We start from the raw sequence: 70,932 nt of genomic DNA, 5'->3' as shown, positions 1-70,932 counted from the left end.
TCCAGTTCTACCCTGGAATACATTTCAAGGCTGACAACAAATGGAAAAAGATTAGGAAACATATCTTATTACAATATATCTTAAATATTGTAAGAGATGCTCTTACTGTGTTTCCTGAAACAGAAATGAACAAGCAGGTATAAGCCAATATCTACTACAAATAAATAACAATGTTTTTGTTTAACACTCCAAGGGCCAAGACCTGCTGACAAGTCCAAACTTTGTCATGCAGCCATTTAACCTAAGACTACTGTTGTCAATACTTGGGTGAAAAAAAGCTACATAATCCCCTCATGACATCTGACACAAACATACATAAAGCATGTGTGCAAATTTCATTTCTGGCAGACAGAGCAGGTAAACACAAGGGTCTGGCTGGAGCTTTTTCTGGCTGGAGTCAGTTTATGGCACAGTATTTAAAAATCTCTTCCCAATCCGTTATAACCAATCACATCCATCCTCACCAGTTGGATGGTAACCAATTATGTTCCATCTGTCTCAAAGGCAGTGCTGCTTCCAGGGCCGTTTTGAGTAGTGATTTTGGCAAGTGCCACATATGCTTAATCCGATTATCAAGTGATAACATATATTTTTGGTCACATTTATTTTTGTCATGACATATTCCAGAGTGAAATAATTGATGAGGACACTATTGATAACTGATTCTTAAGCAAAGTATGTTCCATTTTATTATTTATAAAATCCTCATGGATTCTCCTGCATATAGAACGGAGGGAGCATGTGCTGGCCTTCATCATCCCAGCTTAGTAGCAGTATGTGATTTGTTGATTCCAAACAAGCAGACTGTATTAACACTGACTGTGGGGCGAATATGAGCTTAAATATAGAAATAATAATTAAAAAATGGGACAGCATGTTGTCGCAACAGGTAATATAAGCTCCAGGGTCTTGGGGAAGTGGGTTTCAGCTACATCTTGTGTTACTGTCTGTGGAGAAGTTGGTGTGTACTTCTTGTGTCTGCATGGGGTTTCCTCCTGGTGCAGTGGTTTCCTCTCACAGTCCAAAAACATACATTGGTAGGTGGACTGGTCATGCAAAGTTGTCTATAGCTGTGAGTGAATGTGAGATGCCATGTGATGGACTGGTTCCCTGTCTAAGGTGTGTTCAGAAATTTTTCACTCAAATGCTGGCCTGGGCCCAGGGCTATGGCTCAAATAGGCCCTTAAGCTCTTGCTGGATTTGAGGAGGAATGTTGGCAGCCAGGATTATTGTGTATTGTCATGTTCTCCCTGGGAGATAGTGTGGAGGCCTGATCCAAGAAGCACAGCCTCTATTTAGGGCAGTTCCCATGCAGCTGAGTCCAGGTCTAAGGTTGTGGTCAAAGCATTCCGGCCAGGAATAGCAATGGAAAGAAACAAGCCAGTGACAGGACATGACCTGAAAAAAAAAGATCAGTTCTCTGTCAGGCTTTATGGTGGACAATATTCCTCAAGAAGTGTTGCTTCTTTTCTTACCACGTTAGCGGTGCCAGTGCAGCTCAGTATAGCCTTAGTCACCAGGGAGGCCAGTGTGGATTTACAGTTGATGATGCTTAAGGGTAAGGTAGGACTGTAAAGCTAGCTTGGAGGGGGGTGGATCTGAGATGCCAGACTTCACTGTTGAGCCTTATATAGGTGTTGTGGGAACCCATTTCTGAATCACACAGTTTGTTTAATCTCAGAAGAAAAGCATTTTCAACTGAATAGGACACTCTGGAGCAGACAAACTGAAAATTACTTTACCCATGCATGGGCTAGAAGTGCTGGTGTTAGGAAGTGGAGCACAGGAATGGTGTTCTCTAAAGTAATGGTGCATCACTTGTTCTTGATCCCAAACTCTTCTCCACCTGCCAACCATTGTTGTATTAGCTCTGACATTATCACCTGACGTAGCTGAATGCAATCAAATTCTTTTTTATTTATTTATTTATTTATTCATTTATTTATTTTAGCTGTCTACTTACACTGGGTGTTGATCGTAGCATCATGTTAGTTATTTATATAATTATATTTTATTTCTTGATGTGGAATCATCACAGTTAGCTTCTGTTTCAGTAGTAAATTATTCATACTTATTTTTTTCTGGATGGAGGTCATTATTTTTCTATCTACAGTTTTCTATCTTTGTATTAAATATTTTAGGAAACTATTAAGTATTATGTTTAATTATGTTTAAGTATTATATTTATTTTACAGTTCTTAATAATAAATATAATTTATCGTTCTGTTTAGGAATTCATTTAGTCTTCTGGTTTTCTCAAAACAATACTTATTTTCCTTTTTTATTGCATTTTCAGGATTATACTCCAACATTTACAACTGAAATTATGATTAAAAATGGATATAAACCAATCATTTTTGGTTTTATTCATGAATTTTTTTAATGCTTTGAAAAGGAAATACTACACACATTTGAAGAAAGACATAATTTAAGAGCATCCCATTTGTTGAAATACATGATATTTTTAAGCATGTGGTACATGTGATGATTCAATGGATTTAAATTAAATAAATAATTAACAAAATAATTTTACGTTTTATTCAGATATTTGTTGAGTGAAGCTGTGATTGTTTTTTTTTTTAATGGTCATAAATCATAAGGAGTTGTGTTTGTTAAACAGAACAAATAGCATGATGCTAATTTCCTATTGTGCCCATTTGCATTTGACATTTATGACCTACTGTGACATTTGCAATGTTAGCACCGAGCTAGCTGTGATGCATATTCATATTTCATAGTGGATCTATGGTTGAAGATGAAAATATGAGCATATATATAGCAGCTTTACTACACATTTACATAGTGTAAATGTAAAAAAAAATAACAACAAAAAGAAAAAAACAATACTGAATAAAAGGTTTCAACCTTAATACACAAACATATATTCATTAACTGCAGCTCCATTTGTTTTCATTTGTTTTGTTGTTGAGTTTTTTAAGACATCATGTGGTATGACGGGTCGACGGTAAATGGATTCGGAGACATGTCACTCACTAATTGTGAACAAATTTGAGTCATGATAAATATCTGCCTGATTACTGTGAATATTCAAAAATAATGTTTCTATGGAAAAACAATTAAACTATCAAAAGCAAAAATCACATAATACATGTGCCCTGCTCTCACTTACAGTGCATTTAGGGTGTGTTGGTATATTAAGCAAGAAAAAAAATTAGGCATATATTCCTAAGGATTTATCTTGGTTTTCAATTCACCAGATTATAGCACTGTGTGTTGTGTGTTTGCGGAGGATATAGATAGTGGATGGACTTGGCAGTGACTAGAATTTGTAAAGAAAACTGGAAAAAAAAAAATATATATATATATATATATATATATATATTGTTTTTTTTTGCTTCAATATTGAATATAAAAATACAGTAATACACTAATACAATACAACACATACTGTATCTTGGCATAACTGGGATTTAAAAGAATGATTTTGTGAAAATCCCTTTTTTTTGTCTGAAACCATTTGAGTCATATTATTAAATGTGATTGATGAGCATACGGGATATATCAGACAGACGCTGCAGAGTGAAATAGCTTGGTCTGTTATGTCTAATCTAAGTCCCATAGGCAAATTTAGGCTCTTTCCAATATGTGCTTCTTGAGCATAAACTCTTTTGTTGTGTAAATGATGTCTGTCCTCCCCTGAATATGGAGTTGGCACTTTCAGATGGAGGGCAGTCTCCAGATGTGAACTGACTTCTACCAAACTTAGACAGGCAGACACATGGTTGGGGCAGGGTCATGGAATACTGGGTCCAATCCTCACCTCGGGATACTGTCTGTGAGTAGTTTGGTGTGTTCTCCCCTGTCCTCTTTCCCTGATTGCTACACTATCTTCTCATAATCCAAAAACACATGTTGGCAGTTTGACAGTTTGACTGTGGGAAATTGACCTCAGGTGTGAGTGTGTGAATGAATGGGTGAATATGTGATGCTCTGTGATCCTGGGGCCTGTCAAGGTTGTTGCCTTTAGCTATTGCCTCTCTACCAAAAAGAGGATGTGTGGTAAGTGTACTGGTCCAGATTGGTAGCGGTTCAGGAAATTCCCTAAAGTTCGAAGGAGTATAAAGTACTTTGGGTTGTTAGAAAAACGTTATACAATTTTTAGTGTAAATAAAAATTATTCATTCATTATCTGTCACCATTATCCAGTTCAGGGTCACGGTGGGTCCAGAGCCTACCTGGAATCATTGGGCACAAGGCAGGGACACACCCTGGAGGGGGCGGCAGTCCTTCACAGGGCAACACACACTCACACATTCACTCACACACTCACACCTACGGACACTTTTGAGTTGCCAATCCACCTACCAACGTGTGTTTTTGGACCGTGAGAGAGGAAACCGGAGCACCCAGAGGACACCCACGCGGACACAGGGAGAACACATCAAACTCCTCACAGACAGTCACCCAAAGTGGGACTTGAACCCACAACCTTCAAGTTCCTTTAGCTGTGTGACTGCAACTCTACATGCTGCGCCACCGTGCAACCCCAAAATAAAAATTAAGTAAATAAAAATATGAAGAATTTTTTAATTTATTTATTTTTGAAAACTGTCAGATTTGCTAGACAGCTACCCTTGCAGTACCCTTACAATAAGCACCTGCAGTACTACCTCTGCCAGAAAGACTGCCACATAGAGAAACAGTTAAATTGTGTGTGAAATAGCGCATTCAAGGAATATGCTTCCCAGTTTATGCCTTGAAGCATTTAACAGATAAAGGTAGGGCAGAGAAGTAGGCCATTACACAGACATGAATAAAACAGTGTGTTTTATACACTGTCTGCATAACACAGTACTCAGCATTCAGAGCTTTTTTTTACACAACTACTGTCTAATATAAAACCCAACTCCAAATCACTAACTAAGCTAAACAGTAAAGTTAATGTGATTCAGTTACCATCATTTCATTATCACAATGGTCAATGGTGCGCATAACTCTGAAGGGCACAATAAGAATATACTTGCAATTTATATTTTATAGTTGAAACATACTTTCATCTTAAATTTAGCCTCAGGTTCCACATTACTATTTTTTCTGCCTATTACACACACCAATTAACCAGTTAAAAAAGGATTTCTAGCATCACTTGTACAATTTTAGTCATCAAAATAGACTCAAGTTGAGCAAGAAGGGTAGCATTAACATGTTTGGCTAACACTTAGTCAACTTATAGTCAACTTATAGCAGTTTTGACCGGCATATATTTATATTCAGCTACTCCTCCAGGCTTTGTTTCAACAAGAGAGTAACTATTCAGAGGAGGTAGGTGCTAATAATTAGCATGCTGTTCTAACTTTGACCACAAGGGAGCCTTAATAAACTGCCCATGGCAGAAAAATGAGCAAATATCATGTAGCCACAGGAGAAACAATTGCTCAGCAGCTCTTATTTATTTTCCATCAAACCTTAATGAATTCCAAATGAAATCCTTACAGCAATGTTTCAACAGCTGGTATTAAATTTTCCTAGATTAGAAGTATTGTAGTAATGAGGAACAAACAAACTATTAATTCCTTTACTTTCAAAATGGTGAATTTCCATAAAATGTCTACACTTGCAAATGCATTTTGACATAAAGAGATTTAGTTCTGTGATTTATTTGCATTATTGAGTTCAATCGGCTATTTTCAATAACAGTATGCAATGATATCTAGAACACAAAATGCCATTTTGAGGCACAAATAAATGCAAAATTACAAGTCACATGAACTGACGAAGGGCAGCATGGTGGCGCAGCAGGTAGTGTCGCAGTCACACAGCTCCAGGGACCTGTAGGTTGTGGGTTTGATTCCCGCTCCGGGTGACTGTGTGTGAGGAGTTGGTGTGTTCTCCCTGTGTCCGCGTGGGATTCCTCCGGGTGCTCCGGTTTCCTCCCACAGTTCAAAAACACACGTTGGTAGGTGGATTGGTAACTCAAAAAAGTGTCTGCAGGTGTGAGTGTGTGTGTTGCCCTGTGAAGGACTGGTGCCCCCTCCAGGGTGTATTCTCGCCTTGCGCCCAATGATTCCAGGTAGGCTCTGGACCCACTGCGACCCTGAACTGGATAAGCGCTTACAGATAATGAATGAATGAATGAATGAACTGACCAGTTGTTGTTGTTTTTCTTTTATTTGCATGGTTTCAAAACGTTAATGTGGAACCATCATGTCACAGCAACTAGAAAATATTTGTAAAATGTCAAAAGTTCACTTGTGTCTTCTGCTGCGTCCTTTGTGGTGCAGCTCAGTGTATTATTTATTATCTCAGTTTAGTATACAGACCCTTTTAAAACCAAAAAATAAATGATGAATACATGGCACAAGCTTCAAGTAACACTGCAGTTTCCAGAATTTTTGACTGCACCCAAGGCCAGGCCCTAATCTCAGCACCACCAGTCCTTTTCATAATTTAGACCCTCATCCATATTTTTGAAAATGTAGAGTTTTATGAGCATTTTGGGTTCCCATCCACACAAACATAGTGTAAATGCTCATCCCATTTGAAAATAACCAGTTTATTCACATTCACTTTATCCTGTTCAGGGCTGCAGTGGGAGTGGAGCCTGAAAACAGACAGCAGAGTGTTCAGAGTTTCTCAAGCCTTGTGGTCCACAATAAATAGATAGATTTTTAGAAATGCCATCCAGGGTGTAGTTTTTTTACCTCTGTTTTCACAATGGTTGTGTGAAAGGGAATCACATAGGTGTTTGAAATCTTAGACAATAAGAACATGTCTGTTCCTCTGTTAATGACTGTGAAACTAAGGGTGACTGAGTGTGAGTGAAATTATTCTGAAAAAATGGATTTGAGCTGATCTTGAAATGTAGAAAGTTAAATACAGGAGTGAATAGAAGATGGTAAACAGTTCCAGAAAGAGGGGGCAACAACACTGAATGACCTGCTACCCACAGTGGACAGCTAGCCAACATGAATCAGAGGACTTTGATTTGAGAAATTAGACATATGGATGGAGTAGTGTCAAATAAGTAGGTGTGAGGCCAAGCAGGGATTTGAATTTTAGCAACAGAATTTTGTACACGATGTATTGTTACTGTTAGACATAAAACAGGGAATTACAATAGTCAAGCTGAAATGTATGCATCAGGAGCTCAGCATCTCATTCATTCAGGGCGGAGACAAGCAACACTGTGCAGATGGAAATCTATGAGCTATGGTGAAGGGATTAAGCTGTTTCCTTGGCATACATATTCTCTAGATCTCAGTCAGATCAAGCATCTATGGAATGTACTGGAACAAGGTTGATCCACAGCAGCACCACCTCTTAGAGAACACAATGTATCTGCTGCTTGTCTTTAGCACAAAGCATAATGTGTGCCTCAATGTTTACTGAAGTGGCTTGCTCCCTATAACCTTTGATATTTTAACCTGTACATTAAAAAAAACACCAGATTAGATTTACTCTAACAACATTCTTCCATTTTATTAGCTCCATTTACAAAAATTCAGTAATTACAAGCTAAATTCCAGCAGTTCCTCTACATTGTTCTTCTCTACTTCGATGGTCAGGACCCTAGCAGGACCACAGCAGTGCGTGTATTGCAGTTTTTCTTGATTATTTACACACATTTTCTGAAAGCATGCCTCATACTCTCAGAACGCTACACACAAATCAAAAAACACACACACAATGGGCAAAACCCCTCAATTCTCCTGCAATGTTATCTCTTCTCAAAATGTTTTTTTTGTTTTCAGAAGACACACACAAACCATCATATGAATAGACATGTATTAGAACACTATGATGAATGGAAAACAATTCTTTTCCATTCAGCATAATGCCTTAGGCCTTATTTTTTTGTTCAGTGTTACACTTACTACAGACAGTACAGATACGTGTGTTGTAAAATATTTTGGAATATTGTTTTTATGCTCAGAACCCACAACTACATTGTAACAAATATATTTTATTTTTCCCACAAAAACAATGTACACATTGTACATCCCAACCAACACAAGGTTGCACATACAGTGGTCGACATACCAAACAACAGAAGAACTTACTGTATACAGTTACAGTAAAAAAATAAAAAAAATAACTATGCTTCATTCTCTCTTCTGTTACGGTCTGGCCACAGCATCCCATCCACATCACAATCAATGTTTGGCCAAGCAGCGGAGGAAATATTGCCTGGCATGACGAATCCAGCCATGAAAATCATCAACTGCTATATCTCTACATGCGTCTTCCATAGCTTGGAGAAGGGGCATGCATGAATTCATAAATACACTGTGAATAGAAGACGTTCCCGTCCACCTTGTGTTGGTAATCTTTCAGCAATACAAATAGCAAAATACTGTAAATACTTTGTAGGAATTAATTTCCCAAATATTTGAAACATACTTTATTTTTACAGTCCTACAGAACAGCCCACAGGCAACACTGTACTACTGTGCTCATTGAGTACTGTATTGACATGCAGTACTGCAGTTTTGTAGTGAGAGTAGATTTGTTACCTATTCTCATTTCGGAAAGTCTGGATGATGGATGCTACAGTGTACCTGCTCAAATGTGGCTGTATTCTTTGCCCAGCCTCCCTCATCGTTAGCCCATGTGGCTCGGATCTCATCAGAGATTACGGTCCTTGGCCTTCCTCGTCCTCGTCCTTCCCATCCTCAACCTTCCCATCATCCTCCTCTTACTCTCACTCCTCTGGCTCTGACCCTGGCTCTGCCTCTGTTTCCAATGTTGGCATCTATTGCTCCAAAACAGAAGAGCTCGTTCATGCTAAAGCTCAGATTGTTAACTGTAAAACTGTGTGACAGGTGTTTTCCAATGTGATTAATCAGTGTGCATAGCAGGGCAATTAACTTTACAATTTTGAATAACAGTGAACACACTGTTCACTGTTCTTCATGAAAATTGTGTGTAGTGTTTTGAAAAAAAGTATGTTTCAGAACTGCAGTTTGAATGTAAAGCAGGAATTGTGCATGTAGTTTAGCAGAATTGGTTCAGGGGGTTGGTGCATGAGTTACATGTGGTGGTCATTGTGTCAAAAGTCCCAGTATTTGTGTGTAAACAATTGGGAAAAAACTGTATTTGGGTGATGAATCGTTGTAAGCATTGGAGTGACGTGCTCTTCAATATCACTACTTAAAATGATTTTGGAGGCAGTGCTGCATCTGAGGCTGTAGGAATATAATTGATTACCAGCCAACAGGCACACACTTGTGAGAGAGTATGGCTCAGCTGTTGCTGTACATTTTGTGTTAGTCATTCTACAGGACACTGCCCACATGATGTTGTTGGCTATATATATTTGGTTGGTGGACTATTCTTAGTCCAACAGTGACACTGAGAAATTAAAAAAAATTAAAGTCTGTACTGCATTTAATGCATTTAAATTAACACTAGATAAGATCTGGTATTTTTGCTACAGTTGCTGAGTGTGGTTCACATTTACAGCACTGACCTTAAATTTAAGGCCTTTGGCTTCCTACCCTCTTCCCAAAAGTTATGTAGTGCCATTTCTTCAGTGCAATGTAGCAATGCCAGCGTCTCTATTCTCCTTATTACAGGTCAGTGGAGCATCACAGTGAAGATGTAATTTTAAATTTAGTATTACCTTTTAACATTCTACCCTACTGATGCATACTCACAATATAAAATATACTGCACATTGTTTTGTGTTTCATATTTATAAAACAGCATCTACAGAACAAACCAGTGATGATTTTAATGCTTATAGAAGACTTACACAAGGGATGGTTTGGATACTAAGAACTAACACAGAAATATAAAAAAAACTCAAGATAGATATGGTGGCTAAGAGCTCAAATTTATTGTGCCAATATTTTCCAGAGGTGAACATGACCACAGAGTGTAAATCTCAACCCAAACAAATGTTCCACCATGTCTACTCCAGGTGGGTTTTTCATACTGCTTTGCACCTTCTTTTCACATTTTTTAATTTTGGTTCTTCATTTACTCAAACCTTTTCTTCTTTTTCTTTCTCTTAGGGAACTTCTAAATCTAACCTTGATCATCACAAATCCTATCTCTTTTTGCATTTGGGATTGCAAGCTGCCATTTTTGGCCTTTTGCCTGGGTAATTATTCTCTCTCTCGCTCTCTCTCTCTCTCTCTCTCTCTCTTTCACCCTCACACACTCACACACACACATGCACACACACCAAAGCACACACACAAAGAACTCCAGTGAAGGTCTTCCTTGAGGTCAAGGAAGAAATGAAACATGCTGAGGATTTCTGGCATAAACCCTCTCTCAGTGCAGTAAATAGCACTCAATCCAATTTCTTTGACAGCTTCAATAGAAAACACAAGTGATAATAAAAGTGCAGGACTGACCAGGAGCTATTTTCTATTTTCCACATTACAACCTTGAACAAATATCAAACGCTTATTCGGAGTCCATGCTCCATATTGAAGGACAGCTGGGTAGAATTTCATAGAATTTTCCTTCAGCATCCAACACACAGAGCTGTTCTTTGGACACTTATAGAGATTTTTGATTCTCAAACAAATGACATAATAACCCAGTCTGTAGTAAAACTGATAATCAGGGATGGCAAAGTGAAAAGTATTTAGCAATCCTATTGAGACACTAATTTCAACTCCTTGCCTGCTCTTATCATCTCAGATGCGCCTCAGGTGTGAACTATTTTTACTTTCTGGACGTGAATTAGCCAGTTCTGCTAGTTGTGATTTCCGATAAAAATCATATTCCCTTAATCATATTCTATATATTGGGGTTCGTGGGCTTGAGTTTGTGTAGCTTTCAAAGCTGTACGAACACTTGCTCATGATCCCCAATACTTCTAGATGCCTCAGGCCTAAAAATCTGATGATTCAAAAGAGCACAATTGGCCTCGCTCTCCCTCATCATTAACCCTCACTTGTTAACGAGTGTAACATATTCTAATTCAAGTGTGTTGACTTGTCCAGTGGTATGTCAGATGTCAGCTTTAAATGCCTCGAATGAAGCAGGCACTAGCCTTCACCCTCTCAGCTTGATTACATCATGTAATGGTGGAGTCCTAGTTAATGAGTGGAATTGCCAGTGCCTAAATTGAGAGAATATTTTGTTCTAGCCAGGGGTGGATTATTGACTGGATTAGTGCCCGTGCCTCTACTCTCGGGGGCCTATGGACCACAAGGCTTGAGACATTCTGGACACTCTGTTGTCTGTTTTCAGGCTCCACTCCCACTGCAGCCCTAAACAGGATAAAGTGAATGTGAATAAATTGGCTATTTTCAAATGGGATGAGCATTTACACTTATATTGCTGTAGAACTACTTTTAATCAATTTTTTTCTTTTTAATCAATTGCTAAAACAATTTTACATAAAACCTTGCTCCATTTTCTTAAAACATTAAACACAAAACCTCATCTTCAAGCAGCATTTACCAAACCTCTGACAAAATCAAACTTTCGCCTCACAACAGATTTGGGTGCAGGGCAGGAATACACCCTGGAGGGGGCGCCAGTCCTTCTTAGGGCAACACACACACTCACACATTCACTCACACACTCACACCTACGGACACTTTTGAGTCGCCAATCCACCTTCCAACGTGTGTTTTTGGACTGTTGGAGGAAACTGGAGCACCCGGAAGAAACCCACGCAGACACAGGGAGAACACACCAACTCCTCACAGACAGTCACCCGGAGCGGGACTCGAACCCACAACCTTCAGGTCCCTGGAGCTTTGTGACTGCGACACTACCTGCACAGCAGACAGCAGCTAAAATAAATTAACCTCAGAACTGAGTGGAATGATTTTGCTAAAGATAATTCTAGGAAAGTTATAATGTGCCTTTTGATGATGTATTTTGCTGAATGAGAAATTTACCAATCCACCAATCGCCAATCCACCTACCAACGTGTGTTTTTGGACTGTGGGAGGAAACCGGAGCACCCATAGGAAACCCATGCAGACACAGGGAGAACACACCACACTCCTCACCGACAGTCACTCGGAGGAAACCCACACGGACACAGGGAGAACACACCAAACCCCTCACAGACAGTCACCTGGAGGAAACCCACACAGACACAGGGAGAACACACCACACTCCTCACAGACAGTCACACGGAGGAAACCCACACGGACACAGGGAGAACACACCAAACACCTCACAGACAGTCACCCGGAGTGGGAATCGATCCCCCAACCTCCAGGTTGCTGGAGCTGTGTGACTGTGATACTACCTGATGCACCACTGTGCCGCCCTGTCAGTAAACAATACACACACAAAAAACAGCAAACACTGTTCAAAGCAAAGTTCTCAGGGTGAAGAAAATTTTTAATCTCAAAACAAATTTCATATTTTTCTGTCTCTGACTTGTTAGCAAGCACAATGTTCAGGGTCATACAATGTATTCATTGTACAGTATACAACTTACAATGCACTATACTACAGTATACATACATATATATATATATATATATATATAGGGACAAACAATCAAAGGACTAAACAGGTGATCATTGTGCTTCCTCTTTGGGCTGGGTCAGGCCAGAGCACTTCATCGACATCACAAGCAATACTTTCCCTCCTGAGGCAGCGGGGGAAGAAGCCTCTTGTGTGCTGTATCCAGCCCTGACATGATTCCTCACCTATATCAACACAGGCTAAAGCCATGGCTTCAGCAGATTTTCTCTTTCTCTTGTGAGTTTGGAGAATGAGTATGTGTTTAGAGTTTTGCTGAAAAATGCAAGTGAGATCTGCAAATAGTGTTTTACCATGTGAAATGTTTTAATGTATTGACAACAGACTGAACAATTAGCTTAATGAGTTTAGGCAACTGGGAACTCTGTTCAGCCAATGGGATTTAGTCTTTTAGCAATTGAGAAAAACTCTATTAATTATGGGCTTGTTTTTTTTTTTTTATTAAAATAGAAATAAATTGTAAACAAATAATCCTGATTTTGTCTACACAGTTTCTCAGAAAATGAGTGTTGAGCCGGGATTTTATTTCCGTTTTTTTAATCATTTGTCGCCATCTAGTGGTAAGGTGTAGTGCTACAGTGTGTGCTACATTTATAATAGATATCCTCACACTCCACAAAATTAAGACCATCATACTCATTCTTTAGGAAACAGAATTTTGGATCCTCATGCAATAAAATGATGCAATAAAAATGTACATAATTTTATAACACTGAATCAAGTTATCTTCGATGGTGAGTTCGTTGGGGGTGGAGCTTACGTCGCCTGGTCTCTGCTCATTGGTGGTTGGTTGCTGGACAACGAGAAGAACACAACTCTTCTCAGTAGAGTTGTGGAGCTGCTACAATACTTCTGTAGCTACATAACTAAATCTGTCTGTAATAACTTAACTCAGTCTATTTACGCTCGCGTTCAGACATGTCTAAAAGCAAGGTAAGAAAGGAATTAATGCAGGGAAACGTTTATCTGCCTGTGAATCATTTAATAGCAAAGCATTTTCTCGACTCTGGGTCTGTGATAGCCCAGTGCAGGCTAGCTAGACTAATGATTTCATATTTACAATATTTTAACATAATAATTCAACATTTAAGATGTTATCAGGGTCAGTCAGTGATGGCTGATGAGAAATGCCCTGTTTTAAAGTAACTGTCCAACTCAGAATTGGTCACATTGTGAGTGACAGGAACCAGACATTTGAGGAATTTTGCCATTAATAACTAGTGCTCCCTCATAGAAAGTTATGACATTAGGTGGTTATACTTATGAATTATGAATATGTTGCCTAATGTCTGAGACATTGTTTTACAGTAGTGTGAGATAAGGTTTTAAAATCCTTTTATGGCACAGAAATACATGCAGTGCATGCAGTGTTTTGCCTTTATTACAATCACATATAACTTTGAAAACGTGTAGTTTCAACGACAATTTAGGATTGAAAATAAAATAAAGTGTGATATTACACTGTTCATGTTGTTGTCCCAGTTTTTTCCCATACCTTTAACCCACTCAGAACATGGTGATATAGACCACTGCACACTCATTATAATACTCTGTACTTTTGTTGTGCACTAATCTTTCTTTGTTTTGCGGCTGAGGGGAGAATGGGTTCTCTTTTGAGTCTTGGCTTCTCTCAACGTTTTGAGATTTTCCTTGCCACTGTTGTCTCTGCTTGCCCCCACTTTGGGCTAGGACACAGGGAAATAATTATATAATATGTGTAGGAAAATTGTAAAGTAGTTTTGTGATAACATTTGTGGTTAAAAACACTCTATAAATTGAATTAAATGTATTCTCCATCACTGTAAAGAAGTTCACATTGGTTAGATTCAGCGCACATTTTACGACACACCTTGTTAAATCCCGTTACTGAGAATGACTGTTTACATCTGAAAAAAACAAACAAATAAAAAACATGGAAACAATTGCTGGAAGGTACCTTTAAGGTCATTGTTATCTTCGCTATGTATTTATCTGTAACTGTAATGTCATATTGTGTCTGTGAACCTATAGCAAACAATTTTGCGTCTCACTTCACATTTCCTGCAGACAAATGGGTACAAGGGTCCTTATAATCAAAAGAGAAAAGAGGGGTGAGTACCTTTGTTGTGGGTATATATGTATGTGTGTGGAGTGCATGTGTGTGCTGTAAATAATTATCTTTAGGAATTGAAATTAATAAACCTTCTCATCACAGGGAAGGGAGGACTTGTGTGAGGTATAAATGTGGCTTGATCAACACAATCCTAGATGTTCTTCACCAGAGACCGGGATGGATTGAGGTCAAAGAGTGCGTCTTTAACATCTAAACATCTCATTCGTTTAATGTGTCTCCTTAAAATGCTCATGTTTTTGATCAATTAAACTCTTCATTGCACAGTGACAAAGAGTGGGACTTCAACTGGTGTGATGTAGGCTGGCTCAGAGAGAATTTCGACCACTCTTATATGGAGGAGCATGTAAGAATATGCCATTTCAGGAACCACTATGAGGTTAGCATGAGCAACACACTTGCGATGATGATCAGTGTTCTCTAAAGGACAGAAAAATCAAGTCAGCTTTCAGGAGGTAGAAGTTTCTGTTTATGTGTTCAATATAAATCAGCTTAACCCTTTAACTTCCTACTCAGATTTTTGGTAGAGCACACTAAGTCATTATATCTTATTGAACAATTGTATAAGGACATTAAAGTGCTTATGTTTTAAACAGAGAAATATACACAAATCACTTTACATGTTCTGTGTACAGCTTCTTTAACTTTGCAGAAGTCTACAAAAGTAATGTATGTAAAACACATTAGAAGCCTGTTAAACATAGTTTTTTTTATGATACAGACACAAACTATAACCCTGCAGATCCTTTTAAAACCAAATATCTTAGAACTGTGGAAGATATGCTCTGATGTTGTTCCTCCTTTGCAGCTGACTCGTAAAAACTTGATGGTGAAAAACCTAAAGCGCTATAGAAAGACTCTTGAAAGGGAAGCTGGCCCTCTAGAGGCAGCCAAATGTGACTTCTTTCCACGTACTTTTGAGCTGCCCAGTGAGTACCATCTCTTTGTAGAAGAGTTCAAGAGAAGTCCTGGAAGTACCTGGATCATGAAGCCAGTAAGCCTCACAGGTTATAATACATTTTATCAGTTTAATTATCTGCTGCAGTCTAAAAAAAATATTCTACTGGACACTGACAAAGTTTCCTCCCATTCAGGTGGCACGTTCACAGGGGAAAGGCATTTTTCTGTTCCGGAAACTTAAAGACATAATGGAATGGAAAAAGGTATAACATTTCTCTCTGAATCTGTTCATTTGTAACTTACACATGTCTATAATATGTCACATTACATTATATGGTGTTACATCATTTTGCTATGCGGTTCCAGAGTGACTAATGAATTATGCATTAAAAATGACAGACCTGCACCCACAAGAGTAATTTTCCCCAAAAATTCTCCTCTTATACAAACTACAATTTTAAAAATTATTTGAATATGTTTTTAACTGTGTGAATATAAAGGGCCTTATTTATTCTATTTTGCATTTTATAGTGCATCATTGTATTCTTGTTTTTAAATACAGGGTGAGTCAAATGTTGCACACCCTTTTGTCTAAATACCCCAGCAAGTAATGGGTGAGGGGGCCTATCTTTTTGCCACCATCTTAAAAGCCGCCATATTGGATAAAGGGCAAGTTTTTCCAATGGGAATCAATAGGAAGATGGTCATGTGGCATATCAAAAAATTAAAGGGTGTCCTGCGAGTTTTGACTCACCCTGTAGACCTGGACTGCAGGCGGGCTTTTCAAGTATTCCCACTCTCTGATTACCTGATTTGACCATGCTGTTGTAGCACATGTTTATAGTCACTTTCCAATTAAAAACATGTATCATATAGATTCATTTCAAACTGTGCATTTGTTATTATTGGCAAGAAACATGACAAATAAATGAAAGTGAAGAACAATTAACCAATAACTACTATGAATTATGCGTATACTATTATTATTATTAACAAACAAGTCATTTATGCTGGTCTTTTGAATATGAAAAATTGAGATGAACACGATGGCCTTCATAATAAAGGACAGAACCTCATGTTGTTCTTATTTTCCCAAGGATGGTACTCGCTCTGAGGAACAACGAGATGAGGCTCAGGTTGAAAGCTACGTAGCGCAGCGATATATTGAGAACCCCTATCTTATCAGTGGTAAATCAAACAGTTTTTGTATCTCACTCACAGTTAATAGAATGCTCCACAATACACTGTTGGGTGCTTCACGTGAATAACACTGTGTGTCCTAGTTCTTACTAATACTGCCACAAATTTTCTTGTTACTCACTACTTTATCCACAGGCAGAAAATTTGACCTGAGAGTCTATGTTCTCGTAACATCAGTAAGTGAGTTTCTAAATTGCTACAGATTTAATGCTTGTCTTACAAAATAAAGCAGATGGTTATACATCTGCCTCAGGCAGCATTGAGCATGTGTGAATATGACATTAATGCATGAGATAAGCACAGTATGTTTGTACAGTACCTCCCTCTGAAAGCCTGGTTGTATCGAGATGGTTTTGCCAGATTCTCCAACACCAGATTCTCCCTCAGCAGTATTGATGATCAGTGTATCCTTTAAATGTCTGCTTTTTATTTTTCTGTCACATATTTATTTTTGCATTATCTTTAACTGCAATTAATACATAGATGTTCATCTCACTAATGTGGCAGTACAGAAAACTGCCCCAGACTATGACCCTGAGAAGGTATGTGATCTTACCAGTAGGATGGTGCTGTCTGTAAAATGCAAATGCCATTGGAAAGTAATAATATTTACATAATATAGGCATCAAAAAAGTGTGGGGAAAGTTAAAAGATTTACCCATCATTACTGGCCATAAAAATGGTATGATTGAGTCTTGTAGGATATAAATTCATTCATTCAATCATTGATTAAATAATTGATTAATTAAATCATTCATCAATTATTTAAACTGAATGGCTAATGTATTATGAAAAAATGAGTTAAATTATATATATATATTTGTTTTCTGCAGGGTTGCAAATGGCAGATGCAACAGTTGCGTCGCTACTTGACAGCAAAACATGGCAGCGAGACCGTGGAAACTCTTTTTAAAGAAATTGACAACATATTCATTCGCAGTTTACAAAGTGTTCAGAAAGTCATCATTAACGATAAGCACTGTTTTGAGATGTACGGATATGACATACTTCTGGACCAGGACCTTAAGCCGTAAGTGGTTTTCGTAGTCGATAATCGATATGTCCTTATTCAGATTCAGATTTGGATCAGTTTAGCACAGGGACATCTGTAAACTTTTTTTACATTTTATCATTTTACAAACATTTTATCTCCTCAGTGATAACACTGGCACATCAGAGTTTCTAGTAGATTGTGTTTAGTCAGGACATTTTTGCATGTTTGCATCAATTTGTCATATCATCACGGTCTACTTAAATAATATGTTTTGGGTGTGCTTTGATATGCTTTGCTTGTGCAATCTGCATAATATTTAAACTTGCATTATGCTAAGTCACTGACATTTATCCTGTAGCTCTTGCTGCATTTACTTCAAAATGCCTTTTCAGGAATTTCATTTGAGTTTGGCTCACATTGTCAGATTAAATGTCCATATAATGAAAACCCTCTCGATATAAGATTTTGTAATGCATATGCATTTTTGGAATTTGAAAGCCTGTCATACATTCTTTATTATACTTTTAACTTTCAAAGTATCTGGTAGATAGACTTGGAGATTTGGCTAACATACAATCCCTATTTTCTGAAAAAAATTGTAGAATGCAATTGTAAAAGCAAGCATCTGTGACTTGTTAATTCTCTTGAATATTCATTTAACATACATAGGTACGAAACATGCCTTTGAATATTTTGGCTGTCCAACTTGATTGTATTTTGTAAATGAAAAACATTTTTGAATGAACATGAACAGTTTTCTGTTTCTGCATGTCTCTCTGCAGGTGGCTGATTGAGGTGAATGCTTCTCCCTCCCTTACTGCCAGCAGTCAAGAGGATTATGAAATGAAGTGTAGACTGCTAGAAGACACCCTGCACATTGTTGACATGGAGGGCCGGTATGATGTACTTAAGTATTCAGAAGTATTACAGGGAGTATTTTGGTTAAAACCTAAGTTGCATTCCTAGAAGAGAGGAGGGTTGTCTGTCCCACAAAGAGAGACCATTTTTATTTTATAAAAACATAACAGGACTTCAAAGAATGTACTTTTAGTTTACTTGTTAGTTTTACATTTATTGTAATGATGCCACAGGATGGTATAAAGCTTTTTACACTGTACAATTTATGCTACAAATGTAGGCTAATGCAGCATTATAAGTCTTGGTCTCTCTACTCATGATCTTTTATTGTTATATCAAGGGGCTCCTAACCAAACCAAGATACATTTTAGCCACAGGATATAGCAGTGTAACTCATCTGTCTCTCCAAACACATTCAACTACAGAAAGTCCTCCACGTGCATACATCTCTGGGCCTGTGATCTGTTTTTGTGCGGGCAGCAACCATCTACAGCACAGTGGAGAAGAGGCTGAATGGATAAATAACTGGGTGCTACATAACAAGGGGATTTGCATATTTTGTCCCACGCAGCAATCAGATTTCCGTCAGACTAGCGTTTGTCTTCCAAGGATAAAAGCGTGTGGCTAAAATCTTATCAGAATATAATCCAGATACTTGTTGCATGGTGTGATCTTTTGTTAACAGGGTCTTAGTTTCTTATGTGAAAGAAAAATCTGCCATTTAATATTCTACTTGTACCTTTGAATCATACAAGAAAGGACCACAGCTTGTATAGTACACAGCACATGGTCTTGAGACTGTTACTGTCCTCAGTCTCACAGGAAAAGAAAAGAGAGTTGGAGGGTTTGATCTCATGTGGAATGATGGACCTGTCTACAGTGAGGAAGTCAGCTTGGAGACTTTGGGAAGCATCTACCAAATTTCCAACACACACCTTGGTCAGTTTTTTTATTATGGACACTAAACTTTTATTTTTATGAATACACGTGACATGCTAGTAATTATGATGAATTATTAGAAATCTGACATTAATCACTAGCAAATACATTTTCTGCCTTTAAACAGGATGTGTGAATGATCGGAAGAAACAGCTTCGACAGCTCCTAAAACCATTTCCAGGACAGAAGAGAGCATGAAAATATCCTCTAACACGTGGTCTTACCAACACATAAATGATCTTTAGATGTGTGTACATATATTGTGTATAATAAAGGTATAATTTCATTTATATAACACACTGAGAATATCCTGCTATGCAACTTGCATGCCTGTTGAATGAAGTGAAATAAACAAGACACATTCTGATGCTGTCATGAAAACTTTATGTTGTTTCTCATAAAAATAGCTGCATTCATCTCTACTGAAGGATTTCTCTCAGGAAAACCAAAGCACAAACTGGTAATGTATATGAGCATGAATGTCCTTGATACATTTAGAGTAACATCAAAAATGATATGACTAGATACATCATGTGCAGAAATATAGTCGCAAGTACTACCTCAACCAGGCATCATAGAACATTATTCAAGTACAGGTAAAATATATATTAAAAAAACCCTACACAATTACAAAGTCACTACCATTACTGTTCTGGTAAATTAATGACATGCAGTCTTGAAAGACAATGAAAAAATCATATGCACCTTTTCAGATACTGAAAAAAAAGGCCATGTTCTCAAAGAAAATACATTTTTGAGCCCACCAATGTTCAAGATTAAATAAATAAATAAATAAATAAATAAATAAATGAAATCTGTAAACACAATGCTGAACAAATGCATTCATTTGACAATTTCTACAGCTGACCATGCAACTGTATCTTTGCAATTGCTATGTTGCTAGCTAATATGAAATATGGCCTTTGAAATAGTCAAATAGACCCACTGTGACCCTAAACTGGATAAGCGGTTACAGACATTGAATGAATAGTCAAAAAACTATTCCACACATTTTGCAAGCAAAACATGATTAATCAAACAAAAAAGGCAATAAATAAAGGAATAAATTGATTTCAAAAATAGATTGCCTAAATTAAATTGAAGAAAGCCCTTATACATCAAACTTTACAAAAATACATGTAGCCATTACAAAACATTTATTATTCATCTCAAAAATATACATTCTTGGACCAATATTAGTGCCAATCAAAACAGACTTTAAATGACAGACTGCTTAGGGTCAAGATTGCAAAGGTTCAGACACTTCAAAAGATACACTGTTATCATCTCCAGCAAACCTGAAATGTAAAATGTATAATATAAATCAGAAAGTTCATAACTTCCATTAGTACCTATAACTTAATCAACTTCAATACACCTCTGATTAACCTCAGCTTTGTCATCAGTAGCTTTGCTAAATTATCACATTCTTACATTGTAAATACTTATCATAATATGAAAAATAATTAATGAAAATATTACATCTATCAATTTAGAACCATAACCAGAAATTCGAGGAACTACAGCTTGATATTTTGTAGATACATATTGTGCGCTTAGGGTGCAGATTATATTACTGATGAGACACATTTGAAATTTATGACATTGTTACTTGGCAAATTGGGCATTTTTCACTTTCCCATTTGGCCTGATAGTTGAGGTTCCCTTAAAGCCATTACTTTCATTGGCCACTCTTTTAGCCCCAACCCTTGTTCCACCACCATTCTCTGTCCTCTGCCTATCTTTTTCTTCTCTCTTACCTGGACCACCACTCTCTCTCCTATTACCTGCCATCCCAACAACTCGCTTGTCAGACCCCATACTTTTCCCAGCTATAGGTGGATCTTTCTGCCTCTCACTCTCTGTCTCAGCTGCCCCGCTAGTGCACCCTTTCCTGGCCAGGGGTTGTTTTTTATTATTACTAAGTTCTTGAGAAGCTCTGCGCATGTTTCCTGTGGCTTGCATGTGTTTCTTGTGGATTCTCCCAGCCTGTGGACTGACAGGATGTTGAGCTTTTTGATATGTGCCCCTGTTCTCTGAGGCAGATGCCCGGCTTTCACTGCTGCTTCTCTTCTGGGTGATGGTGGGAGGGGCTTTGCGCTCCAATAGGGGGCTGAGACGGGAGTGACGCTGGTAAGCGTATGAAGAGCAGCTGCCGTTGCAAAGCGGGTAGCGGACGTGGCAGTGGGGGCAAATTGGTCGAGAAAGCTGACCAGAGGATGGGCTGCCAAGGGAGGAGAGGAAGGGAAAGGCTCGCTGGCTCTGGCGAAGGCATTTGGGGGAACTGAGCCGCGTAGGAGGTGCAGTATAGGGCCGAGAATGACTGCCAATCATTGGACCGTTAGGAGCTTGACCCCTAGGGCGAATAATAGGGGCTGTGGGCCGACCACTTTCAGCCTGGATAGTTTGGATCTGGTGCCATTCCAGCTGCAGAAGTCGCTCTAGGTATTTCTCAAGTTGTCCAACTGGTTTAGGCCGTGGAGCACGTTTACCCTCCGTGTTCAGAAAGACAGCCAGTTGCCTCAGGCTCCAGGTGTTGAACGGTGGAGGCAGGAAGTCCGGGTAGTTGTAGCTGTCACTCTCTGTTTCTGCTGTCCTGGGGCCTGGTATATAGGGGTGTAGGTCCATCGAGTTGAAAACTTCAGCCCGTAGGTTGAGCTGTGGAGGTGTGCATGGAGAAGGCAGCACAGGGAGCCGCTCTGAGTCTGAAAGGTCACTCGCACTATCTGTGTCATCCTCTTTATGCTCCAGGAGGCAAAGGGACTCAAGGTCAGAGATGTGTTTCTGCAAGGAGACTTGATGCAGTATTGGCTGAGGAGCCAGTGGCAGTGACAAAGCAAGGCGGCTCTTTCCTGGGGCCATATGACTTCGCTCTACATTACTGCAGCACTGGGACTGAGGCTTCTGTCTGTCTTCCTCGCTATCTGCCTGAGAGGGTTTGGATCTGGAGTGTCTTGGGTCAGTTTCATCATGTGGGCTGGTAAAATATAAAGCTGTTGTTAGTGCTTTTGCAAAGAATATAAAAATTTCCAGCTGAAACCGAAGGGAACAACTCACTGTGGAAACTTGCCAGCTGTAGGACTCTTGACGTGCTTTGGTCTGCTCCCATTTTGGCCCTATTGCCACATTACCAATGAACAACTGATGTCATTTGCTTATTCATCATTAAACATAAGTATAGCCATACATGAAAAGAAATGAAAACTGGTCATGTTATGCAGAAAAATGAACTCACGATTTCAGTTCTGGATAAGGGTTTCTTAATCTGGGCTGGAAGGATGCAGTTCTTATGCAGGGAAGTTGGTTTCTTCTGAGGTTTCTGGTTCTGATTGACCTTGCTTCCTTTTTTATTGTTGCTGAAAGTGAAACAAGATATTTACGAGACGAATTGTCTATAAACATGCAAGGTGAGGTTTATAAGAGGCTCGGAATTTGATCAGTATTTCCCTTTCATTAATGGAGAAAAACCTTACCTGGTAACAATGGCAGCATTTTCTGCGTTTTTCACTCTAACCTTCTCCTTCACTTGTACCCGCTTCAAGATAGTCGATGCTGTTCGCTCTTGGAGGATGGGTCCCATTACGATGAATTAATTCTCTCTTTTGCCGCAGCTGTTGTAACTGGAGCCGAGAAATGTCGAATAGTACTTTATGTCCCGTTAATGTTCCTTTTAAAGCCCGGACGTCGCCCTACTCGAGGACAACTCTCCATTCCTGAATGTCACGAAGCTATGACCCGCTAGCACGCTTCCAAGTAGTAAACAAAAATGATTATTAATTTTATTACTCCGGCAGTCGGGTCACTTCACAGATCCGAATAAACCTATGCGTATCCACACAGAGAAATCCTTGTGTCTCATTTTAAATATTTACAAAGTCCACATCGCGAACCACTGCTACACAGCGCAAGATAAAGTGCACCTACCAGTGTGCTGTGTGTGAAATAAGCTCAGATCCGTTATTGTGCATCACTAAGGTCTTTTTCTGTCTTGTTTACCTGCTGCGTGTATGTGCAAATCTAGCGTGAGGCGTGATGCGTTACGCGTTGCATGATGGGAATTGTAGTTCACAACAAAATCTTGCAGTGTCTAGTGAGATTAGTGATATTAGTCTTATGAAGACTCGTAAATAAATAGCAAGCACTAATTTACGGTGATATTTTTCGGGGTCCTTTAACGGGTTTGGATGCGGGTTCAAACAAATCTGTTTAGTGTTTTTATAAGATTAGCATCATTACCCACAAAGGAGCGGGGCAGCAGTCACACCCCCTCCCCACCCCTCCCCTCACTGTGTGTATGTGATTGTCATCACGCCTGTCAGTTTTTCGTAGTTTGTGATCTACGTTTAACGTTTGTGTATTCCGCTGAATATCCTTTTTGCTCTGCTTTATTTGTTATGGTTTTATAAACACTAATGGATGATCGACACCTGCAACAAATAACTAAACACGGCGGATTTTAATGGTGAGACGAAATGACGCACAATTGCTTCCCTCTCCGCAGGGACAATGTCGCCTTGCCGTTATTAATTCTCACTCAAACGGTCAGTGCCAGATTTCATGCAAATAATATAAAAATAATCGGGACTAGAACGAAGAGTCGACTCGGATGCGCCCGCTGTTTTAATACAGTACTTGGATGAACATGTTTATGCCACACAGCTGTGCACAAGCCATTATTTTATCCAGGTCAGTTGTTTAACTGCTTGTAAGTTTCTCTCTTAAAAATTAAACTAAATAGAATTTCCTTTCTGTTTCCCTCAAGGTGCAGTGGAGCTTCATGTTGCTTTCAATATGGCTTGGTCTATGGGACATAGCCAGGAAAATACACTCCCAGGAGAAACGGATGATGATCTATTTTTTGTTGGGGTGTCAAGTGTCTCAAAGCAAACCTCCCCTCCCAGTTTCAGAGCTTTACCCTGGTCAAAACCTGAAGAAGAGAGAAAGCCTGTCAGAATTCGTCCACCTAGTCCCAGGGCTCCACAGGCAAGGCCAGCAGGCCGCAGTCTCTCATGCGAACCTCCTCCAAAACCTATCATTCAGAGGCGGACACAATCCCTTCCGTCTCCTTCTGAGAGGAGGAGGCTCTGCCGCAGAACTGGTGTCCGATTTGTGGACTCCTTAGGAATGGACCTGGAAAATGTGAAGGTTTTTAAAAGTGGAGAAGACCCATTTGTGCCAGAACATGTTCTCTTTAGACTTTTGATGAATGCTGAGCTGACTGCTAGCAAAGGTTTGGAGATATCTCTACCCTACCTTAAACCTGTGTTCCCAGCTCAACCAGGTGACTGCTCAAATTTTCTCGAACGACTGTGCTGCAAGCAGGTGTGTCTGGAACGGGTTTTGTGCTATGAGCCAGGCATCATTGGTATTGTCCAAGTCCTAAACCTGGCCTTTGAAAAAGAGGTTAGTGTGCGTTACTCTTTCACAAACTGGAAGAGCTGCTCAGAAATCAAGGCCTTCTGGGTCGCTAATAGATACATGGATGGCCTTTCCGGTGGATGCAGCTGTGACAGCTTTCGTTTCCATCTTCCAGTTCCTCCCTTCATCCTTCATCCAGGCGCAGTCCTAGAATTTGCAATCTGTTATAAAGTGCATGGCACTCAGTTCTGGGACAACAATGATGGACAAAATTACAAGTTGATCTGCCAGAGCTATAATCTTCCTGTTCCTAAGGAAATTGAAGACAGTATGATACACTTTATCTGAGTCACTGAACATGGACTTACATTTGTAGCACTGCTCTTTAGGCTGCTTGAACTATCACTGTTTAAAAGTATTATATAGCAATCGGGCCTGGAACTGAGTAGGGTATACCTTTAATTTCAGACAAATCACTGTTCAGTACAGTATCTAGTATTTCTAATCAGGACTCAGGTGTTCTCTTGAAAACAGTAAAGATAATCTGAAATTTAGAATCGAGCACTTACTCACCAGCATAAATAGAGGTTATGTGATAAGCAAAAGTCCCTGCATTTTGAATACCCTGCAGTGTGCAGAAAACCACTTATATAGTGCCATCACTCACAAGCCAGAGAGGGTTTTATCCACTAAGTACCATATCATTTTTAATCACTATGCCTTTTAAATATGTGATGTATAAATGACCAGATATTCATTTATATATGAAAACTACTCTGGCAGTTATACAAGTCTGTCATCTGAATGTTACAGATTACTATGCTAAGCTACAAATGCACTTAACATTCACTCCTGAAAAACACCACTTTGCTGTCGCTATTTGCCAAATATTGTGAATAATGGAAGTGCCTGTAAAAGCAATTAACTTTGTGTTAATCTCAATAAAATAATTTTCCCAATTTTGTTACACTTCATTTTCTTTCTTGTTAGGGTAAGGGGTCAATCAAAAAGAATCGATTCCCTGCATTTTATGAACAGATAGTCGACTCCCAAAACTTTGGACTGAACGACACTGGCATTCAAGTTTGCTTCAACTCGGAGAATGCCTGAAAAAAAAAAAAAAAACAATAGAAAAAGTGTGGGAACTGGTGGGGGGCATATAACGTTTTATAACTTATTCATATCTAAAATAAAACCAACAACAGCTGCACAATAAAATCACTGGGGCCTCAGGGGATGGTGGGATCTTTACATCCAATCCCATCCTACCTGGACCACGGAGACCACCGCGGCTTCACATTACTATTTTGTGGAATCGACTCTTGGATTTTATTTAATTCATTCCAGTCATTTCCCACAGACGACTCGGAGTCGACTCAGTCAGGTCTGCTACTTGCTGGTGTGGCGCGTGAGCTGTGGATTTCCCGCGCTGCCGCTGTGTTTGTAGAAATTCCTTCAGACGGAGTACAACACAGGGAACAATATATTACTATACTTTACTCCAAATTTAACTTGTATACTCGCCTTCAGGTTTAACACCACTGCAGAGTCCAACTGAGTGACTGGAATACTGATGTGGAAAAAGCTGTGTCGGTCGTGATTAGGTCGCTCCTGATCTGAGGTAAAAACCTCCCATCTCCGTTAACGGTAAAGAAGATTAACGGACAGCGAGGCCACGGTTTTATTAACGTGCTGTAAAGTTAACCACAGGGTCAAATTTATAACAATAATACTAAAACCAGCTATTAATACCCTTAATTTAATAGGAAATGTAGGACAAGTGTCCACAATCCTCTGACCATGCAGTATATCCGTTGATTCCAGCATTTATGAACATTACGACATTTATGGAGCAGAGATAATGGGAATGTATTCAACTGGATTAAGATTTGCAGATCTTATATTTAATTGTAGATTAAATAAAAAAATAGTAAACTTAACCACTGAAAATAGTCTTCAGAAACATCGGCTTGTAATATTAGATTTGTAACATTTCGAAATTATTTTAATTGTGAGGCACAAAGTATCCTGATCAACCATAAAATTATGACCACCTCCTTGTCTCTACACTCTGTCCATTGTTACACTGACCACAGGAGCACTTAGTGGTTTTATAATTCATAGCCAGGTTAGTTTCACTGCAACGCTGAGAATGATCCAGCACCCAAACCATACCTCCTCTGTTGTGGTCTTAACTGTTGAAGAACACTGTTAAAGGGGGTAGTAAAAGCATACAGAGCATTAAAATGGAACATAGTCTGTAGATATTTGTGAAACTACAAAAGTAAGGTCAGTGGAACTCAGAATGGACAGTGATGTTGTATTCATATTAAATTGTGAATGTTATTTCTTTTTAACACCAGTTCTTAGAATTTGATTTATTCTTCACTTGAATATAAAATGTAGGCTGTGACTCTTGCAAGGAGTTGAATGAGAAATCATACTTCTCTTAGGTTAGATCTGCTGGCACTATGGCATTTCATCCAGACCACCAGGTAACAACAAATCAAATTATGCACATTTCTTGGTTTTTAATTATAAAATCCTCAAGTAGCTTGTGTGTTTTTATTTTTTTCATTGTTATTTCATTGTCATAAAATTAGGAGGCTTTGTACAAATTTCAATATAGTATTTTTTAAACTATATAAATATATGCACTCAGGTGGAGAAACTAGTAGATGAGGCTATTAAGCATGGAAATTACCAAGGCCTGGAGGAATTCTTACTAGATGAGTCCTGTAAAGGGAAAACTTTAAAATGCTCCAAGCAGTTTATGTCCAAATTGGACAAACTGATCAACAGGGTTGGTATTTGCTGAATACACATGTCTTATGACAGTGAAAATGATACAGTTATAGATTTTATATAAATATATGTTTTGATTTGTATAGGAACTGGACCACAGGAATGCAAAAAATGCTTCTGTGGTTTTTACCATTTTTCACAAGTTGGGAAAGTGTGTCTTTTCAGAGGGTAAAGGTATATCTGAGATGATATCACAGGGACTTGTCAGAAAGATAAGTACTTACTCATTTGTATTTTTGCTGTGTTTTGATATATGGAGAAATAAATGTAAATATAGTTTGAAATGTGTTTGTTTACATGGTGCAGTGGTTTGAAAAAATCAGAGCATTTTTTATTGAAGCTGGACCAGCTAGGAGTGAGGAGATGATAAACCTAGCTGAAGATTTCTTCGATGCACTGATGGTGAGTAATAACTGTAAATACTTCACAGTATGGCCTAATTCACAATGTGAAGTGGGATATCTTTTAAACATTGCATTGTAGTTTTTTTGTGAAGTAAGTTTTAATAACGTGATGTAAATTAAATTTTGTCATCAGTTATTGTGGAATTAGCTGATTCTGATCTATTAGTGGGCAGCACATTGGTGCAGCAGGAAGTGCCACTTACACACAGCTGTAAAGTCCACTGTCTGTGAGGAGTTTGGTCTGCTCTCCCTGTGTCTGCATGGGCTTCTTCTGGGTGACCTGGTTTCATCCCATAGTAGAAAATACTTGTTGATAAGTGTATTGAGCGTGAAACTGCCTATAGTAGTGATGCTTATAGTAATAAAATATCTATAATATATCTTGTACTGGCACCCTGTCTGGTGTGTGTTCCTGCTTTGTGCCAAAATGTGTAAACAATATTTATAACAATATCTCTCAGTTTTCTTAAATCCTCTACCTTTTCAGGTTGTTCATAAAAGTAGCAAAGAGGGTAAGTGTGTGTTTCATTTTAAACCTCATATTATACTTAAAAGAAGCTTTGCAAATTTCCCTTTAAAACCATCAGATGTTTAGCTTGCCACTTATTTTGCCAGGTACATATCAAGTAACAGAATCCTTCCTCCATCACATTGGCAAGCTGGCAGCTGATGCCCAAGTTAACATTCTCATTCAAAAAGAGGTTAGTTTTACAAATCATTACCATTCGTGTCATTTCTGTATTATGTGTAAAATTATTTAAAAATGTTTAGCAAAACTTGTGCTTATTATTCATCTAACTGAAACTGTATTATAGAATTTTACCTTAATATTTATAACTGATCATTGTTCTACATTAGCATATTATGTTTCTCTCAATGACAGGCTGTCAGGAAACTGAATGTGATATTGGGGAAAATCCCAGTAGAGCTGAAAAAGGAGAAGAAGATCTTATCATCACAGGAGGCCTCAACTGTGATGTACATGTTTTATGTTATGAGAAAAATAATGACCCTAAGAGCTCATTTGACAGCAGTCCATCAAATTTTTAAAATTTGTTTTTATTTCTTTCCAGGGATAGTCTGGCTAGTCGAATCCTCAAAGGAGGCGGTCAGTGAATATTGAATATTATTTTTTAATTTTAAAACATATTTAAAAAATTACATAGTTTATTTTAAATATACAGAAAACTCATATAAAACCATTAATTAAATTTGTTCCTCTCTGTCAGATATTTTAATGTACGTATTTGGTACTGTGTAGATTATGATCTCCAGGTTGCTTTGATGGAGGCTCTGTGTAGAATGACTTCACATGCCCTGCGGAGGGAGCTGGCTGACCACTGGTTCAAGATGGAATTTGTTGTGTCTGCGTTCAGAAGCATTAAGGATTCAGAGTTTGAAACAGTGAGTTTTGTGTCTTGCATTTGTTTAGTGTTTATCTCTTATTTTATTATTATTATTGTTCTTTTATTCTTAAATTATGGGAATTATCCCAATCAGTAGCACTATAAAATTAACATTTTTTAAATATATATTTGGATGTGCAGTAATAACTTAATGATTTTACTCAAGTATTTGCTTACGAGTGTGTTTTGTTATTTTTGTGAAATGCAGTATGAAACAGTAGTTTAAATCAAGTTTTTCATTTTTAATCATGTCTCAATCATTGAACTAATTAATTAATTAATCTTTTAATGCTTATATATAGATAATAATAAAATAGTAGGAATCTAGTTATTTACATTAACATAATTAATCAAGATTAACCACAGGTAATTACTTTATATAATCTGTTGATGCTCATTGTTTTTTGAATGAATTACAGGATTGTCGGAAATTTTTGAATCTAGTAAATGGAATGCAAGGTGATGGAAGAAGGTATGTTCATCATGACCTTCATAACAGTTTCTGTTTGCTCTTATATGTTGCTTCAGTGGATAATGTAAGAATTTTTTTTTTTTTATTTTTTTTTTTTTGGGCAGTGTATACTCTTACCCTTGTCTTGAGGTGTTTTTGGACAAACATATAGTAAGTCTTTGTTTCATCTAATTTAAGACATTTTTTGTGATATATTTTTACACCTAAACTAAAGGCACTGTTGGAAGTGCATCAGGCAGCAATGCCCAGCAGGTTTTTACACCATCCTGTACAGCCTGCTTTTAACCTCAGCATGCTGTCATGAAATTACTATTGTATCCATGTTTAAATTATGGCAATTCCTACAGCTGCTGATGCCTGTGGATGAAAATCTAAAGGAGTTTTGGATTGACTTCAATCTTGGAAGCCAAAGTATTTCCTTCTACTTCTGTTTAGCTAATGATCAGGCTCAGGTACCTGTTGTTGAACTTCACTAGGTATTTCTAAACTTGAAAAGTTTAATTTTTTTATTGCATGGCATGGTTCTTTTTCTCAAATCTCATTTCTCAACAGGAGGGTCAATGGGACACTCTGTGCATAGGAGAAAACGAGATACACAGTTACACAGTGGAAGGTTAGCAAATAATAACACTAATATATCCACCTTATTTTTTAAACATGGAGAATGCCATTCCATTTAACACACATCCTGTGTTATCCTCGTATTTTCCAAAAAACACACACAAAAAATAAAAATCACAGAGCTTTGAAACTTGGACTAATATTATTTGATGAGTTTAATGAAAAACATGAGCTCCTGTAAAATAAAAATTATAGCAGGACCCCATGGATATTTAATCCTGACTGAATCTATTCATAGATTACCTGTAAAAATTGAAATATGTGGGCTGCTGCTACAATGAATACAAGCAGTTAAAATCACTGTAAGCAGCGAACAGTAGGTCTTAGGGAAAAAAATCTCTGGATCTGACCAAGCCCATAAGAGTACTGAAAATAATACTGAAAAATATACAGAGATTGTTCACATATTTAAGATATGTTATTTGGCCAAAAGTATGTTAACAGAGAATGTATCCTTATTATATTAACTGTATTTTGATGACTGTGATCTTTCACCTTTCAGGAATAGATGTGGCTAAAACACCTGAATTAAATTATTATAAATGTTGTCAACATACTTTTGACCATGTAGCATATAAATGCATTATTGGTTGAAAATAAGTAGGAGTTGAGTTTTACAGGAAGTTTATCTTATATGCACTTAATAAAATTAATATATCCATTACAGAAATTAAATATGTTTTGTGCCTTATATAGAGGAGAAAGATGTAAAAGTGTTGCAGCTGGTTATGACTGAGCCAATATGTATGAGCGGTATTGAAGGCTCTAGACTCACAGTCCATTTCAGCTCATCTTTAGACATCCTTGAGGCCACTAGGAAAGTTTATGGTGACGCCAAAAATAAAGTAAGTTGGGATATATATATATTTTTAATATATATATCTTTGTTGTTGGGATAAAACCTGGTAACTTACTTGTTTTGCCATTTGAAAACTTATATTGAAATATCTAAAAAAATTACATATAGTATTCCTTACTATAATTGGATTATATTATGAATGAAAACAGAAGAAAATAAATATATTTTACAACATTTCAGAAGTTTGTTGGGAAGACCACCACATCTGTGGTAAAAACCACTGTTCAGATAATTCTGGATGAAGGATGTTCACAGGTGAGAAGCAAGTCTGACTGCAGTCATTCCTGTTAGAGACACAGATATTAATAAAATGTTAAGATATTTCAGCTGACATTTATATCTTTTTGCTTATGTAAAGAATGACAAGATAGTAAAAGCCAGTGGTTTACAGTATTGAACATTCAATGTAAAAATAAAAATACCAAATAAATAAGTTCATAGGGCTGCACTGGTCTGGTTTCAATTAAATTAGTTGTTATTTGCTTTACAGCTATAGGACCACATTTTAAAGGACCATCTATTCTTTTAGCAACAGGATTGTGATCTAAATGATCTTTGTTAGATTAGAAATTCAAGAGTGTTCACTTGTAAAATATTCTGTTTTATGAAGTGAGATGGGATGAAAACTCTACTTTTTATTTTTATTTTAATACATTTTATTTTAAACTTTTAAGATAAGTTCAGTTGGAATTGTGATGGCTGTGATAAATGTTTTCTCACATGAGCAGGTTCTTTTTCCTGAGAGTCAACCATGCTCTGAGCCATTGGATAAAACAGTATCTGCATCAGTGAGGAACAGCGCACCCTTTCAGTCATTGTCATATCATGAGAAAGATCCCCAACGCTGCAATCAGCAGGTAGTGATTGGTAATTACATGCAAAAAAGCAACAGCATTAGATCTCATGTTCATGAGAGTTTTTAGTAGCTTAGTAATAATAAAATATTAGATACTTGATATTATTTGATTCATGCATTGCTTTTAACTTCTAAGTTAATTAAATGTACTTATTTGCATGGCTTTTTATAATTAAGCTCTTATTATCTCTCTCTCTTTCTCTCTCTCCCCCTCTCTCTCAGACAGTAACACCACTAAGGTGCAAGATGTCTGAGTCTTGTATGTATGTTTCTGGTAGTGCAGGACGTAAACTGGGAAGAAGCTCTTTCAGCTGTGTGATGCCTGCTAGTAGGTTAACTTTTACATTTGTTTGTTGTTTTAGTGTGTTGTACTGGGACCTTTCTTAAGTATTACAGTAACATGAAGTATACATCGACTTCTCTTTCAAGCTTTAATTGTATCTTACCATAGCTACTCCAGCTGGGAAGGCAATGGTGAAGCCTGCTCTAAAGATGGTTTCCTCCTCAGAGAGAACGAAAGACAAACTGAGAGAGATTTTTTTAGCTAGATCATTGGACAAGGTGCCTTTTGTTAGTGAGGAAAAGGCAAATAATAAAAAAGAGGTCAGTTTTTATTTTAACATACTGCTGACTTACAGGGCAAAATTATACAATACTGATGTTATTTATGAAACATTGTGCATATATGTGACAATGTGTTTAAACATATATAGGCATCTTTACATCTACAGGCTGCAGACATACCACAGGACAAGAAATTTCAAGAAGTGGAAAGACATCGCAGGGTAAGTTATTGTGTAGTACATTTACATTTACTGCATTTATCATATGTTTTTATCCAGAGTGACTTAAAAATATGGTTTGTTATCTTATTCAGAGCACACATAAAAATTGCATTTGATTAATGCTGTTTGACAATTTTCTGTGTCTTTATTCTTCCCCTGTGTCACTTTTTACTGTCTCTGCAGCACATTCCTGTAGAGAAAGTATTGGAAATGGTGCAAGAGGTTAAAGAACAGCCTTTAGGTATAATCAAACTGTCCTTTAAATATTAAATATTAAATATCAGTCATATCTTGAGATACGTCCAGCAGGTATTTTTATTTTTCTGATGATTTGGGCCATTCAGATTTTATTGGTTTATTATAAATATTATGCACTGTGTTTAATTAAAAAATACAAACACATGCATTTTTTTTACAGTAATTTATTATAAAGGCTTAAATCTAAGAAAAATATACAAAATCAAATTAAAAGGTATGTTACAAAGGCCTTAAAAACAGTTCTTTGCATTGTTTATGGAAATATGGTTTTAATGGGAAAAGTGAAGAATGAATACAACTCTTGTTGACTAATAACTACGCCCTATAGGGCACGATGCAAAATAAATAATTAAATAAATAAAAGCTGAAATTATGTTCCCATTTTGTATCATTTTATGCACAGAAATCTGTTCAGAAAATATTTCAAGCATCACTTTTAATTTTAGCCTTCAAAAACATAAAAAAAATGTTCATCCTCAATTTCTTTTCTACTTATCAGGTGAGCCAGAAGGGTAAAAATATTTCTAAATGGCTAAAATGGCTAAAGGTAATGTTGCTAAGGTAGTGTTGCAGTCACACAGCTCCAGGGACCTGAAGGTTGTGGGTTCAAGTCCCTCTCCGTCTGTGAGGAGTTTGGTGTGTTCTCCTCATGTCCGTGTGTAGGCTCACTAGGTAGGGTAGGCTCCGGATCCACTGCGACTCTGAACTGGATAAGTGGTTAAAGACAATGAATGAATGAATAAATCCTAAAGGTGCTTGGTGCTAAGAATTAGCATGTTGTACAACTTTGATATGCATGATTATTCCTGGCGCCTGGTATAAAATTGGTATAACACACTGTTAGCCATCTAAGAGTTAATTTTTGTTATCCTTCTGGCTCACATTAATAGTAGGAAAAAACATTAAAGAAGAAAATACTTTTATGATTTTAGTGGCTAAAATTATACAAGAGATGTTAGAAATATTTTTTCAATTGTTTTTATGTGTATAACAGACAGAAACAATATAATGTGGAACATCGTCTCACTGTTTGTTTGTTTTTTTTTACCAGTGATGGGAAGCATAAGCGTTGTCAAGCCTAATAACTGAAAACAAGATTTATTTGCATGTTTTCAATTTTATAGAGAGCAGCATAGTTCCAGATTCTCAGCCTGCATTGAGAAAAGAAACTTATGTGTAAGTGTGCCATGTTTTCTTTATATTTTTCATTTTTATACTAGAACTGAGCAACACAGCTTTACAGACAGTTATAGAAGAATAATAATATACCATTACTCCTAAACTAATGAATGTTTTTTTTATGCTAACTTATTGTTTAATCACATTTGTTGGCAATAATTATATTAATTGTACAATAATCTATATTGTCACTGTCCAATGAAAAACATGTATCTCCAAAATAGCAACTTCACAGGAGAAGGAAAAAACCTTCTTAAATTTCAAAGGAGGTCAGTGTAAAAAAGTGTAAAGATTTCATTCCATTTATAATAAAATTGACTTACATAGCGTGAAGGACAGCTGCTGTGATCAAATGATGTAGCAAACCTAAAATTGACAAAAACGGAGACAAGGAAATTTTTGATTGGACAGCAACGATATGCATTTTAGAAATTGTTTGATATATATGGAGAGAGAGGGAGAGAGAGAGAGAGAGCTTTCAGATGTTTCATTCACTCCAGAATTCTGTGTCTACATAGAGGTCAGTAGGTAATAAAAAATGTCTATTTTATGTGGTTTACTCTGCTGTCAGATTACCAGCACTCTGCCATTCTGCCAAAAAGAGAATTTCTGTGTCTGGATCATTATTGCCCTATCAGCAGTCAGGTGAGCTTTTTCTGTTGTATAAACATTGTGGCATGGGGACTCGATATGTTCTAGAAATACAAAATTAATTTAGTATGTTATTTTTTTCCTTCAGAGCTTAGTGCTCCAGTAACTATTAGCACAGAACTACTACAGCAGCCCTCATCGGCTAAACGTGGCTCTGGTGCTCTTACCCACAAGGAGCTGCATGCACAACTCACACAGAGACTTGAGGAGATGCTGAAGCAACAGAATGAGCAGGGGGAGCAGTGCATTTTAATCCAAAATAGTAGTTCCTCAATGGAGCAACACATGTCAAAGGGTAGAGACACAGATAAGGGACCTGGGCCCAAAAAAGGGTCTATGAGACTCGCACCAGCTAAAACTGCTTTGAGTAGACAGGCTAAGAACAATGCAGGTGCCTCGAACAGAGATACGGTGAGAGAAACCTAGTAATTTAAACAAGATTGTGAAGATATCTTACATATTTATAATTGAATAATATTTTTTTCATCAATCTTGATATAAGCTAATATTATCTCAACATTTCTTTAATATTACTATAAACTTTTATGTATTATCAGAACAATTATTGTAATAAATTAAAAATCCTAAAAGAACACCAAAATTTCTATTCATTGATGTTTGCTATCTTTAGAAAACAATAAAAAATGCAAACAGTATTGTGAAGCAGATATCTCATCACTATAAGAGCACTACCGTTATGAAAGCAGGACCAGAGATCACTCCATTTAACATTACACCTACTAAGAGGTAAGATGGTCATACAACGTTTTGTTTCTCTTTTGTCAGATGATATTAATTTCTTTTGTGTGTTTTTTTTCTTGCTTTCCAGGTACCTTTTCAACAAGTGCTGGTATCCAGCTTCAGCTGTAAGTAATGTTTTCTCAGAGATGCATTATTTTGTGGCCAAATAAAACAGTAATAAACAAGTTTTGCCTTTGTCATATTTAATGGGTAATTTGTTCTTATAGATGAAGAAACCAGCTAAAAATTCTGAAAATTTGAAGTCATGCAATCAGTCCAAGATGTCATTGGGATGTCAGAATGGGTACTTGTTTTTAATGTCCTAATATGTGTGAATTTATTTTAACATTACACTTATAAAGGGGAAGCAGTAGTGACTTTGTAATCCTTACAAGATTTGTTCTCTAATTGTGCACATGGCTGTTTTGTGCCTTGTAACACTCAACAGGGATGTTTTTGAATTCAGTTTGGATGTACCAGAGCACACTGAAGTAAGGACGTAATTTTATTATTAACATGGATAATATAGCATTTTTTCTGCCATCCTTGTAGTCCTGAGTCAGTGTTTATCTTTCCAGAAGAAATGTAGGAAGTCTTCTAAGACATCTGGAATGGATAGCAGGTAATATCTTGGATGAACTGTAATCATACCAACTGTTAGTACAGGGTTATTATGTTCCAGCCGTGAATGTTCAATGTCCATTACTGTTTGGTAAAAAGTTTGTAGGCTTTTTTAAGGGGGAAAACCACCAAACTGTACAGAGGACTTGACTATCCTGAGGGTAATTGATACATGTATCTCACAAAATAGTTACATTACAAGAGAAGGAAAACAGCTTCTTAACTTTTACTGGAAGTCAATGTAAAAAGTTTTTATTCCAAGTAATTTTGGAGCATTTCTTTTGGTCTCTTCATTAAATTTTTATGAACTGCTGGGTTGAGATGATGAAGTAAACTAAAAATCCACAAGTACACAATTCACGTTTTTAATTGGACAGCGACAATATGTATTTAATTATGTAGATAGTACCTTATGTTGTATTGTTTATTCTAATTGTGTCATAATAACAGTTAGTTGAGGTCTAGCAAAGTAAATAATCATTGTTAATTGTGCTGTTTTACTTTGCCCATGATAATAAAACTCTTGAATCTTTTGAATTTTGAATGTTTGAATTAAAAATGTACAAACCACATTTTCAAAATAAGTTAGTGTGCTTTGCAATTCATTTAAGCCCTGTATTTATTTGAAAATAGTACAGAGATAACATTTAAAATGTTAAAACTGGGAATATGCATTGTTTTTATAAAAATCTAAAAAATGTGCCCATTTTAAAATTGATGCCAGCACATGTTACAGAAAAGTTGGGACAGTGGCATTTTTACCACTGTGTTGCATTTTTTGCAGCTCTTCTTTTAGCAACACTCTGTAAGTGTTTGAGAACTGAGGTGACAGATCCCATTATATATAGTGTTTTTTATTTCATAATGCACCAGATATATTTTTATGTGTGAAAAGTCTTTACTAGTTTAGCACCTGACATTTTTCTCATCTTATACTTACTCCTAAAGTTGCAGAGATGCTCTGAATCTTTTCCTTTCTAAAAGACTTAGCCTCTCTCTAAGATGCTCATTAACTACCCAGTCATGTCACTGATGTGTTGCCAATTAATCTACTGTACTTTAATTTTAGTACAATTAAACTACTGTAAAGGTGGCAAAGTGGCGCAGCAGGTAGTGTCGCAGTCACACACCTCTAGGGACCTGGAGGTTGTGGGTTTGATTCCTGCTCCGGTGACTGTCTGTGAGGAGTTGGTGTGTTCTCCCTTTGCCGTGTGGGTTTCCTCTGGGTGCTCCGGTTTTCTCCCACAGTCCAAAAACACTAATTGGTAGGTGGATTGGCGACTTAAAATAAAAAGTGTCCGAGTGTGTGAGTGAATGTGTGAGTGTGTGTGTGTTGCCCTGTGAAGGACTGGCGCCCCCTCCAGGGTGTATTCCCGGGTATATTCCTTGTGTCCGGATAGGCTCTGGAGCCACTGCGACACTGAACTGGATAAGCGGTTACAGATGATGATGATACACTACCAGTGTTTTGTTGCCTCATCCCAACTTTTTTGGGATCAAATTAAAAATGGGCAAATGTTTTTCATTAAGCAATTCAATTTCTCAGTTTTGAAATTTAAAATATTGTCTTTGTTCTATTTCAATTAAATATACAATGAATTCTGAATTCATTCTGAAGATTTTGAAAAATTTCCCAACTTTTCTGGAAATGGTGTTTGTATTACAGAGGTCACATTCACACAAGCACAGCTAAAATGCTACAGCTAAGAATGCAGCTTACCTGAAGTTTGGCTGGTTGAGAAGTACAGCAGTGCTTAGTAAAATTATAGATATTTTCTTTATGCACAATTATAATAAGAATGAATAACTAACCTTAGGATATAATTATCCTGAAAATTGAAAGATCAGGTTCACTGGCACTAAACAATTGTTTATTTATTTCAGTGTCCTCAGTAATTCCTTGACTCTGTCCAATTCTGCTAAGAAACATCATATAGCAAAGGTCAGAAACCCATAATAATTTACAAAGTGTTTTTCTTTGTGAAATACTTACACTATAATATCATCATATAAGCCACTAACAGTGCTCAGAATTAGAATTTTTTTCTGTGCTTAAGTGTCTTAAAATGTTTCATTCTACACAACTGTTAACTGCTATATTTTACTTTAACAATCAAAAATATGGCATGAAAAATGTCAATATTAGGACATTTCAATCTTAAAAATTACATAGATATTTTTTTCTTGTTCGTAATTGTTATCATTTTTAGCCTAATTCTCGTTATGTGAAGAAACACCTCTTCAGCGACACTGATGCAGAAAGTACGACAGAATTTAGCTGGCTTAAATCAGCAAACAGGAGGCCCAAGCCTAAAGTGGCAGACTACACAAGGCAGCCAGTTAAGTCAACTTTACCAGCTGCAGAAACCACATGTAAGTTTTCACACCTCTCACATTTAGTTTTCAATTTAATCCCATAGAACTGTTAGATTAATATTGATATCACTTTGACAAAAAAATATATAAATGTTATTTTGATTGAACATTTTTTACTGCCATTAACTTTGTTAATAAAAAGGTTTTTGGTAACTAATGCTATCTTAGACATTGAGTTAGATTTATCTTTTGTTTTACATCCCTCCTCTCACCCTCAGTGCTGCCCTTAATTCTTAATGTAAATTACATTCTTACTCTGTCTTTAAGTTGAGACTCCAAACATACCTACTTCACCAAAGGTTACAAAAGAGCTGCCAAAACTAAAGCGGGTGAGACAAGAAGAGATTCTGCAGAATAAGAAAGATGTAATATTAATTTATATTCAATTTTGTACTCATAGTTTTGGTTCAGTTTTTTTTTTCATGCCTGCTTTTGTTTATTCATCAGTGCTATGTATGTCTGATTGTTAGAAGGAAGAGAAAAAGAAGAATACAGATAAGGATAAGATAAGACAAGTGCAACAGAAGGGTAAGATGAGACAAAATATTGCCAGCAGGAAGCCCACAGGCAGACCCCGAAGAAATGCAGCTCAGATCAAATCCTACAAAGAGCTGTCAGATTCTGCAAGTTTATCGGAGACTGATGAACCACCACCAGCTAAGGCATAGTTATTTTATCTTTATTTGAATTGTCTGAAATATGTTCTATTGTATGTTTTCTCCAACTGAGTGTCAGTGAGTGTTTATTTCTCTCATGCCACATTGAACAGAAGTTGATCATCAAACAGGCAGAGAAGCCCCAGAAAAGGAACTCAGTTCAGACACGAGAACAAGAAGAAAATAAGTATAAGACTTCATCTGAAGTTGCATATGAACAAAATGGAAAAGAAAATAATCCATCAAAATCTAGTCATAAGATTATAAGACAGAAAGCTGAGAGGAAGCTGTCTAGTCCTGAGCAGCCCAAGAGAAAGAACAACATACCAGCTTTCATGTCCTCCAAAGGACATGAGGAATTGTGGGCCAGTTTTACATGTAAGAATGTTTGTTTATTGTTCTATATATCAGCCATAAAATTATGACCATGATGTTTCTACACTAACTGTCAATTCTCAGCTCTGCTGACCATACAGGAGCATTTCTTAATGCTCTGGTCCACCACAGGACAAGGTCTAGGATGACTTGCTGCAACAGATGAGCTACACATTCTGACAATGGGTTTACAAACTCTGGAGGCACTGTTGTGTCTGATCCAATATAACACTAACACACACTAACATACCACCATTATGACAGTGTCACTGCATTAATGACAATGATTCAAAACCCAGATAATACCTGCTCTGTGGTGGCTTTGGCTTGATCATCTTGTTCCTTTGTTATCAGAACTCTTCCCATAGCTTAATAAGCATATATAGAAACCTTAATCACCTTTATTTTATTTCTTTATTCATACTAATGTTATTTTGATATTATTGTGCATCATTTATTAATTTACACCACATGCGTGTGTTTTGTTCCCTTAGCTGAAGAAAATAATGCTGCCTTGCCCATATCTTCCCTCATTCCCCTGGATCCATCTTTCAGGGTAGGGTATTTTGCCTTTATACTTATAAATTATCTGTATGCTTCATTAATGATTTTTTGTCAATTTGCACTGGACAGAAAGTACCAGAGAAAACACAGAAGAAGTCTTCCGATCAAGCCACAAGGCAAGCAGAAAAGATTATTTTGATTGATGGCACAGAAGAACCTGAGAAAGAGACAAAACAACCTGCAGAAACTTCCACACACTCAGACACACATAATAAGTCCATGAAGAAGAAGGAAAATGGAAAACGGTCAGATTCAGTGTTGTCAAAAAGCATAAAAACTTCGGCTTTTCAGGAATCATCAAAAGAAGATCGAGAATCCTGGGCTATGAAACTCACCTCTTTATGCCATTCCCCTTCCTCAGCTGAGAAGATGAGATGTAAGAAATGGTTTACCATAAAAATTTGTTGATGTAAAATCTTACTTTTACATACTTAGAAATATTGTATTACATTCTTTGTCTATTTTTCCTTGTCTCTTTAGCTGCAGAGAAGTGTGGAGATTTAACAAAATCTCCTTTTTCACCTATCCAAATTCAAAGGCTCTCTCCTGTTGCTGCTGCGTCTCCTCCAATTGACCCACCTAGCCATCTGAAAGGAATCCAGGCTTCATCCTTCTATAAGACATCAACAAACAGGGTTAAACATCCTTTAATTCCTGCTATTAAGAAGCAAAGTGCTGCAGACGAATGTCTGGTAAGAAAACCATAAAAATTACAAATTTACTTACAAATTTTAATGTAACTATATCACTTAAGTATTACAATAATAACATCAAAATATGTTTTGTGGCGTATTGTGTTTATTGCTTCTACTTTTACAGATATATTTTATAGCTTGTTATTAATCTTACTGGAGTGTAATCTATTAATAATTCTTTCATTGTTAAACCTCTCCCCTATCCCACTGACCTATTTTAGGATGCTGACCTGAGTCCAGTGCTATCTCTTGTCCAGCCCATAATCACCTCCACAGGTAGAGAAAGGTTTTCCCACTCTTCACTGTCTAATTCTCCAGATTTAGAGGATGGACTGAAGGGTTTTTTGAGTGCTGCCAACCACAGAAGCCTACATGCATCTTTTGACAAGGAGTCTGTAATCTCCTTGGTGACACTGAGCCAGTCATCACTCGGATCTGTAAACAGCATAGCAGTGATCTGCACAAACTCAGAGGTAAAAGTTGTCCCCTTGTAGCAGTCTTCTAGATAAATAACTATTTCCTAAGTCTTTCTTTGGTAAATTTCACAGAAAACACCTAAACAAACCCAAGGCAGGATGGCTGAAGATACCGAGTTTCAGTCAGGTAATAACATTAGTTTACGCTTTTTTCAGAAATGTTGGTATCTAATTCATCATTTCATCAGGTCCAGCCACCTGTCAGAAACAGCAAAACTCTGGCAGTTTCTCTGAGATAGACGGTAGTGAGGAGGAAGATGCGGAGACTCAGGCCATGTCTAGTGAATTAGCTATCAAAATGAAGCCAAGAAAACTGTTCAAGCCTTATAACAAGCCATTGGGTAAGAAAAACATTCTACAATCCTGTGTGAAACTGTCCTATCTAAACTATATTGCACATGGTTGTATCAGTGTATCACAGGATTTCCACATGACTGTGACCTACTAATGTTAATTAAGTATTTGTTCTTTTGATCAGATGGGCTAGAGTATCTTATAGGGAATACATTTTTAATAGAAATGTTTAACTTCAACAGGCTCTAAACCACACAAGAGAGATCTGAGCAGTTCTTCAGAGGAGGAAGAGGCAGAGGAGAAAGGAGTAGAGAAAAGAAGACCCACAGCTGTGAAAAAGAAAAACTCCCACATTAGTGCAAGTCCCAGCACAACAGGTAGTGTAACTGTTGTTTGGAGTGCAGCAGAAATCAGTTATGAGACTTTACAAGTTGTACATTACCCAAAGAAAAATAAGGACTAATAAAGTGTGTGTGTGTGTGTGCATTTTAGCAGTTGAAGATGTAGAGATGTGCTCCACTGTGGTGTCAGGTTGTTGGGAAGCAAGTGTGGAGGCAGATACAGATCAGCCACAGTCTGAAATAAGCACATCTCAAGAGTTGGGCATTGTCTGCCGCAAGTTCAGCACTGAAATTAAAAGGAAGTTGGAGGTGGGACAAGGCTGGGAAAAGACAATAGCTGTGTTGATAAAGTGTTTGATCATTAATACAAGGACCGTATAATATCCTGTAATATCATGTGTTTCATTTAGGAGCATTAGTGTTGTGGGAACTATATTAACTGAAAATTGTGTTCATGTTCAAGCAAATATTGCAATGAAACTTTACATCACAACTACAGTGTTATATTCAGTGCTAGGGGTGGGCAATATGGCACTAAAATGTCACGATATTTCAGGGTTTGTCAATGATGATATTTTAGACGATATGTCAACACACACTTGTAACAAAATACATGCTATTAATATTAATTAAAATAGCATTTTATACATTTAATTAAATATATATTAATTTAAATAAATGGTTTATTTTATTTAAAAGATTTATTTTATTACAAATAAGAGTAACAGTTTCAAATATTCAGAACCTTTAAAGAAAAAATCTGTTTGCTTATTTTGTAAACAACAGTAATTTACCAAGATTCTGATTTTGTTTAAAATAAATAATGTAAAATAAAGTGACAAAATTTAGTGTGTGCACATGAAAACAAATGTAAATAATAACACAAAAATTTACCTTAAGGCTTCACAGTAAATAACAAAACAAGAACAGTATATGTTATTTCCTTATTAAGCAAATTCTGCCATGGCAGAGCAACTCTCCGCCATATTTTTGGCTGTGCCTAACTGACTCACGTAATGAATGCATGACGTCATTACATAAACAAGTCAAAATACCACAAAAATCACAATGATTTTGTTTTTATCATTTAAAAATTGATTTGACAGCCCTACTCAGTGCACAGTTATCTCATTATCATCTTAGTGTATCGTAATTCTGCCTTCAGATAATTTATATTCAGTCCTTAATGATCAACTCTGATGTGACATTGTAATGCATTTAAAGTCCTGTCATCGTGTAAGCACCAGCAGGTTGCTGCTGACAATTTTTGCCCATAGAAACTGTTTACTGTCTTACAATTTACAGCTAATTATGGCTGTAATTACCTTATGCACTAATTAAATATCACATGTGGTTTCTCAGAACCACTCCAGGAGAATGGATCTCTTCACCAGGCAGTCCATAAAGGCCTACAAGCAGCATTTGTCCTCTGTCAATGTACAAGTGCATAAGTACAGGTCAGAGTGTGAAACATCTGTTACATCAAAAGCAAGATAATAACCCTACTCTCTCTCTCTCTCACACACACACACCCACACACTTTCTTTCTCACTCTCCCTTTTTTCCTCTATTTTGCATCATGGCAGGTTCGTAAAACGTCACAGTGTTCAGAATTTACACAAATTAAAGACATTAATATTTTTCTCATACATTTACTCATTTTGTTCATTAATGATCATGACTCTCACAGGAACACCAAAGAGGAGTTGTTATTTGCTTTCATACTTTTTTCCTGAGTTTATAGCCTCAGTAAAATCTATTATTAACTATTTATTCATTTGTGTTGTGGTTCATATGTTTTATTGCTACAAAGTACAGAAGCATCAGTGTCATTAAAAAAAATCTTAATAACCTCTTTTCCCTCAACCCCGTGTCCCCACTGGAGTAACATTAAAAAAAATGTAATTGCTCCATCATCCTGTGTCAAATTCTCATATGCTGCCACCTTACTCAATCCTGAAATGATGGTGACCCCATTGTTCTCCCATTGTAAAGCCCTTATTATATGTCTCCCAATCATTAAATTAGTTTGAATCCAGCTTTCTAAGTATTTATCACTAATGTTAAAGACAGAGGGATCACCTAGAATAAACAGACTAGGACATAAGAAAATTTTAAACTGCAGGATATCTCTTACATATATATACAATATACTTAAGCTAAAAGCAACCTACATGCACACATAGCGCTATAAAGAAATGCAACATATGCATATATGCCTACAGTTACATAAAATATAATGGGAAAATTAAGCCTTAAAATATATTAATAATATTACTATAGAAATAATTTGAATTATAATAATGATAAAGGGCATTTTATCAACTTTCCACTTAACTCCTCCACTGCTCACTGCCACAGTCAAATGACTAATGGCCTAGTACTTGTCTATGGCCAAGTGGTTGAAAAAGGATTTTTATATATTATTGTTGTGTTATTCTTTTATAATCGATCTTGAACTTGATATGTATATTTGTGTATGGTAGATGGCATAGAGGTTTGGGGGTCATTAAATAGTTTTCACCCACTAAAGGTACACTGACCAACTTTTAGGAAAACCTTGGTTACGTGATACCAATAAGTCTTTTAACATCCTATTGGTTCAAAAGCAAATACACAGGCATTTTTTAAACCATCAAAGAAGCTGTAATCCTAAAACTAAATTTATTTTTTTGTTTTCTTTGCAGGTCTCAAAAACTAGAGAAGGTTAAACGAGTTCTGATAGATGAAATTAAAAACTTGGAGCAAGATGACACTGCACTGCAGAACATGGAGGAGGAGTTAAATGTATATGTTCATATAAAATATTTCAATGCATAATTTTCATCATTCATTCATTATCTGTAAGCGCTTATCCAGTTCAGGGTCGCGGTGGGTCCAGAGCATACCTGGAATCATTGGGCGCAGGCGGGAATACACCCTGGAGGGGGCGCCAGTCCTTCACAGGGCAACACAGACACACACATTCACTCACACTTACGGACAATTTTGAGTCGCCAATCCACCTACCAACGGGTGTTTTTGGACTGTGGGAGGAAACCGGAGCACCCGGAGGAAACCCACGCGGACACGGGGAGAACACACCAACTCCTTACAGACAGTCACCCGGAGCAGGAATCAAACCCACGACCTCCAGGTCCCTGGAGCTTTGTGACTGTGACACTACCTGCTGCACCACTGTGCCGCCCAATGCATAATTTTAAATATAGATTATTATTTGTTTATATCTTATAATGAAAGGCATAGTGAATGGAATTTTATACTAGGTACATGTATATCGGAGTCTGATATGTTTATATTTGGCTTTCTCAGAACTACTGGAAGAAGCAAGCCTTAGCTTTCCACACATATAAGGAGAGGGGAACTCAAAGGTCAGTGTGTATTAATCTGGTAGATCCTTCAAGTTAGACAGACACTGGCAGTTGGGGGAGAAAGGTCTGGCTGCAGATATGCACACTCTGCTTCACATCAGCTTATTCATTCATTACAAACCAGCTGTAAACTCAGGTTTAAAACAAGTTTTTATTTAATGTTTTTATTCCTAGAATTTTATTCCGTTTCTTTGAAACGTTTTTAAAGGACCATTAAATAGCAAAAGTCAGTAAAAGAGAAAAGTCAGAGATAAGAGAGAATCTTTGACTGCGAGTCTTGTTCCTCTCTTCTCCCCAAAGAATTCTTTTAGCATCGATCTTCCTTCCTGGTCATACTTGGAGATTAGTTTTAGATTTTGCCATAACACATGACAGTCAAAGATTTATCACAGCTTAAACAAAACCTGATACTGATTTAAAGAGAGTCTTTTTTCTAAAATGTCAAACCTTTTGTAATTATTGAATATGAGGTATGTTCCATTGAATGTAAAAACTTCTTTTTTTTTTCCAGGTTATGTAACTTAAAAAGTACCATTGAAACTAACGTGTGTCATAGTTTGGAGTATGAAGAGCATATCGTCTCCTCAGAGGTCAGAAGTGAGCATAAATGTTTCTCTCTTTAAAATTACTCCTAAATTAATTTACGACAAGCCGTCTGTTTGACTCAATGTGATTTCAGATGTGTTTGATGAAAAAAGACATAAAGTCTGTTCAGGACCACTTATTCAGGCAGATGGTGAGTAGACAGATTGCTTCATGGGAATCAGATTCATTTTGGTTCAGGGTCAAATATTAAAATTTGTTCAGCCTTTCCACTTGGGTCATAAGTTTGAGAATTTTTAACTCAGCCAGAAATGCTTTGGTTTCTTGTAGCAAGAGGAAGATTTGCTGAGTGTGCGTCGAGGACTACAAGCCTTGTACCTACCAGATGTCCCCATGTTTTGACTTTAGAGGAAAAAGGCAGATAAAGACTACTGTTTATTTTGAGTCATTTTCAGGGTATATTTTAGCATGTTCTTGTTTTTTTTTTTTTTTTTTTTTTTATGATATCTTTTTTTAATTGTTATCTAAATGTATTTAATATTTGAACATTTTTGGCTTTAATATGATTAATTTACATCTCTTAGTCTTGTTGAACAGTTCATACATGTTGTAATGCCTATAAATCTCTGAGCTCTTCACAATTCATTGAACAGTATAATTTTAAATATAAATAATGATTAACGCGAAAATTACCTAAAGAAAGAGGAATATACAATAATATATAAAATGTAAAAAATGCATTTATTCGTGAATTGTTAACCCTCCCCTCCATACATTCAGTCCCCATAGATATGTTTACCAGTCAGTTAGAAAATAAAAATGGCAATTCAACATGACAAAACAAGTGTCATAATATCCACAGCAATAATGTATCACAGGAACTGGAACCTCTGTCTTTTTTTTCCACTACAGATCAATCTTGTTTGTTTGAATCAGTATCAAAGGGTCTTATTATGACAGGCTGGTTGTATGGCAGGCAAAGAGTTTGAATTAAAGCACAGTGTTAGGGAACCATTTGCTCATTCTCCAATAGTTTGGGGTGTTAAAGAGTAATCAATGCTTATTGTAGGTACATTTAATGTTTGTCTGACTGTGTTCAAAAACGTTTTTTCAGGGCTGAACATGCACAGCCCTGCATTTGATACTTCTTGTAGTATAAGCAGTTTTGGAGGCAAATGGGGGACAACGAGATTTTTAATCTGATTGTGTCACTTGCGGAAATATTCTCACCCATTTACATACTAGAAAGATCCCATGCTCGCAGACCATCATTTTCAAAGTACATTATTTACTTTATATTTCCATAGATTCCCAATTACATTATGAGTGGTGTAATACATTAAACCACCCAACCGTAACACTCTTAATCCACTTTTGGACATTTGGATCTGCATAAACCGTTTGTTTGGTATTTTATGCTATGATTGTGTCTGTTATCAGGCTATTCTGTCACAAATAGCTGGAAACAAAATGCTGGTAAAATTCATTATCCTAGCAAGGGAAATAGTGGTCTTTTTTAAGACATTGGGAACCTAAATATTGAAAATAAGACAAAGAGCTTTTATAAATGTAGTCTTCAGACAAACAGTGCTTACGAAGTTTCTTCCCTTCTTTTTCCCCAAATGATGACAAACAACCCTGTTCAGACTGAATTTTGTACAACTGATATGAAACTCACTCCGACTTCGTAGGCTTACAACCCTTGAATTTTTTTTTTCTTTCCTAACTTAAAGTGGAGCTTCTCACATGCACATTAACTTTCACTCAGAGAGGCGTCTCACAGCAGTCACTTAAAAACTTATGAAAACACAAAACCTTCATCGTGGCTCCACTTCTTCAGCCTCAGAGCGGAGGTGCCCATGGCCACTGTTCACTCCTCAAGGTGCTGTGCCTTAATAGCCTCTGTCATTATCTGCACGCAAACACCACCGCCCCTGGTCAAGACCAGGATGCTGGAAGAATAAGGACATCCCGTGGATGACGTCATCTCCAGGATTTCGTCATGTATGTCAGCTTTAATATTTTTTCTTCACAGAAGAAAACCTTCTACTATGGCCTGTGGAACCTGTGTGAGGAAAAATGTCATATTGTAACCCGAAGTTGCATTTATTTATTACTACCACACAAGAGATGCTGGATATAGCATTCAATCAACAATAGTCCAGCCTATGTCTTCAAGTCTTTGTAATATGGCATTATATACAGAGCCCTCCACAAATATTGGTACCCCTGGTAAAACAAATATATTTTCTGAAATGTATGTGGTCCATAATTAATGGCACTTTATTTAATACTCTGTGTAACAACTTTACAAAGAAAACATCAACACAGGGTTCCTTCAGTTCCTTTAGATTCCGATGTCTCTCTCCACTTAAACTCATCCAACTAACCCAAACTAACCCTAGCTGAAGATTATTAGAATTACACATACTTTAGACTACTAAACACTGGCGTTAGCTGTAGTGAGTGCACGTCATGTCGGGCGGAATGGAAAGTTAGAATAAACCTGAAATAAATGTTGAAGGATTTACACTACACGGCTACATTCAAAGTCGGGTCGAAAAACGTTTGATACGTTGCGACTGGTCTGAAACGCAATTTGGAGGCAAAAAAATTGGAGTCTGAGGCCCTTGCACACTACACGAATTTCCCCTGAGTGACACCTGCGACTGCACCAGAGTCTGCAGACTACAGCCAACCAGCACAGACACCAAATCGTCTAAAAGTCGTGTAGTGTAACCCCAGCTTAACACAGTGATGCAATATCCTACACATTAGCGCTCTGCTGCTACCATGAGGTGAAAGAACAAACTGCCAAGTGCCAGCGGGCCACTAATTAAGTATTTTTTAAAGTGGGCCAATTAAAATCTTGCAGCGGGCCGCATTTGGCCTTTGGACACCCCTAAGATGAGGGGCATAGGATAGTGATGACAAAACCTTGATTCTGAGTGATTCTGAGGTATGCTTTAGATGACAGTTATTCTGGAATGCCCCAGTTTGCACCATTTAGATTTGTATTATCTTCTAGTACTTGGAGTACATGATAGTATGTATCTGAACAAATTCTGTCCAGAGGATCTGAGAAAGAAAAACATCCCCAAGCATCACAGATCAAGCCTCATGCTCCACAAGGGTTAAAGGGTACATTTCATTCATTCATTCATTATCTGTAACCGCTTATCCAGGGTTATTCAGGGTTGCAGTGGGTCCGGATCCTACCTGGAATCATTGAGTACAATGCGGGAATACACCCTGGAGGGGGCGCCAGTCCTGCACAGGGCAACACACACTCACACCTACGGACACTTTTGAGTCGCCAATCCACCTACCAACGTGTGTTTTTGGACTGTGGAAGGAAACCGGAGGAAACCCACGCAGACACGGGGAGAACACACCAACTCCTCACAGACAGTCACCCGGAGCGAGACTAGAACCCACAACCTCCAGGCCCCTGGAGCTGTGTGACTGCGAAATTACCTGCTGCGCCACTGTGCCGCCCAGGTACATTTCTGTATGGCTATATTTGCTCTTATGCTATAATCTGATCACACACAATTAGTTCCAGTTTGTATGCATTTGATGTTCTAAGGGTAATTTGCATCTGTGCTATCTCATACCTATACCCCAGTTGAACCCCTAGTTTTCACCCCTAAAAAATGTCAATAACAATTGTGGCTCAAAAAGCTTTAAGAATAAATATTTAATGGGAAGTAGGTTTTTCTCATTGTACATAAAACTAATGTAAGATGTTAGTATTTTTAAAAGAGCATAATGATAACCATTACTAAATGTTTTACAGCCCTGTTAGCTCATGTGTACCAGGGGCATCTGTGGAGGGCACTAAGCATCTCATCCTTTATGTATGAGCATTATGAAACAATCCCAAGCCTTCAGAAGCCAAATGTGGTAAATAAAGTGCAGCAGTGTGTCATTTTTAGTCATGTACATTTCTCTAGTGGTTTGAATCCCAGTAATTTTGTACTGGGCTGTCTATCTTTAGTACTGTAGATGAACACCAAGCTATAAATAGCACTCACACAGCTGACAGCCCTGCACACTGACCTCGTTAGGTGCTTGCTGGAAGCGTGCACCTCCATCTCTGTGCTTTTGAACTCGTTCAGCTCTTTCCGGATGGCTGCCTGCAGAATCACAAATGAACAGCATTTAGTGCATCTCTAAGTGGCTCTCACACGCCAAGCTTGAAAATATAATATACTCCCAGCTCTAAACAGGCATTAGAATAATGTGTGTGGTTTTTTTAATATATATTTACTCATGTTAAGGGATTATTCACAGAACTACACCATTAATTCTTGTTTGATATGGTGCCTTCTTGTCAAATACCTTGTCAGCTGCAGACAGTCTAGTCCAAGGTTTGTCAGCTCTCCTGTCATAATCCTGAGCCTTGGCCACCTCCACATAGTCACTAAAGCGTATCAGAATCTTTCTGTCCCTCAGTTCATCGACTGTCGGCCTCTGGTTGAGCTGTAAAACAACAAGAAAATACCAGTATGAAGAGTCACAAATTCTGTTGGTTTTTTTTGTTTTTTGCTTTTATAATTACAGTGATTAATCAATGTGAGGGAGGTATGTTAACGTTTAGCATGATTCCTAAGTGGATCTTCATATGTTTTGTACATGCACTGATATATATTGGGGTATCATTGATAGAGGGTATGTAATGAACCAAATATAATACAAATACAATTTAAATATACTGATTTGGTATATAAAAGTCATGCATACCTTTCTGTTGAGTCTCTGTTTGATTTCTCTCCTCTCCTCTTGCTCAGTCTGGTCATTCCTCTCTGCAACAACACAGGGAATCAAATTAGCACTGATGCATGACTTTGAACAACACAGAAGATCATGTGCTGAAAAATAAAGTCAGCGTTTAGAAGATTCTGATCATTCAGATGTAGGAAACAAAGACGAAACCAAAAGAGTATAAGAGCTGTTACTGAGGAGGTTCATTGGAAATGCTCTAGATCCTTTAGTAACCTTTGTCCAAATTAGTTTTTATTTTTTATTTTATTTTAAATAATAGAAAATCTGGTATTAATTGGAATACATTTTATTTCCCCAAGAATATTTGCAATTAATCACGTAATGGTATTGATATTACTACATGTTACTTATGTCTAAATCATACACATAAAATAAAAATATATATAAAATTTGACGATACGTTTAGGACTGAAAACCTTCCCTCTGAGCTCTGAAAAACCTACTAGCATCATCATACACAGTGTGTTTCAGTTTCACACGAAAATGGGCTAAAATCCCCTCTGGTAAAAAATAAATGAATGTAATATGTATAATTTAAAAACAAATGCATACAATAATAAAACGTAAAGCTTTGAAAGACCTGTTGTATTTAAGCTGAAAGGCAGTATAAGAGATCTGCTAAATATTTTGGAACCAAATGTACCACTTACGTTTTAGGATGTTTCTGCTCTCCAGCTCCTCAACGGCCGGCCGCTGACTGAGTCTCCTGAGGAAAAACACCAGAATGTCGCTGTGAACCATCACTGAAGGGTAAAGGTCCAGAATTCCCCAAACATCAGAATGCCTCCACCTCTGATTCACGGGAATTCCTCACTAAACCATTCACTCGTTCACTTCCTCTGGACGTGGGGGTGGACTGGACACATCCTGACACTCACGGTCTGTCTGATACTGAGCTGAGTCTCGGAGCTTGTTCTGAGCACTGCCACGTGCTGGAGGTCTCACACCGAGGTGGAGCCTGGAGCTTTTACTCTGACCATGTGATGCACACATACTCTTAAAGCACACCTCCACTGCTCTGCTCAGCCCTGGGGATTCTGCTGTTTTTCTTAGAAGAACGTTTGTCTGTTGTAAATGTATGAATAATTACAGTCAGAATACGGTTTAGGGCTTAAGTCATCAAGCGGAACACTATCAAAGGCAGTGTCATTTAATAAATATCGGTTTAAAATGAGCTGTTTTATGCAGTGAACTGTGGGTGTAGGAATAACATTAATACTAAATGCTATAAACACTGACAGAAACCCCACAGCATCTCTACCACATTCACTTACTGTCTTCCAGCCTTCCAAACCTTTACTTGTGGTTCTTACATAACTCAAGCGTGTTTCATTCTCTCCTGTTCTTCAGTGGTGTTTTCAGGGGCTTTAAATAGGTTAATACTGATTATTGTTTTCTTCTCTCACATTCTTTTTAGACCTTGATATATTCACATTTGCATGACTTCACTGTGATGTTAACAGTACTGTTCTTACGTTGCTGGCACCCACAAAGATGTAAAGCTTTTAAATCTCAGTTTAAGCCCTGATATAGCTGCAGAAACAATGTTATATAAAAAGAGAAGCTGCCATATAGTTCCCGACAGGTTAAAGCTCTTCTGCACATTTGCTGCAAATATTTAATGATTTAATTTATGGTGCAATTTAAAAAGCTGTGGCTGTCACTAAACAGCTTTACAGAAATCTAGGTTTAGATTCTTAGAAAACGTAGTGAGAGCCTGAAGAAGAAAATGTTTCTTTTCTGAAGCAGACATCACTCTGATAAATGAGAGAGACATGATTCTTATTAGTTACATTTTTAAATCTTATATGCGTTATGATCTACAGGTCCTCAAACACCAGGTTCTCCCTCAAACTCCGCATTTACTGTGAGGAGGATGTTGGAACACTTATCTTTTTCCATGCACTTGGAATAATGTACTGTACATTAAATCAGGTTGTGACCAAAGTAAGGGCACGGCTCTTGTGGGAGGCTGCAATAAACTTAATCTGCTTTGAAGAATGGCTGGATTGTAACTGCTACCATATTTGCCCATTATCCTCCCACACCATCAAGTTATCGTCATGTCACAAACCGAAATGTGTATATCATTTTCTATTTAAGATGTTATTAAAAGAACAAGAGATAGTTAATTGTGACATGTTTAATAATTATTTGTCTCGTTGGACACGTTTCCTGAAGGCATTTATTCATTAATACATTTTTATGTGTCACCAAGCCACCAGTAAATATATTTAATGGAATTAATTACTATTTTGATGGTTAGTTAGATGGTTTCATGTGTACTGTTTACAAAATTAAATACCAAATATGGCATTGCTGTATATTTCTGTGTTCACCAAGATGAACAATATTTTAAGCTCCACGTGGAAGACGGTATGGTGCACTGTCATCCATTATTCACAGGCCTTTGTTCTAAAAATAGCAATGTGCATGTGTTGCTTTAGTGGAAGTGCAGAATACTGCAGGCTAAAGATAGAAAGGCCATGACACGGCACTGAAGAAGCATCATGGTATCAATCTGGATGCCAGGCTACACCACATCTTCTGTAGATGCAGGAAACTGTATTGGACTCAAGGCTGGGGGAACTGAAAGATGGTGAATGTAATCAATGTATATGGTATGGTTGGTGTGTGTTTACATATATATATATATATATATATATATATATATATATATATATACAGTGATCCCTCACTTATCACGGGTGTTACATTCCAGGACCACCAGCGAAAAGATTTTAATATTTATACATTATTTTAGTAGCTGTACTCTATTAAGTGCACTATTTTAAGAACGGAGAGTGGTAGCTGAACAACTGGGATACAGAGTAGCATTCTCTGGTTGGTCGCTTTCCATCAGTCGTGTTGTTTACAATTTCACGTCAGCAAGTAGCGCTTCAAGCGACCGTATATTAATTATATACTACTAGAAAATCTATATATCTATCTAGATAATCGGTTAGACCTCATCGGTCCACCCAGTAAAGTCAGAAAGAGTGTGTGTGTGTAAATATATATATATAGACACACACACACACACTCTGACTTTACAGGGTATATATGAAATATATATATATATATATATATATATATTTGATGTGGAGCCCTTATTAACCTCATCTATCTGTATGAGCAAAAAGAACATCAGCATAAAAGAAAATACCTCTAGTAAACACTTTGAAACTGGAAAGTTAAAGTGGGCTTCTACTCTGAGGTTAGAGACATCAATAGTGTAGGTGTGAAGCATCACCAATATTGCCTTCTCAGCAAGATACTCAAGGGGATTGGGTCTCATCTTCTGCAGAGCTAAAAATAACAGTTTCCCCCCACTATAAGCACTAGGATCCAGAGCATATTGCACTGCTCAGTCCCAGAGCATCTCTATTAATGGGATTCATACACTCACAGAAGAAGGAAGCAATGTGTAATGAAATGCAGCAAAATTAATAAATTGTAAGTTTCCCATTGCTGAAGTGTTTCTTTTGTTATGTGTCTGAGATCCTTATGCTGTAAATTTCTCTATGAACACACATCCCCCGGAAGTATTTGACATTGGACATGTGCACCATTCTGAGATTGTTAAACTTCACAGGAGGTCTTCAGCTTACTTTTCAGAAAAATAGACAGGTTAGACATATCTGTGTATTTTGTTGTTTTTTTTTTTGATATTTATTTCACAGCCTCAGGTGCTTTTTAATTTGTTTACGAATGTCAGAGCAACCAGGCCAATAGAAGTGATCCAGAATGATTTGGAATACATATCTATGGCTTTTCATCAACAATATGTTTTTTTTTTCTCTTGTGAGGTTTCTTTTTGGTGTATTTTTAACATATAACTCAGTGCTACATACTAAGATGTAATATGGTTATGGTTTAATATGGAGATGCCTTCACACCTGTGTCTCAATTTTCTGCTTGTAATGCAAAGCAGTATGGTCCCTCCTCATTACGTAAGAGGCTCAGTTTGTGTGCTGTCAGCAGTCTTTTCCTGATGCTGTGTGGATGCTATTCATAGAACACTTTTTGCACCTCACACTTTATTTTGGAAAACAACATCAGTATCAAGTATGAGTGTCAGGCAATGCCTTCCAATAATCAGCACACGTTTCTGTGTGAGCAAGATGAGAGCGTCACTTAGACGTGCGAAATACAAAACATTGTTCATTATGTAAGAGGAGGAACCACCAGGGAAGAAAACAACCTCGGAGGCCTGGTGGCATTACAGACTTACTGCATTGCTTGGTCTATTGGTGTTTTGTACATGATACAGGGGCAAATAAAAGCAAGCAGAACTTTATAAATATATATAAAAGTTGTTGGCGTTATCAAGCAATTACACTCTCAAAATGAGCACACAGCAGAATTTTGGGCCACCATTGGAAATGAATAAAAGGAACTAACTGAGGAGAACTCTCTCTCTCTCTATATATATATATATATATATATATATTGCAGAAGTATAAAATTTTGATTTTTGCCACATCAGCAGTCCCTTTCATTTGTTTGATGCTGGTTATGTTTCAGCTACAATTGCAAATATAGAACATTGTGATGATGCCTGAACTGTTCCAATCCAGTGACACTGTTCTGTATGAAATGATTGGTGCAAAGAAATCAATACCATGAAGATTTTATGCCAAATAGCAGATGTCCTACCTCAGTGAGATGGATGGGACTGTCTTTAACTGAACAATGTTTCAATCCTTGGTGTAACTGGAGACAGACAAACTCTCAAGTCATCCTCCACATCAAGTCGAGCTCTGTACTTTGTCTTTATTGCCATCATGGTTGAGAAAGATGTGTTGTTGGGAGAGGCAACAGTATCCTTATGGCCTTGTACTCATTCCCAATGGTGGCCCAAAATTCTGCTGGAGTGTGCTGTTTAAATTTAATTTAGAGAGTGCGATTGTTTCATAATTCCAACAGTTCATCCTCAGCTTTTCTGCAGCCCCCCTAGTGCACCACTGTGGCCCCCAGTTTGAGAACCACTGGTCTAATGCACTATGACAACTTATACATAAAGCATGAGCAGCTTCGTTCCGCTTAATCAATCCAATGAAACGATATGGGGGATAATCCAATCAGATTAAACCAGATTCCATCTCACCTCTTTATAATCCCTGAACCTACTGTTTATATTACATCACTAATAACCAGATTATTATGTCTTTTACACAGTGGCAACAGGTAAACCTAGTGTGCATGGGATTCAGACATATGTAATTTTCCACATTTATGTAACAGACTGGTGAAAACAACTAGCTTCTTGGACAAGTACAGACAGATATGTTCGTTGTGTTAATACAATTTAGAAATGCATGGCTGCAAATGCTTTGGCTTATTTTTAACCATTTCTTGAGAGTGTGCAAAAGATTGTTTGTAGATTGTAAATTATTCTCTGGTTACCTCCTGGGAAAAAAACCCTGAACTTGTCTGAAAATTGCTTGAAATTTCTGGCTACATTTAAAGGAACTTTCTTAATTGGTCTAGAAATGAAGTACACGTGGCCTGCAGCCTAGCTTTTGAAACATATTATTCCTTTAAAACTAAGAGCATCCTAGTATTCTTTAATCTTCAACCAGTAGATACTATGGCCATTGTTTTCACTTTGCAAATTGACAACTTTAGCATTGAAACCCCAACATTAGCTTTGATTCAGTGTTAAATATCTAGATAGTGTTTAACTGTTATATGGACAGAATCCCATTCACATTACCAGAGAGCTTGTGGCTTACTTGGCGAGCTTCATTTCAATCTGTTGGCGGATTTCTTGTCTCTCCTGGTCGCTGCGTGCTGGGAAGATGTTCCTGTCTTCAAGCTCCTGTTTGCTTGGCCGATTCCTCAGCTTAACTGCAAGTAGCTCCTTCCTCATTCGGCGTGGCAGTGTTCCTGTATTTACACATTTTGAGTCAGAAATCTACTTTGTAGCAAAATAACAAAACTTCCACAGGTATTCCAGCTGATGAGTGGATAATAGCTGATGAAGGATATGCAAATATAAAAGGACCATGTTTATCAGCTTTCTTACAATGTTCAGTAAATGTAATTTAATTCAAAGAAAAAAAAAGAGGTTTAACAAACATTGCCACTTCTGTAATGTAATGATTCATTTTTATGTCCCTGACACTAACCCTTTCTTTAAAAATGCTTAAGGGAAATATGACTCAAGATGCAGTGTGAATGAAAATGTCTTGAAAAGCCCCCCTGTGCTATTCATGGTCAAATAATGTTTTTTTTAATTATTTAAACATAACATACCGGAAATGACAGACTCGTTCCAGCTGTCCATGTCGTATATAATTCCTGAGGCGTCGGTGAAGCATTGAGACTGTCTCACATTTTCTTTATTCTCTTCTGCCTCTTTCCTGTTCTCCACATCTCCACTGGTCTCCCGTTCCGTACTTACATTCAGGACAAAGAGAAACAGAGATGTATATAATGTTTTATTTTCATGTGTATTTTATTTATCAGAGTCATATTTATTAGCTTGCAATACTGAGCCTTCCTCATATATGCAGTTTTGGGGTTAGTGATATTCTCTAGTGAAATCTAGAAGCGACTTATTCAATACTGGTATTGCACAAGCCTAGAATATACAAACAAATGCTACAAAAATCACATTGTGTTTTCATTTACTGTGAGTGTTTTGACCACTATTTATACATCAAGAAAAGATGGGTCATTGTATAAAATGCAAAATAAAACCACATGATTTCGTAATTTATAATTCCCTTAATGATTTTTCAACTATATAATAACTTTTTAATTGGTGCCTGTAACACTCTCCAGAAAAAGTCAGGATAAAGGCAAAATAACAGTGAAAAGTTTATAGATTATCCAAGTACTAAATCATTACACCATAAGCAGGCTATGTGTAGGTAGGAGTATTATTATTCAGTGTAAAAGGAATAACCATGAAAATTTGATTATGGCTCACCACATTGTGCCAATCTTTGAGACAATTGTCAAACATAAGCTGGACATTTCTCAGCAAAATGAAAGCTCTCTCACCATCTACCATACATAGCATTATACAAAATCATGAAGAAATGCAGAGAAATCTCCATTGTTATTATTGTAGATGGCCAAAAAACACTTCTGATCTGGTGTGTGAACTTCAAGCCCTCAGACAGGACTGGATTGGTATGCTTGGGAAAACTGCTTAATACAGTCTACACTGTTGTTTTCGGGAAATACAGACGTTGAGATTTCCTTGTCACCATCCAGACTGTTACTAGCAAAAGCTACAAAATTCAACATCAGTCAAGGTATGGGTGTGGATCAGTGCCTATAAAATTGATAACTTGCAGGTACCATTAATACTGAGGTGTTTTTTGGGATTCTAGAGAGACATGCTGCCATCAAGAAAGCCCATGGTTATTTCAGCAAGACATTTTTAGGCCTCATTCTGTATATGATGCAACAACATGTATTTAAAGATACCGAGTGACTGACCTGTCTGCAGTTTAAACATGTACCATATTGAAACGTTACCAGAAATTTGTGTTTGATCCATATTATACAGTCCTAACTGGAACACCAATCTCAGTGGCTGCAAAATGCATCCTCTGCAACCTGATCAACCATATGGAAAGTTCTGGCTATCTAGAAGAGATGAAATGACAGGAAAACCTTAGTTACCTCTCCTGTCTGAGCTTTGTTGCCAGGGCACGGTGCAGTTCCTCAATGATACAGCTAGGTGGCAGCGGAGGATGCATGGTGCCTATATGAGGCGATCCTACAGGATTGGAGAAAGGCCCTCTTAAAACCACAGGATTGGGGCCCTCAGGGACTCTGGGAACATCTTTTGGGAGGAATGAGTTTGACTGAGGCACAGCTGTGATGACAATTTTACCTGGATCTGAACAAACAAATGGTGCCACATTAAGCCATGCACAGTTTCATGTGATTTATTTTATTATCAATTATACTAAATTAAACGTTATATTGAAGTCATGCAGCTTCAGTGGAAGTAAAAGCTGTAATTGATCATAATAATTTTCACTACCGTATGTGCTCATTTTTATAAAATTGAATTCATAGGTCATTTTAAAGCATAAGAATACCGCAAATCACATTTCTGTTATTACCAGATTCAATAAAACATTAATTAGATTAAACCTTCTTCCGTGTTGAGCTGAGGGATGAGAATGCCATGGTTGCTTTGAGGAGAGTGTCTCTGAGGGGCTTCTTCCTCATTTTCCTCGTTCTCATCTGCATCGCTATCTGCTCTTTCTGCATCGTCTACTGGAACAGTCTCTTCCACCTCCTCGTCTTCCTCACCTCTATGAGGCTGTTCTGTTGTGTCAGTGTCTTCTAGAGAATCAGGAACTAGGGGCCAGTAGCAAATGTCAAAGGTGAATTTGCAAGTGTTTGTCACCATAGTTTTGGCTTGTACATGTATGAGTAACTGCTGCCACCTATTGGTCTAATAGTATATATTAAGTGTCACCACTCAACAAGCGTTGATCCCATTCATATTTGCTTACCTTCAGCTTCTTTATTTATTATATTTAAGAGGTGTCTAAACCCATGTACATACACATCTCACAATAACATTTACACTGTTGTTTTCACAACTGGCTACATTATTAGTAGCAGTTATCACTTCAGCTTTTGGATTACAAAAGCCACACCATCTCAACCCAAATCTATTGGAAACTGATCAATCCACATTCTACTGATCCACAGTGTAATGCTAGAGGGTTATACACCCTCCAGCTCAAACTCAGCATTACACATGGTGACCTTAGGTCCATGTGCAACTGCTCCAGACATCCTGTTTCATTTCACGCATTTCTCTGGAGATTATACAAGCTGTGTGCACACAACAACACATTATTAGCTACAATGGGTGGAGCTACAGTGGCAGAATTCATCAGTTAATATTCACTTTTGAAGTTAAGTGTTTCTAACAATGTGACTAGAGAGTGTATATAGCCCTAGTAAAAAATGTGTGTGTTAGAAATTTTTGTTAATGTAGCAAACGGCATTAATGGTCCTCACCAGTAGGCAGATGGTCATGTTCTGAGCTGAGGTACTCCATGCTGCTAATGCTGAGGATGGGCCCCTGGGGTCCAGGCAGCCTCAGGTCCACATCGGACACTCCCTGAATAGGAGAACCAGGATCTGGAGAGTGAAGGCCACAGGCCAGGGCCACATCTGCACAAACATCAATGATATGATATGTTTTCAGTTTCATGTTACGCTATTCATGATGTGCTCTTTAGAACAGGACGGCGCATCAAAAATCTGATGTACATGTTATGCATATGAGGCTAGGAATGTTTCTGCCAGGCGCTTTAATCTAAAGCAAATCGTAAGGCAAGTCAAGTCCAATTGTACAAGTGTGAGGAACCAACTTCAAAGCTAACGCTGCAAGACGCTGTTCAATGATGTTTCTATTACAGAAATCAGGCAGGTTTTGGATGATACAAGAAGAAAAAGCAAAGGCAAATAGCTACGCGGATTACAAAGCACAGAGAGACATGATGCAAATTACAATCTGCAATATGCATCACTGTAAAAGTCTAAGACAATCTGAGAAAATGATATGTAAAGCTATTTATCTTGACAATAAGCAATAAGCAACATTAAAAACCCTACAAAATATTTAAAATGGATTTAGTGAAAATTAGACAGTTATTTGATGTCTGTTAGTGTGGTAGCAACCTCCAGCTTCTCTTTAAGGAAGTGCAGTACTTACTGTTATTGTGAAGCACATACTTTCACCAACTGAAATCAGGTGGTGCTCATGAAATTTAACGATCAGTGAGTAATTCATCTACAGGCAGTTCGTTGTGTGATCTTGGACTAAGTTCCCGTTATGTAGGCTACATTAAAAAATGGTAGTGCTTGCCATTTGAAAACTGCACTCTTGCAAACTGATACAAAAATTAATTAATCCTCAGAACTACTTGTTACTGAGGTAAAAATAGTCATACATTTTTCCTAAGGGCACTTTACTGCACATCAATAACAGACCTCAAAGTTTCTGACCATTCAACAATACAAAGGTATTGGCAGATCTATGATATCTGTTCAGTGTCTCACCTGTGGAGCTCTGCTTCAGCTTCTCATTTTTCTTTTTCCTCCACTTCCACGGCCGAAATAGACGCCCTAGAGTGGCCAGCTTGCTGTGTCGGCGGATGGGGGGAGTGTGCACCCCACTCACTAGACAGCTAGAGCGCAGCACTCTCTGCTGCTCCATCACATCTTCAAAACACACACACACACACAGAGAGAGAGAGAAGAGAGAGAGAGAGAGAGAGAGAGAGAGAGAGAGAGAGAGAGAGAGAGAGAGAGAGAGAGAAAGGAGAACATAGGCTATATCAGTGAAAATTCTTTGGCACTTAACTTTAACACAAAACAGTTGGTCCAGAGGAGAGCACTAAAAGGTCAAACACTGCCTTTGAGACAAAGATGCTGAGAGTATAATGGTTTGGAAGGGTAGGTGTGGCTACACGACTTTTTTTCTCATTTCCTTTTGCACAGTACCATATGATTGTATTAGATTTTATAATAATAATATTTGTAATAATAATAATAATAATTGTAATTTTCATAAACTGCTGTTTTCAAGATGTGCATTCACCAGTCTTTTCACAGGTTTGGAAAGTCATGTGAGTCTTTCTTTTGTTCAATAAGAAAAAATCATGTACTATATTATGCAACTGTTTAATAATGAGCTATGTCCTAATTAATTAATCCAGCCCTGTAAGATCTGCTGAAGGACAGCAGAAACAAGCTTATGACAAGTTCACACCAGAGCTTACTTCAAGTAGAAAGGGGAAAAAATGACTGCCTTTGCTCTCATCTCATTCGGTGTGTGAGTCAGTGATAAGGAGGAATGGAAATGGGAGGAGGCTCTAGGCAGAAGCGACTGCCCCATTCTGAACATGGGCAGGAAGCCTGTATACAACATATGTTTATATTCTATCAAATTCTAATGTTATATTCTATAATGATTTATAATAACATTTAATTCTGTGACCCGCCACCCCACTGTGCATGATAGATAAACACAGACAGACAAGACAAAGATCAACACAGATACAGATAGATTTAACAGATACGCAGGTGGGTAAACACACATTTATTAGTATGCCACTTTTAAACCAAGTATTGCCACCTCAACTCTGATTTAAAAAAAGAAAAAAAATGAAAATAAAAAAAGAAAATTTTGAGGAATAAGTGTCCGCAAACTTTTGGCCATAGTTTGTGTGTCTCTATATAGTTTTCATGTTCTGACCATAATATCCCCTGGGTATAAAAGTAATTACTTCATAATCAGACATTTATATTATTATTTCATTTAAAAGTGAGCAGATTAACATTCACACACAGTCGCTAAGACGTGTGCACACACACACACACACCACAATGTCTGTTGTTTCACATTACATCAGAGTTACAGGCTCAGAAGTAACAAGAGAAAGGCAAACGTTCTCAGGAGATTGGGAGTAAAATGCTTGAAGAACTTGTGCATGAGGAGACTGAGACAGAAGGATCAGAGTCCTGGTAGACTGAGAAGACTGAAGAGAAGGGAAAAGAGGCTGCTGTAGAGGCAGAAGAGATTGAGATGTAACATGGTGGTGTAAGCAGTGGACAGTAGTGTCAGTGCAGCACCCAGCCTTGAGGGGCCGGTATGCTAATCAATTTTTCTTCATTGCACACTGTAAACAGCTGTAACCACACAGTCCCTGAAAGTGTGGACCTCAGTGAATGGATGCAGACTTGAACACTAAATGCAGACGCAGTATCCCCATCTATCCCAACTCCTTACTAAACCCACGTGTTGGACCCTGGACCTGCCACAGTCCTCACTGCCATGGACTAGACCCTTTCAGCTCAGACTAAAGACAGACAGATAGAGAGAGAGAGAGAGAGAGAGAGAGAGAGAGAGAGAGAGAGAGAGAGAGAGAGAGAGAGAAAATCTCTCATACTCTCTCTCTCTTTCTCTCTCTGTGTTATTAATATCTGTCTGGTTCTGAGAGTGGGCTGAGGCGCGGTCAGTTCTCGGGCAGCTGTAGCAGGTCAGCAGCTCAAACCTTTATCGCGCCGCGAGCAGGCAGAGAGCGTGCCGCGATACTGTCGTTTCCATGGAAACCGCTGGTGCAGCTGCGCGCGGCGGGGGCGGGGTCTGTCTGCACAGCACGGAGACTGTGACAAGACTGTTGCTATACGGAAGCGCGCGCGGAAGAACACGCGTGGCCAATCGGCTCCCAGCTATTCATAATATATATAATCAAACATGGCAGCTTTTAATGGGAGAGAGAGAGAGAGAGAGAGAGAGAGAGAGAGCAAAACCTACTGTTGAATTTGCCTTCCACTGTCATATAAGGCCTACATTCTGGAAGATGTGCCTAATGCATTTAGATAAGACGTAGCAGAGGCGTTAAATAAGGGAATTAGTGATTATTACATAGCTATGACATCAGATAAATCAAAAACATCATTTATATGCACTATGCATTTTGATGTATGTATGTACATCTTCAGATAACAAACCTCTGCACATTTTACTGCATAACTGTTTCTATTATTTGCTGAAAATAATGGTTATCTCACACTACCAGACTGACTTGTGCAGATTATTATTATTATTATTATTATATGAAACATGACTGAAACAACATGTACCATACACTAAATGACACTAAATGATCACACACTGAACCCGCTTCTGAACAGAACACAGTTCAAACACTCATTCAAACTTACACACTCCTATGTTGCTAGTTGAAAAAAAAAAACCTTTATGTGCACTAACATGGTGAGTGTGGCAGTTTTGGAAGTCACAGTGCAGGCACTGAATGTTTCTGCCATAAACTAACATGTTAACTCAAAATCACCATGTCACATGCAAATGCTGGCATTTCGTTTATTTGCTGTGTTTATGTTTACTAAGCTTTTATTAGTTCTTGGAGGAATCTGTTCTGTTTGACATTACAAGATTATATCAAGTTTAAAAATATCAGCAAAATATCAGTCCGTAACACAATTTTTGTCCCAAGTGTTGAATCTGACTTCCCAAAAATATTCAGACTCAGCAGACTCATCTTGACTGGGAATCGAAAATTGCATCATGTATCCCAGGGGTTACACCAAATTGCTGCCTCAAAACATTCACCTGGATGGAGCAAAATCAGGTGATGTCCATGGGAAATAGAATTTTAGCACAGTTAATTATATAAAACTATGTTTTTGGGGTTTTTTTTTTTGGTGTAGCTTGGGCCATTATATTAACAGAAGAGGAGGCTGTTTTGTTGACTGCCACATTAGGCCGATTATATATTAATGACCAAATAAATCAGGAAAATTATTTTTAGACATTTGTATATTCTTCTTTATACATAATTAATATGGCAGTTATTCCTGAAGAGCACAGACAAATAGCAATTTATTTTAATCACAGACAACCAGTCAGCACATACAACGCCAGCTCACTGAAGTGAGCAAGTCATTCTTTTTTGCCAAGCTGTCGAAATACTTGCCAAAGAAGATACACATCTTTACACCGACACCATCAGTGTATACAGAACTGTTAACACAAGTGTCCTAAGTAAATAATTACAGAAAAGTCCACTTGAGAAGTGACATAGTCAGACAGCCTTAAATATATCACATGTTAAATGACCCTGAACAAGAAAAGATAGGTTACAGAAGTCAATGGGTGTATAATCCAAAACTTTTAATACATAAAAAGGAGCTTAACGTTAGGTTTCAAATGGCACAGCCGTCCCGATTTGCTTTTTTCATAAGATGTTTAGGTCTGCTTCCAGAGAAGATGATTTCTGTCACAGCTCTAAAGAAGCAGTGCCTGGCATCAGCTCTCTGCGCTTCTTCTGGAGAAGGAGGTGAGGCATGAAAGTATGTGAGATTAAAAACTAGGCTAATAGACTCAGACATCAGAGCAGAGCGAGCCTGTGAGTGATGGTGCATTCACTTTAATACACCGTGTGTTCCGCTTATAGCTATGTCAGCAAATTCGCATCCTAAAAATGCTCCTCAGCGCTGGCTGCTCATTCATCAAAACAGCATTCTTTACTCCTCCTGCACACAACGCATTTCTGACAACACTCAGTTACCATCTCAAAGGAAGTAGAGGGTACAGAGGAGTGTTATAGTCAAGTGCACTCTTATAGTGTAAAAGAAACAATTGTAGTGCCAAAATAGTACAGTTAAGATCAATGTCATTGACTTGTGTCTGATCCTTTTAAAGTTAGTTAATAGTTTCCAGATCAAAAAAAAAAAAAAACATTGATCTGCCACATTCTTTTGTGTAAGTTTAATATCTCATATACATACATCATTGAATAAATGAGTGCTGTTTTTATTACTTGAGTAAATTAAAATACCAAAACCTTATCAATTCAAATACACTTTGGGAATCAGTAATGATTAGTTGGAAATCTGTATGAAAATAACAGTCTTTTAAATTCTCCTGGTGATATATGTATGTGTAATTGTATGTGTGTGTTTGATATATGTATATATATATATATATGTGTGATTTATGGTAACAGTTTATAACAAAGCCCATGTTTTAAGGTGTACTTTCCTGGTGTATACCCCCCCCCCACACACACACACACACACTTAAACAAACACGCTTGTAACAGATATTATATTGTAAGTTTAAATGGTAGAACCCAGTTGTTTCTCTCTTGTTGCTCACTTCACATAATTCTTAGTACAAATAGGAACCACTCAGATTCTTAAAGAGATGTAATATAATGAAATGATGAAAGTATGTGCTAAAGCGCAGGCTTCTAAAGCTTTCATGAATGTGTTGTATATATGGTTGTGAGTTTTCTGTCTTACTGTTTTCCACTGGGCAGGGTCTCTCTGCCTGATATCTATTTGCAAAAAGGCATATTTTTTTAGAATCTAATTAGCCGTGGTGCTTACGGAACTGAGCTTTTAACTCGAATGTTGCTAGTTTGATCCACAGAGCTGATGGGTCAATACTGTTGTGTCTTGGAGCAAGGCACCTAGTGTTCACTAGTGTGTGTGTGTATGTGTGTTTCACTGCACGGATTGGATTAAATCCGGAGAACAAATTCCTCTTTATTTAAGCACAGTGGCCAATAAAGTGAATCTAATTCTAAAATAGGTCTGAGTGAGGACATTACATGTACATCTTGGAAATCTTATATGCATGTTGTAGATATTTGGGACTGTGTGCTAAGCAAATGCTATTTTGCTCTCTGGTAGCATTGGAGGTGTCAGCAAAGAAACAACAAACCAATATCCAACCATAACTAGTGTGTAATCAGACAAAGTGTAATGTGGATCAGCTTGAAGAACTTGAATCTTAAAAATATACATTGACATGAGTGCTAATTACACCAGAGAAAAAAGAAATATTGTGGGGGTTTTTTCATTTATGTGTTGTACATTCTGCCCTAGCACACACGTTAATGTTGAGTAGAATCAAGCGATCCGATTCAACTGTAAACCAATGAACCAAAGCTGTACCTCCATTTTCAGGTACAGATACTAACTAGTCATAAGCATAGAGACTCCATAAATGGTAAAGGAGATGCTATTGGTTAGTGGGCCATCCTTTGATGCCTGATAAATATATGCCTTCACTCTCAGCCTCAGAAAGGCTGCCATACAATGTTCAGGCAGCCAGGTCCATTTATTGAGCAATGCTAAGTAAATGCTGAGAGGCTGTTATTGTAATGTCACCCCAGAGATGAAAGGGAGAGATGGAGAATATTACTCAATTCATCAGTGACTGAACAACTGAATATGCGGTCTCGATGGCCATCTCTTTTTTTTATTCACAGAGCAGAGAGCATTACAGGAAAGGTAATAGAGGCTACTGGGGTCACTGATCTGAGAGCAGATTTTGTAGCATGTCCTACAAAATTCCTCTGTAAATACACACCCTAGATATTAATGAATGTAGCACATCTGCAGTTAACTTATGCAGTTAAAGTGTTGACTCAGGATTTTGCTCACATCTGGCCCAAACAACATGTGCCATAAACTAAGTCAAGCCTGGCCCAGGACAGTTCTCCCATGTCAGACACCTGTATCCCAAGTCAAGCCCAGCTCATGACCCTTTGCCCACATGCAGCACATACATCACTTGTCAGTCCCAAATGTGTCTGCTACCTGTAACCAATGGTGAAGGTTAATGTCTGACCGGGGCTATAACTGAAACCCTTTCAACTGACCTGACAACCTTGTCTGCGCATGACATAAGGATTGGTAGGACAGCTCTCTCTTTATCTGTGTAATCTGTATGCCGGAGCTTGCCTGTCTAAAATTACAGCCAAAAAAGAACAGATTACAACAGAGGAAATATTTGAAAGTAGCAGCCTGACTTCCAAATAATCTACAACTGGGAGCATGAGTTGAAAGATATTCAGAAAAAACAAACCTCAATTAGAGTCTCTTTAAAAATTCAAACAACACAAAAACTTTGAACCAAGGGACTTCAGTATAAGACTTTTGGGGATGCACAGATACAGTGTAGAACCAAACTCCACTCTAGCTGCTCTCAGTTTTATTGTAAGGGCTATCTCACTCCAGTGAATGCAGTTCCATTGCTCCATAACCCAATACTCAGGGGCCTTGTACCACTCTGGCTTACATTTGTCGTTGAGCATGGTGACCCCAAGTTAATATGCTCATATAATTCAGAGCATCCCTGTATATTGGCAGTGTTTCTCTATGGAATATTTACAAGTTTTATATGCACAATCGAATGCCTGTGGATCATTCTGAGATCTTCAGTGCCACTGACATGGTGGTGGGTGTATTAGTGTGTTGCAGTCAGACACAACAGAGTCGCTGGAGTTTTTTAAACAATCCACTCATTGTCCACTCTGTTAGACACATTAACCTCATTGGTCCACCTTGTAGATGTAAAGTCAGAGTCAGTATACGGCAGTGGACACCGTCCACAGAACTCTGATGGATGTTTGTTTTTGGTTGGTGGACTTTTCTCAATTCAGCAGTGACTGTAAGGTGTTTAACATCTTCAGCAGCCCTGCTGTGTCTGATCCACTCACAATGCAGCGCAGAGGATGATTCACTACTCAAATAGAACCTGCTCTGTGATGGTCTTGGCCACTGAGAAAAGGGGGAAAACAAATTATGCAGAGCAAAAGATGGACAACAGTCTGTAATTGCAGAACTGCAAAGTGCTCCTGTATGGCCAGTGGAACCATAGTGGAGATAATGCACAATGAATATAGAAACAAAGAGGTGGTCATAAGGTTATAGGTGATGTAATGGTTATATTGGTGTATGTAATATAAGCTAATAGTAATATTATTAGTCTGGCTTAAGGATTCATATAGCTAAAATGTGTGTGCATGTTAATGGTTGTAATTATCTGTAGTTCGCACTGTGAAGGACTGGTGCCCCCCTCCAGGGTGTGTTCCTTGCGCCCACTAAAACTGGGTGGGCTCCGGACCCACCGCAAACCTGAACATGATAAGCGGTTACAGACGATGAATGAATGAATGTAGTAAATCCAGTAACATAATTAAAATCCATTATTATTTTGGATGGTAGACCTTTTTCATTCCTGATGTTTACATGGTTGTTGAATGGTGGAATGTGTTGCTGGTATAGTAGTGTGTTACAGAGATTTAGGGAATGCCTTATTACCACCTTTAATATAAGTCCACCAACTGAAAATATCCATCAAGCTGTGGTCCTGTGGTTATAATCTGACCACAGATAAAGGCCAGAGAATGACTAATACACAGTGACAAATAAACAATAGTCTGTAACATTCACAGTTCAGAATGTCATCTCCTAGAAATAATTTTACAGCAGAAAAAAACATTCTTAATGCCCTAAATGTTTGTAAAATATTTTTTTCCAAGCAATTTAGGACCATGTATCATGGGCCATTCACCATGAAAGCTGAACTTAATGTAAAAGGCAGGCTGTGTTGCCACATTATATATTTAAAAAATGGAGATCCAAGGTTTTGTTGCAACATTGGTGAGATAAATAACAAAATGCAACTAAAGGTGAAAAGAACATTTAGAGAAAATGAATAGGAAATCCAGAACAGAAGTAGCAGCTGTTAGTGTGGCCTGGGAGACAGATCAAAGAGAATATAAAACAGTCATTAACACTGCCCCAGTCAATAGATCTGAGAACATCACAAGCTATGCATTTCTAATAACATGATAATAAAATATTCTTTTGATTTAGCAGACATGCCAAAGATACCCGTGCAAAGGATTTTTCCCCCAGCCTCCTTTCTGAGCCTCCTCATGAAAATGACCAACTCACAGACACACAGTAGTGACCTGCATGAGCACAATGCTATTCAGTCAAGCTGCTGCCTCTTTTTGAACACATAAATATCCATATCTCATTTTTCTCTTATTTTGCATTTAACAACATTCAAGTTTGCAAACTACTGTTACAATATTTACAAGCTGGTTCTATATAGTACCAAATAAGATAATATGAGGTTATAGGCAGGGCTTAATTTGAACTGGATCCTGCTGGAACATGACCTAGGACCTCTCATATTTGAAGCACATGCATCCTGGAAACTATTTACATGGATCATCCACTTCTGAGAATTTATATAGAAAAAGAGTGCTGCCTTGCTAGACTGCAGACCAATCAGAAAAGACAGCTGAGTGTTGTTTCTCTGTGGTGCTGGTAGCTGACTGGATGTTACAAACTTACTTTATTTCAAAATCTTATTGTGTCATTCTTGTTCATGTTTTTCCATTTGGATTTATTAGTTTACTGAAGCATAATATATAACCAAAAAGTGAAGTAAACTGTAAACCATAACTTATGCTTAAAGAGCTATTCAATTCACTATTAAACAGAGCCAAAACCAGTACAGCACATCTACATGAATCCAAACCTCATAAAATGAAGTGAAATAGAATTTAACTAAGAAACCCAAGACAAAAGGTAAAAATAAGATAAAGTTTAAATGATTCTAATTCAAATTATATTTAAGATCAGACTTAACACTAAATGCTCTTTGCTGTACTACTTTGTATATTTTTCAATAGGAGACAGATCTGGATTCTCTCAACATAACCACACCACAGTAACACACGTAGAAATTGGTTTGGTGTTGTCATGTTTCCCATAAAAATGAAATTCCACACAAAAGTAATTGTGTCATACACCTACCTATGGTTACACTACCATCATGGAGCCTGTCTTTTGAACTTTATATGACTTTAATAAAACTTTGAAGGATGATTTAAGAATTCTGTCAGCCATCTTGGATCAGTATACCACTGCCTTTTTTTAAAGAATCCTTGAAGACACCATTTAAGGGAGTAGTTCATTTGCTACCTGTATATAAGATTTTCCACAGCAGGTATTTTTTCCTTTTTGCAAGTTAGCTGAAACTCATTGTCCTCTAAACTAACGCAAGCTCTATCGTTTACCCTCTGGCTCTACAACTGTGCAGCCATCTGTCCATAGACATGCGCCTCTGGTGTAGCCTCCGTCAAGAGTCTAAAAGTGGAACACACTACATAATGAGAGTATTGTGGGACTTGGGGCTGAGCCATCAGAGGGACACAGTGCATTGTTGAAGGGACTGTGCATAAGATGTAGCTCCATTTTGTCTAGAGAACACAGTGTTAATACCTCAGCAATGCCCAAGATGCACTGATAACACTATGTTCTTGGCACTGTTAGGCTGAGAATGATCTACCACTTCATCATTTTCAGGACTGCAGTGGGTCCAGGGCCCACCCAAAATCACTGGGCACAAAGCAGGAATATATCCTGGAGAAGGGGCTAGTCCATCACACTTGCACTTACACAGTCAGTGTTTTTGATCTGCGGGAGGAAAACAGAGCACTCTGAGTTACCCAAGTAAGGACTTTAACTCCAGAACCATGGAGGAATGGGACAATAACACGACCTGCAGCACACGACCAGTGCTGCCCCATTTCATTTTTAATGATAGAAAATAGAAAACATGGTTTTTAGAAAATGACACAGAAGCTTAAAAAATTATAAAATGTA

At 37.6% G+C, this 70,932-nt stretch overlaps 5 protein-coding genes across 8 annotated transcripts; 3 read left to right on the top strand and 2 right to left on the bottom strand.

The window, feature by feature from the left end:
- The first annotated feature begins 13,234 nt into the window (after positions 1-13,234).
- ttll9 (tubulin tyrosine ligase-like family, member 9) lies at positions 13,235-19,766 on the top strand. 2 transcript variants are annotated; one of them, XR_010802753.1, is made up of 14 exons: positions 13,235-13,365; positions 14,479-14,522; positions 14,627-14,719; positions 14,810-14,921; positions 15,351-15,536; positions 15,637-15,705; positions 16,540-16,630; positions 16,778-16,818; positions 16,959-17,046; positions 17,126-17,184; positions 17,476-17,672; positions 18,419-18,532; positions 19,317-19,433; positions 19,561-19,766. XR_010802753.1 is itself a non-coding variant. In XM_066673170.1 (14 exons), the coding sequence occupies exons 1-14, from the start codon at positions 13,351-13,353 to the stop codon at positions 19,629-19,631; spliced, it is 1,305 nt and encodes a 434-aa protein (XP_066529267.1). In that variant the 5' UTR covers positions 13,235-13,350; the 3' UTR covers positions 19,632-19,766. The 2 variants fall into 2 exon arrangements, 1 of the variants encoding a protein (XP_066529267.1); XM_066673170.1 differs by having other exon boundaries at positions 19,309-19,433.
- Positions 19,767-19,783: 17 nt separating this feature from the next.
- fam217ba (family with sequence similarity 217 member Ba) lies at positions 19,784-23,394 on the bottom strand. The gene is made up of 4 exons (XM_066673169.1): positions 22,907-23,394; positions 22,669-22,789; positions 22,491-22,549; positions 19,784-22,410 (listed from the first exon to the last, which is right to left on the bottom strand). The coding sequence occupies exons 1-4, from the start codon at positions 23,011-23,013 to the stop codon at positions 21,042-21,044; spliced, it is 1,656 nt and encodes a 551-aa protein (XP_066529266.1). The 5' UTR covers positions 23,014-23,394; the 3' UTR covers positions 19,784-21,041.
- Positions 23,395-23,733: 339 nt separating this feature from the next.
- Positions 23,734-25,745, top strand: ppp1r3da (protein phosphatase 1, regulatory subunit 3Da). 2 transcript variants are annotated; one of them, XM_066672153.1, is made up of 2 exons: positions 23,734-23,895; positions 24,196-25,745. In XM_066672153.1, the coding sequence occupies exon 2, from the start codon at positions 24,225-24,227 to the stop codon at positions 25,137-25,139; it is 915 nt and encodes a 304-aa protein (XP_066528250.1). In that variant the 5' UTR covers positions 23,734-23,895; positions 24,196-24,224; the 3' UTR covers positions 25,140-25,745. The 2 variants fall into 2 exon arrangements, with proteins under 2 accessions (XP_066528250.1, XP_066528251.1); XM_066672154.1 differs by having other exon boundaries at positions 23,734-24,119.
- Positions 25,746-26,202: 457 nt separating this feature from the next.
- On the top strand, positions 26,203-47,045 carry sycp2 (synaptonemal complex protein 2). 2 transcript variants are annotated; one of them, XM_066671618.1, is made up of 48 exons: positions 26,203-26,412; positions 27,198-27,286; positions 27,454-27,594; positions 27,683-27,810; positions 27,896-27,998; positions 28,488-28,512; positions 28,616-28,701; positions 28,884-28,978; positions 29,074-29,108; positions 29,262-29,404; positions 29,826-29,878; positions 29,983-30,028; positions 30,226-30,330; positions 30,431-30,491; positions 31,196-31,344; positions 31,539-31,613; positions 32,087-32,215; positions 32,437-32,542; positions 32,666-32,817; positions 32,928-32,999; positions 33,183-33,240; positions 34,382-34,433; positions 35,008-35,081; positions 35,176-35,498; positions 35,719-35,834; positions 35,917-35,953; positions 36,056-36,132; positions 36,277-36,319; positions 36,407-36,450; positions 38,334-38,391; positions 38,660-38,822; positions 39,093-39,190; positions 39,296-39,487; positions 39,595-39,859; positions 40,351-40,412; positions 40,490-40,796; positions 40,901-41,112; positions 41,337-41,588; positions 41,664-41,718; positions 41,780-41,932; positions 42,128-42,262; positions 42,378-42,535; positions 43,589-43,683; positions 44,914-45,013; positions 45,539-45,597; positions 46,109-46,187; positions 46,277-46,333; positions 46,471-47,045. In XM_066671618.1, exons 2-48 carry the CDS (start codon positions 27,263-27,265, stop codon positions 46,540-46,542), a joined length of 5,124 nt encoding a protein of 1,707 aa, XP_066527715.1. In that variant the 5' UTR covers positions 26,203-26,412; positions 27,198-27,262; the 3' UTR covers positions 46,543-47,045. The 2 variants fall into 2 exon arrangements, with proteins under 2 accessions (XP_066527715.1, XP_066527716.1); XM_066671619.1 differs by lacking the exons at positions 26,203-26,412; positions 27,198-27,286; positions 27,454-27,594; ... (5 more) ...; positions 29,074-29,108; positions 29,983-30,028 and having other exon boundaries at positions 29,360-29,404.
- Positions 47,046-47,067: 22 nt separating this feature from the next.
- phactr3a (phosphatase and actin regulator 3a) lies at positions 47,068-61,141 on the bottom strand. Its single transcript, XM_066671620.1, has 11 exons — positions 60,985-61,141; positions 59,938-60,093; positions 59,053-59,262; positions 58,573-58,792; positions 57,190-57,332; positions 56,667-56,820; positions 51,579-51,634; positions 50,887-50,948; positions 50,485-50,625; positions 50,203-50,279; positions 47,068-48,205 (listed from the first exon to the last, which is right to left on the bottom strand). The coding sequence occupies exons 1-11, from the start codon at positions 61,139-61,141 to the stop codon at positions 48,190-48,192; spliced, it is 1,392 nt and encodes a 463-aa protein (XP_066527717.1). The 3' UTR covers positions 47,068-48,189.
- Between the last annotated feature and the right edge of the window lie 9,791 nt (positions 61,142-70,932).

Source organism: Hoplias malabaricus, chromosome 5 (assembly GCF_029633855.1).
Source record: "Hoplias malabaricus isolate fHopMal1 chromosome 5, fHopMal1.hap1, whole genome shotgun sequence".
Lineage (NCBI taxonomy): Eukaryota > Metazoa > Chordata > Actinopteri > Characiformes > Erythrinidae > Hoplias > Hoplias malabaricus.
This window is presented reverse-complemented; position numbering and strand designations above follow the sequence as displayed.

Bases quoted from the DNA above. Each gene is read 5' to 3' on its own strand.
- phactr3a (XM_066671620.1), bottom strand. From the start codon at position 61,141: ATGGAGCAGCAGAGAGTGCTGCGCTCTAGCTGTCTAGTGAGTGGGGTG. The intron at 58,793-59,052 runs GTTTAATCTAAT...TTGTTTGTTCAG, and splicing joins TCAGCTCAACACGGAAGAAG to ATCCAGGTAAAATTGTCATC. The intron at 50,949-51,578 runs GTAAGTGGTACA...GTGTTGTTGCAG, and splicing joins GAGCAGAAACATCCTAAAAC to AGAGGAATGACCAGACTGAG.
- sycp2 (XM_066671618.1), top strand. From the start codon at position 27,263: ATGGCATTTCATCCAGACCACCAG. The intron at 33,241-34,381 runs GTATAATCAAAC...TCAATTTTATAG, and splicing joins GGTTAAAGAACAGCCTTTAG to AGAGCAGCATAGTTCCAGAT. The intron at 38,392-38,659 runs GTCAGAAACCCA...TATCATTTTTAG, and splicing joins AGAAACATCATATAGCAAAG to CCTAATTCTCGTTATGTGAA.
- fam217ba (XM_066673169.1), bottom strand. From the start codon at position 23,013: ATGGGACCCATCCTCCAAGAGCGAACAGCATCGACTATCTTGAAGCGG. The intron at 22,790-22,906 runs GTAAGGTTTTTC...TTTCACTTTCAG, and splicing joins AATGCTGCCATTGTTACCAG to CAACAATAAAAAAGGAAGCA. The intron at 22,411-22,490 runs GTGAGTTGTTCC...ATATTTTACCAG, and splicing joins ACAGCTGGCAAGTTTCCACA to CCCACATGATGAAACTGACC.
- ppp1r3da (XM_066672153.1), top strand. From the start codon at position 24,225: ATGGCTTGGTCTATGGGACATAGCCAGGAAAATACACTCCCAGGAGAA.
- ttll9 (XM_066673170.1), top strand. The intron at 16,631-16,777 runs GTAAATCAAACA...CTTTATCCACAG, and splicing joins GAACCCCTATCTTATCAGTG to GCAGAAAATTTGACCTGAGA. The intron at 17,047-17,125 runs GTATCCTTTAAA...ATTAATACATAG, and splicing joins CAGCAGTATTGATGATCAGT to ATGTTCATCTCACTAATGTG.